We start from the raw sequence: 70,400 nt of genomic DNA, 5'->3' as shown, positions 1-70,400 counted from the left end.
CCTTCCTGCAGCTTAATGGCTTTGGCAAGATGGGCGCCTCGTGTGTGTTTTTTTGCCTTGAACAGAGCTGTTTGCTCAGCTTGGGATTTGGAGAGCTGCGGTGCCACGCTGGCTCCGGAGAGACCCCGCTGCCACAAAGGACATGAAATGAGGGCCAGGTGTTGTTATTCAAAAGAGTACCTGCAAATCTCATCGGCGGGGGGTGGGGTGGGGAGGAGGCCAGGAAATTCATGGCAGAGCAGGTGGCGGTGGCAGCACAGAAATCTGCCTCTCCGCCCCCAATTGTGTCCCGCCTGAGTGGGTGGGAGCGAGGAGGGAATGGTTTGAATTTTCATATTTAAGAAGCGGGGATCTGCCAGGTGGGTGGAATCAAAGGGGAGAGACCTGGAGGCTCCCCCTGTTGCTGCCCCTTCGCTGAGAAATGCGTAAACAGATGGTCCGTGGAAGACTCACCCCTTTGCTTTCTGGAAAACTGCCCGTTTGATTGAGGTTCCTAGATTTGTGCGTGCAAGCCTTTTATTTTATGGACAATATTTGCATGTGCACCCAATAACAAAAAAACTTCTCTTTGCAGCTTGAAACAAGAACATAGTAATATAGTTGTAAACAGTAAATCATAATGCATCATGGAACATCCCGTATGAATTTGCCCAGTCCTCTTTTAAAGCCGTCATTACCTGTTTGGGGAATTAATTCCTCCATTTAGTTCTGGGCCACATGAAGAAGGCCCAGGGGCGCCGACTTATAAAAAATATTGGGGGAGCCCGCGAAAGCTCATGAATAATAAATAAGGTCATGAATATGCAGATAAAGTGGCACCGCCTCCTCGTGAGCGAATAGGGGAGAGCATGCTGCGCCTATTAATCAGCTCCGAAGGAAATTGGGTGGAGCTTTTGCTCGGGAGGGAGGGCAGGAGGCATGCAGCCCGACCCTGTGCATTTGGGGCTGGGGGAGGGGCGGCGGTGGCGCTCTGCTGGAGGGGCGCCCGAGATTATTGGGGGGGCGGAGCCCCCCCAAACGAATTTTTGAGGGGGCTCGGGCCCCCTCAGGCCCCATGGAGTCGGCGCCTATGAGAAGGCCTTCCTTTTGTCTGCCCTGAATCTCCCAACATTCATCTTCATAGAATCATAGACTAGTTGGAAGGGACCTCGAGGGTCATCCAGTCCAATCCTTAGCAATGCAGGAATCTCAACATGTGGTTCCCCATCCAATTTGAAACCAGACCAGACCCTGCTTAGCTTTGCAAGCGTGCTAGCGGCTTTAATGCTACACCATTTGGAGGGCTAGTGGATGAACCCCTAGGGTTCTCATATTATGTGGAAGGGAGAGAGAAATTGCAGAAAGTCCTGCCCCTCTTTTTCAGCCAACGTTAAAACAAATGGAATCCACACAAAATCTGAGTGAAATGGTGGAACCCAAGGGATTCAAAGCACCAAACAAAGGTCAAATGTTGCTCTCTCTGTCTCTTTTTAATGTGGTTTTATTGTCTTGTGGCTCTGGGCTCCATCCAAGGAGGAAGGATGGGTTGTAAGAGCTGAAATAATCAGTCAATACATGCACCCTGCACCTGGTTAAACGGTGGGATCCACTTCAGCAAGAAGTAGCGGCGGTCACCAACTTGAATGGCTTTTTTTTTTAATAATCATATTTATTAGCATTTCGAATAATAACAGAATAAGAAAAATAGAGAAGATAAAGAAAAGAAAGAAAAAGAAAGATAAATTTAAATTCTTACTTTCATAACCTTCTTTCCAGGACTCCCTCCTTCCCCTCCCGATCGTATTCCCCTTTCCCTAAGTTGGTTCCACAAGCTCTCATTCCCAATTAAAAACCTAATATGTTAACCCTTTAGCCAATTTAAATTTATACAATCTTACCATCACTCCTCGTCTTTAACAAAAATAGAAAAAAGATTTTCCCCCCAAGATCTGCCCCAATTTCCTTCCACGAATTCCCCCCCCTTTTTTTAAAGAAAACATGTTAAATCAAGATACCAAAGTTATATAAAGAAATAGAAGATAAACGATATAAGAAGATTCGAAAAGTTGGTTACATAGCCTTTGGATTCCAAGATTCCCCCTCCCTTCCCCGGTTTGAATTCCCCATGTCCATCAGTCTATGTGTTATCGGCCTGGAGGTCTCAGGTCCACAGCCAAATTTTTCTCATTCCACCTTGCCGGTTTTCTTTAAATTTATTTGTTTTATTGATGTTTAACTTCAAAAATCCAGTCTAATAGAGGCCTTTAGTTTCCTTGGTCTTTGTTGCTCCTCCCATTGTTCTTTCCGTGTCGTAGTTGGTCCTTTGTTCTTTTTATTCCTTACTTTCTCAGGTTTCTTTCTTGTTCAGCTGCTAAAACGTTCTTATTCCAAAATCTAGTATCTCTACAGAGGTTTGTTATTCAGGAACAAAAACTTACGTCCAGTCCCTTCCTTTCTTCAATAGAAAATTCTATTGTCTCCTTTTAATATAAACACCTCTGTAGACAAAATAGTATTTCAGTTTTGCAGCTTTCCCAGAAGATAAGACCTGTGCACATCCCAGAGTAGTTTTCCACATACGACCACTTGTAATGTCCCGAAACCCCTCTAGGGGGATTGCAATAACTTTATATCCTCTAATCCAAAAGTCAAATTGTTGTTTCTTTCCCCCCCCCCAACAGTTTGTATCCATATTATATCAAATTGTAACAAAATTAACCAGCAAAATACTTGTAACAAAGTCCTCTTTATATTCTCAAGATTTGACAGCTACTTTGACAGCTGTCAAATTCTCCGTCTCTCTTCGCCAGGTTCTACGAATCGCCCCGGTTCCCAGGGGGGGTTGCCTTTTCCTCTCACCCTCCACTTTTCTCCTCCAGCACAATTCTTGTAATTTCGCATCGTGGAATTAATAATTTTTATCAGCAGTAAACTTCTGGATCGATCTTGGTTACCCAGTCCTTGTTTTAGCATGTTTACAATCAGGGGGGGACTGACTTCCTTTTTAGATCCCCCCCGCTCGTGCCGAATCCGAAAAAAAATTTCTTTTTTTCTCCTTTTATACCCGGTTACCCAATTACTCACGGGTTGTTGTTAAAAGTCCGAATTTCCAATGGAAGAAGCCAGCGCTCTCCGTCGAATGGCATGCGGCTGCGCTCGGCAGGGGAAGCGGAGGACTCACAGCACCACGCCACTCCCCGGCACCCGATCGGAAGCCTTTAAAAAGGCTCCTTCACGATTCGGGAGGGCGCTAGCGGTGCCAGCCGAGTCACCATGTCCACGGGCTCCGTGCCCGTGGTTTTTAAGGGTCCCCACGTCGCCGGCGCGGTAGGACCCAGCCCCTGCCGAGCAGACTCCCTCCGGAGCTCGGAGGGAGTCCGCCATTCGGCGATGGCGCCAACCCGGAAGTCCACCAACTTGAATGGCTTTAAAGTGGGTGGGGGGTAAGAGAAATTCATAGTGGGTTAGATTCCTGGCCATGACAGCTGTGTCCAAACTCCACTTCTGAATGCAGTCTGAATTCCAGTTCCTTGGAAACACAAGATGGGAGAGTTTCTGTGGCGCTCAGGTCCTGCTTCCAATAATAATAATAATAATAATAATAATAATAATAATAATAATAATAATAATAATAATAATAATAATAATAATACTAATAATAATAATTTATCATTTATACCCCGCCCATCTGGCTGGGCCTCCCCAGCCACTCTGGGCGGCTTCCATAAAAACCAAAAATACAGTAAAATATCACACGTTAAAAACTTCCCTGAACAGGGCTGCCTTAAGATGTCTTCTGAATGTCAGGTAGTTGTTTATCGCTTTGACATCTGCTGGAAGGGCGTTCCACAGGGCGGGCGCCACTACCAAGAAGGCCCTCTGCCTGGTTCCCTGTAGCTTTGCTTCTCGCAATGAGGGAACCGCCAGAAGGCCCTCGGCGCTGGACCTCAGCGTCCGGGCAGAATGATGGGGGTGGAGACGCTCCTTCAGGTATACTGGACCGAGGCCGTTTAGGGCTTTAAAGGTCAGCACCAACACTTTGAATTGTGCTCGGAAACGTACTGGGAGCCAAGACCGGTGTTATATGGTCTCGGCCGCCCCCAGTCACCAGTCTAGCTGCCGCATTCTGGATTAGTTGTAGTTTCCGGGTCCCCTTCAAAGGTAGCCCCACGTAGAGCGCATTGCAGTAGTGCAAGCCGGAGATAACTAGAGCATGCACCACTCTGGCGAGACAGTCCGCAGGCAGGTAGGGTCTCAGCCTACGTACCAGGTGGAGCTGGTACACAGCTGCCCTGGACACAGATTTGACCTGTGCCTCCATGGACAGCTGTGAGTCCAAAATGACTCCCAGGCTGCGCACCTGGTCCTTCGGGGGCACAGTTACCCCATTCAGGACCAGGGAATCCTCCACACCTGCCCGCCCCCTGTCCCCCCAAAACAGTACTTCTGTCTTGTCAGGATTCAACCTCAATCTGTTAGCCGCCATCCATCCTCCAACCGCCTGCAGACACTCACGCAGGACCTTCACCGCCTTCACTGGTTCTGATTTAAAAGAGAGGTAGAGCTGGGTATCATCCGCATACTGATGAACACATCATCATAGCTGCCAACGTTTCCCTTTTTTTAAGGGAAATTCCCTTATTCCGAATAGGATTCCTTGCAAGAAAAGGGATAAGTTGACAGCTATGCTTCCCATTGGGGCATCTGCTTGGCTAATGTGAGGCTGGGCTAGATGGGACTTTAGCCTGACCCCACCTTAGGTTCTTATAAGCAATCCTAGCGGCTCCCCCCCCCCCGCTTGCTCGGCTTGCCCACCCTCCTGCTCCCCATCCTTCAAACCCACTTCCCCTTGCTCCTTGCCCAGACCCTTGTCCTCGGGGGGGGGGGGGGTGTCACAGCTCCAGCACTACAATGCACAGCCCCTAACAAGAGTGCCTGTTTTCTCTGCCAACTCCCCGCAGTACGTTCAGAAGAAGAATCCGATGTACAGCCACGTCAAGGAGGAGACGGTGTGGTGTATGGAGCGCTTCAACAACTACGTCAACAAGAGGTTCAGGCACATCAAAGGGCTCCCTAAGGACTGGGTCTTCAATGGGTTCACTGTGAGTTTCCACACTTCCACCCCACAGCTGCTGCCACAGCATTTGTAGCCAGTTCTCCAGGATCAGGCTGTCACGCTGCTCCACTGTTTCTCTATTATTATTTATTGTATGTGTATGGGACGCGGGTGGCGCTGTGGGTTAAACCACAGAGCCTAGGACTTGCCGATCAGAAGGTCAGCAGTTCGAATCCCCGCGACGGGGTGAGCTCCTGTTGCTCGGTCCCTGCTCCTGCCAACCTAGCAGTTTGAAAGCATGCTAAAGTGCAAGTAGATAAATAGGTACCGCTCTGGCGGGAAGGTAAACGGCATTTCCGTGTGCTGCTCTGGTTCGCCAGAAGCGGCTTAATCATGCTGGCCACATGACCTGGAAGCTGTACGCCAGCACCCTTGGCCAATAAAGTGAGATGAGTGCTGCAACCCCAGAGTCGGTCACGACTGGACCTGATGGTCAGGGGGCCCTTTACCTGTACCCATGGTTTCCCCCTCCCTCTTATTTAATCTCTGCAACAGCCCTGTGAGGTAGGTTGGGCTGAGAGGCAAGCCACTGGGTCATCCAATGAGCTTCCGGCCGAGTGGTGGATTTGAACCCTGGTCTTGCAGGTTCTGGTCTGATGCACAAAACCATGGGTAGGCAAACTAAGGCCCAGGGCCTAGATCTGGCCCAGTCACCTTCTCTATCTGGCCCGTGGACGGTCCGGGAATCAGCGTGTTTATACATGAGTAGAATGTGCCCTTTTATTTAAAATGCATTTCTGAGTTATTTGTGGGGCACAGGAATTTGTTCATTTTTATTTATTTTTTCAAAATATAGTCTGCCCCCCCCCCACTAGGTCTGATGGACAGTGAACTGGCCCCTCTCTGAAAAAGTTTGCTGACCCCTGCTCTAAACCATTATGCCCCCACTGGACTGCATAAGCCAACGCCACCAGCTGACCGAATTGGAGAACCTCGTGGAACTTGATTGGTGCAGATGCCCATATGACCGTACCTGCCAATGGGCATCTTGGGGATGTTGAGAAAGTGCTCCTGGACACCAGCCACAAAATGGCTGCCGTTGAGGGTTCAGTCTAACACAAAATGGCTGCTGTCGGGGCGTGGCATGACACAGAATGGGTGCCTCCTCTGAAAGTAGGGAAAGGGGGTCGGGAAAGGGTGGGGGCCGCTCTTGCTCATGGAGAGAAGCTCTTTGTAAAAAGCCATTGAAATGGATTAGGTCCCATTGAGAGTTGGTGTGGTGTAGTGGTCTGGGTGTCGGACTAGGCCCTGGAAGACCAGGGTTCAAATCCCTTCTTGGCCTAGGACTCACGTACCTATGGGGCCGCCTCTCCAGGTATGCCCTGTGGAGGACCTTAAGGTCCACAAATGACAACATTTTGGAGGTCCCAGGTCGCAAGGTGGTTCAATTGGTCTCAACTAGGGCCAGGGCCTTTTCAGTACTGGCCCCAACTTGGTGGAACACTCTGTCACAAGAGACTAGGGCCCTGCAGGACTTGACATCTTTCCCCAGGGCCTGCAAGACAGAGCTGTTCCGCCTGGCCTTTGGTTTGGACTCAGTCTGACCCTTATGTTTTCCCTCCCCTTATGGTTTTGATCTATGGGCTACTTTTAAAATGAGGCTACATTTTAAATTGCATTTTAACCTGTATTTTAAATTGGGTTTTCATGATTTTACTGGTGTTAGCCGCCCTGAGCCTGGCTCTGTCCTGGGAGGGTAGGGTATAAATAAAATGTATTATTATTATTATTATTATTATTATTATTATTATTATTATTATTATTATTATTCTCGGCCATGAACCTCACTGGGGATGACCTTGGGCCAATCCCTGTCTCTCTCTGCCTAGCCTACTTCGCAGGGTCGTTGTGAGGATAAAACAGGGTGGGGGAGGACTATGTATGCCACCTTATAGAATCATAGAATCATAGAGTTGGAAGAGACCACAAGGGCCATCGAGTCCAACCCCCTGCCAAGCAGGAACCTTGAGTTCCTTCAGGGAAGAAGAAGTTGGGGTGTAAAAATAAATAAATATAAACCATGAGTGGGCAAGCGTCTGTGACTTCCAATGGGTCTACTCCGAGTAGGGCTGAGCTGGGGACCACCTGAGGACTGGACATAAGCGGATCCTCTAATCTGGATCTTTTGTGGCTTCCCCTGACTCGCAAGAGGTCTTGTGGGGCAGGGGAAAACTTGCCAGGATCATGCCGCCCTTCTGTGTCTTTCAGAAGAGAATGAAAGAGATCATGCTGCAGTGTTTCCTGGCGGTCAAGTCCCAGCTGGAGTGCAAGATGGGCTACTTTGATCTTATTGGCTGCGACTTCTTAATCGACGAAGACTTCAAGGTACAGTCACGCGGCCGCATCCTTGGCTGAGTGGGCCGCGGATCGAGAGGCATGAGTCTCCAGAGTCAGGGCTTGAGGAGGACAGCCAAGGGCATAGCTGTCAACCGTCCCTTATTTGGCGGGAAAGTCCCTTATCCCAGTGCTGTGTCCCGCTGCTGTCCCTTATTGATGATGTCCCTTAAATTTCCAGGGTTTCAAAGGAAGCAGCTCCTCTCCCTCCCTGCCGGCCAGGGAGGAGGGAGGCTCCAATTGTGTTGCTTGGCTGCGTTGCTCACCCAATAAGGAGTCTAAGAACAACTGGGGGGTGGAGCTTGCATGCCTTGAGCCGATCAAATCGGCCGCGTTGCCTGGGGACTCGCCTTTGCTCAGCGCTTCCCAGTGGAAAGGTGATGGTGGTTTTCCTTGCTGCATCCCCTTTGCCGGGTTGCTGCGCTGTGGGAACCACCGCTTGAGGCTTCGTTTGGCTGCTGGCTGGGCTTTCTACCTTTGGCTTGGAGGGGCTCAAAAGTCGAACATACCTGTGCTCTGAAAATCCCTTATTTTGGCTGCTGATCCTTTATTTTCGAGGCTGTTGGTCCCTTATTTTCAAATCTGTAAGTTGACAGCTATGGCCAAGGGACTCCTCTGATGGATAATGAACCCATAGATTTGGGAATGGTGGCTGTATGGGGTGAGCCTCCGGGTCTCTCTGCCTAGCCACATCCCCTCACCAGCCTTGCTTCACACCTCCCCTGAGAGTTTTTGCCTGGCTGGAATGTGTCCTTGAACTCGTGCCTCTTTCTTTTCCGGATGGAGGATTGAGAGGGGTGTGTAGAAACCAGCCCACTGCGCAGAGGTAAAATTTGAACTCGTCGCTTTGCACACTTTGTCCCTCTGGACCCACCTGCTGCTGGCCTCAGGACGTTATATGGCGTGGGTATACTAGAAGTCGTGGACTTTCAGTGAAGCTGAATGTTGGAAGATTCCGGACGTACATAGTGCATAGTTGGACTACGGAACTCCCTGCCACAGGAGGCAGTGATGGCCACCAGCATGGATGGTTTTGAAAGGGGATTAGGCAAATTCATGGAGCAAAGGCTACAGTGGTACCTCGGGTTAAGTACTTAATTCGTTCCAGAGGTCCGTTCTTAACCTGAAACTGTTCTTAACCTGAAGCACTACTTTAGCTAAGGGGGCCTCCTGCTGCTGCCACGCCGCTGGAGCACGATTTCTGTTCTCATCCTGAAGCAAAGTTCTTAACCCGAGGTACTATTTCTGGGTTAGCGGAGTTTTTAACCTGAAGCTTATGTAACCTGAAGCGTATGTAACCTGAGGTACCACTGTATTTCTGAAATCCAGGTAGCTCTATAGGATAATAATAATAATAATAATAATAATAATAATAATAATAATAGGTTGTCGTCAATGAACTTTTCTTATAATTGACCCACTGAAATTAAGTACCACAATACACTTTGATTTCAGTGGGTCTACTCAGAGTAAATGTTTGTTGACTACAACTCGTTGATGATTGATGATAATAATGGATTTTATCCCGTTTTCGTCACACTCAGACTAGACTCGTGGAAACTAATGGGTATGACTAACTTAGGTCCATTCACTTCAATGGGCATACTCTGAGTAGGGCTTGTTGCACACAACCCAATGATTATTAATAGAGAAATATAAGAAGAGAGATTTGTGTCCTATTTTAGCCCTACTCACAATAGATGCATTGAAATCGATGAACATGAGAAACTTGGGTCTGTTACTTTCAGTCTACTCTGTGTAAGGCCTATGTGGATATATGATTTACGGTATATACCATGTACTGCCCAAACGTTTTCTAAGCAGTTTACAAAACACATACACAAAAAACATTTGCACTGCATTGTTTAAAATAAGGAATAATTTTAAATATATATATTGTAGGCAAAACCCACAGCAAAACTATCCTGTTTAAACATTAAACTATAAATGGCCATGATGAAAATGTGCAATAGAACATCCCCGTTAAAACAACACAGCAATTAAAACGATATTCAGTCCATGAGGTCAAAGGACATCATAATCTTCATTATCTTCAGCACCCAGTTAAATAAATTATAGCCACTTATGATTAATTCAAACTACATATGCATAAAAACAATTCTATATGAGTCAAATGTTTTGTGGATATTTTTCACACTTCCAAGAAAGCCACCGCTCTCCTGAATCCACCGCTGCACTGCTCATTTTTTTTCACTGCTTGCAGAAATATATGGCTGGCACTTTCCCCTTAAACTCTTAGCTTCCTTGAACTTGTTTATATAGCCTCTGTTGCAACAGGAAAGATTTTTTGGGGGGAGGCGGTTACGAGAGAAAATAGAAATGACTTTAGTGCCCCTAGTGGCAGTCATAAAACATTTTGACTGGTCAAATTGGAAAACGGAAACAAATTGTGGGGAAACAGAGCACAGAATCATTAAACTGTGGAGTTGGAAAGGACCCTGAGGATCAGCTACTCCAACCCCCTGCAGTGCAGGAATATGCAGCTGGACTGAACCTGCAACCTTGGCATTATCATCACCATGTTCTAACCAAGTGAGCTATCAAGAATCAACAAAACAGGGATCACACACATGCCTTTAAAGCACATCACTTTCCTCAAAGAATCCCAGAAATGTTAGATTGTTAAGGGTGCTGGGAATTATAGCTCAGTGAGGGGTAAACTACAGTTTCCAAGATTTGTAGGGAGCCATGTGCTTTCTTTAAAAAAACAACCCTGTGTTGTCGCACAATAATTCTCTTGCAGAGTCTTAGATCCAGGATTCAAAGGCAGGATCCAGTGGATCGCGAGGCTTTAAACTAGACACACACCTAGGCCCTGATTTGCAGCCTGGATTTCAGGGCCAGAGCTGGAGATCCGGCAACTCAGCCTGTATGCAAAGAAACAAATGTGTTTCCCCCCTTTTTTCCTTTTCAATCAGGTCTGGCTCCTGGAGATGAACGCCAACCCTGCCTTGCACACCAACTGCAGCGCCTTGAAAAGCATCATTCCCACGGTGGTGAACGAGACTCTGGGTAAGCAAAGCTGAGCAGCCATGAGGGAAATGGAGGGGTTCAGGAGCACAGAAACAAGCCGACTCCGCCATGAACAGAGTTGACCAGGTGCCCAGGACTCCCATGGGTTCTATAGCTGTGTAGGGGACCTGGCGCCCAGGTGGCTGTAGACTGGCTCCTAGGGAGGAGAGGGTGGCACTGTGGTCTAAACCACTGAGCCTCTTGGGCTTACCAATAATAATAATAATAATAATAATAATAATAATTTATTATTTATACCCTGCCCATCTGGGCGGCTTCCAACAAAATATTAAAATACAGTAATGCATCAAACATTAAAAGCTTCCCTAAACAGGGCTGCCTTCAGATGTCTTCCAAAAGTCTGGTAGTTATTGTTCTCTTTGACATCTGGTGGGAGGGCGTTCCACAGGGCGGGTGCCACTACCGAGAAGGCCCTCTGCCTGGTTCCCTGTAACTTGGCTTCTCGCACTGAGGGAATCGCCAGAAGGCCCTTGGCACTGGATCTCAGTGTCCGGGTAGAATGATGGGGGTGGAGACGCTCCTTCAGATATACTGGACAGAAGGTCGACAGTTCAAATCCCCATGACGGGGTGAGCTCCTGTTGCTCTGCCCCAGCTCCTGCCAACCCAGCAGTTCAAAAACACACCGGTGCAAGTAGATAAATAAGTACCGCTGCGGTGGGAAGGTAAACAGCGTTTCCATGCACTCTGGCTTCCATCACGGTGTCCCGTTGCACCAGAAGCAGTTTAAGTCATGCTGGCTACATGACCCAGAAAGCTGTCTGCAGACAAACGCCGGCTCCCTTGGCCTGAAAGCGAGATGAGCACCACAGCCCCATAGTCGCCTCTGACCAGACTTAACTGTCCAGTGGTCCTTTACCTTTTTTTACCTAGACTGGCTCCTGTCCAGAGCCCCCAGAAGGGAAAGGAGGGGAGCCTGGAAGTTGTTCTTTATTGGGGAACTTCTGGGTTCAGACTGAGCAGACTCAGATCTCCCTAACAAAGGAGACCAAAAACATTGCATCTCACAGTTCCTGAGAAGGGATGGATGGATCTCTCCAATTCAGTTTCTCTTAGTTCCTCGGGGTTGTATCCAGTTAAGTTCCCACACTGAGTAGGCACATGAAAATTAATTTAGCCTCATGTTCATAAACTTCAGTAGGATCCGCAATTGACTACAACCCTCTGCTTCCCACTCTGAGGTTCAGTTCTCCACATTTATACACCAGTTTGTGGTTATTGTGGAGGCCTTGTGGAATTTCATCAGCATTTTGGGGTGCATTCCTCATAAAACACATGTTTTTGTCTTCTATTATATACACATTTTTGCAAAGCAACTCTCCTTAGCATAATGAATCTTTGTACGCCGTTTTCACTACTGCATGATGCCCTACCTAGGATATACAGTCATAGCTTGGTTCTCAAACGCCTTGGGACTCAAACATTTTGGCTCCCGCATACTGCAAACCCAGAAGTGAGTGTTCCGGTTTGCAAATGTTTTTCAGAAGCCAAACGTCCAACACGGCTTCTACAGCTTTCGATTGAGTGCAGGAAGCTCCTGCAACCAATTGGAAGCCGTGCCTTGGTTTTCAAACATTTCAGAAGCCAAATGGACTTCTGGAATGGGTTAAGTTCAAGAACCAGGGTATGACTATACATTTTTGCAAATACTCAGTTGAAGAGCTGCATAGTGAAATTCATCATCATCATCATCATCATTTATTTATACCCCACCCATCTGGCTGGATTTCCCCAGCCACTCTGGGCAGCTTCCAGCAGAATATTAAAATACAATTATTCATCCAGTATGAAAAGCTTCCCTAAACAGAGCTGCCTTCAGATGTCTTCTAAAGGTCCGATAGTTGTTTATTGCTTTGACATCTGGTGGGAGGGTGTTCCGCAGGGCGGGCGCCACTACCAAGAAGGCCCTCTGCCTGGTTCCCTGCAACTTCACTTCTCGCAGTGAGGGAACCGCCAGAAGGCCCTTGGCGCTGGATCTCAGTGTCCAGTTTCTGAAAGATAGCTAGCTTTGGGCTTTGCCTTTCAGAAACGAGAATCAGGTAAGTTGCCCTTAAAGGTGGAAACTGCATTGGGTCTCTCCCCACACCACCCGTATTCCTGACTCTCTATCATCTATCTATCTATCTATCTATCTATCTATCTATCTATCTATCTATCATCTATCTATCTATCTATCTATCTATCTATCTATCTATCTATCTCTATCTCATCTCTACCTCTACCTCTACCTCTACCTCTACCTCTACCTCTACCTCTACCTTTACCTCTACCTCTATCTCTCTGTGGGCCTTTCCCAGATCTGGCCATCGAGATTTTCACCAAGAGCCAAAAGACTCAGAACATACTGCCCTTGGAGTCGCTCTGCCACTTTGCCCTGCTGTACAGCGGGGTGGGCACAGACAGCAACCAGTCGCGGCCCACCAAGAGCAAGACGTCCCTCCGCTCTCTCAAGAGCCACCGGTCCCTCACCGAGAACAGCAGCTTCTGCAACAACACCTACAACACGAGCCCCAGGCGCCCGGCGGAGAAGCAGCCGGTCAAATCTCCGGAGAAGCCAGCCAAGGGCGAGGCGCCAGCCCACTCGGAAGGGGTCACCATCGTTCCCAGCAGAGGGGTCCCCAGGAACACTTTGCCCATGCCCCAGATCCAGATCTCCTTCGTGCCCAAACTCGCCTGCTGCCCATTCAAGAAAACCAACCTCCGGGGCAACCAAGTCTGCAGCAGCGGCAACCCGTATATCATCAAGCATGTCCTACCAGTCTCGGACTGGCACCTGGAGGCCGAGGGCAACGACGAGAGGCCAGAGCCGCTGGCCTTGCTGTTGCCGGGGCACCCTCCAAGGACCGGTCCTACGCGGCTTGGTTCCAGCAAACGTTTGGGTCCAAGTTCCTGGCGGCCAGTGGGAACGGGGCAGGCAGCCCCTTGACCAGCTCGCAAATGGTCTCCCTCCATCTCCAGTCCAGCCTCCGGCCCAATCTCCCGGCCTCCCAGGAGCAAGCCAAGCCGCTGCGCCAGCTCATGAATTACTCCAAGATGCCCGGGGACAGTGGCAAGGCCTTGGCAGCGGGCCAGAGCTGCGGCGAATCCCTCCCTGAAGAGAAGAAGCTCTCTCACCAGGGCTCCTAAAAGCAAGATCACTTGTGTATTTCCAAAGCCCTCCTTCTTTTTCCTATAAAGGACGACGAGAACAAAAAAACCCAAAGCAACCCCGGTCCTCAGTGGCGTAGCGTGGGGGGTGCAGGGGGTGCCAGCCGCACCAGGTGCAACATCTGGGGGGCGCACTCGCAGCTCTCTGCCCCTACCTGGCTCACTCACTCTCTCTCACTGCAGTGCTGGCTGTACGAATCCGATCCGAGCCGCCGGGTCGCCGCCCACTGTGGAGGGGGTGGGTGCCAGGTGTGCGGTGCAGAGAGAGAGCGAGGGACTATCTGGGGGAGGGACAGTGCAGCGGCCGCCCAGCGCAGCACTGAGCGCGGGAGAGAACCACACCAGACCAGACCAGGCAGCAGCAAGAAGAAGCTGGCAGCGGCGGCAGGTTAGGGGTTAGGGGGCACAAATTACTTGCCTTGCCCCGGGTTAGGGGGCGCAAATTACTTGCCTTGCCCCGGGTGCTGACAACCCACGTTACGCCGCTGCCGGTCCTTGACTTCTTTCAGCAATTCTGAAAATGGAATCTGTGGCATCCCTTATAGGATGTCAAAAATGATTGGTGTTGGGTTTTGGTTTTTTTACACAAATTCTTCTTGATATGTTTTAAGAGAGAAGAAAAGGCTAATAACGAGTAAACCCGACACAAATCCGGAGTGGAGTCGCTAAGACGGTTGCAGCCAAGCTGGTGCCAAATATGTTGCTCTGCTTTCCTTGGACTGCATCAGCGAGGCTGGGAGGGAGGATCTTGTTGTCTGGGCAGCCCAGGACCAAACTGCCCAGGCTTGCACCCGAGGGAGGTCATTTCGGTGCTGCTAAGGCAGAGGTTTGACTTCACCCCCAGAGGTGCACTCCATTGTCTCTCGAGACAACAAGAAGAAAAGAAAACATGGTGTAAGAAAACATGCATCTGCCCATAGTCAAGACCCAGATTAATTCTGGGATTTTGCTTGACTCCTGTGCCTTCCCTTTGAGACTGATATTCAGGGGTGGGGCGGTCAGTAGCATGATGGAAACTGATATCCTTGCTCTCTTTCCTTCTCTGTGTGATGTGGGACATGCAATAACGCCCTGCTTGATCATTCGTTGAGCAGAGCACAGAATCACAGAATCATCAAATTGTAGAGTTGGAAGGGACCTTGAGAGTCATCTACTTCAACTCCCTGCAATGCCAGAATTTTTGCACAACATGGGGCTCAAACCCACAACCCTGAGATCAAGAGTCTCATGTTCTATACCAACTGAACTAGCAGATGAGTAATGTTGTTGCATGCCACCCCAATCTCTGAACAATGCCAGATTCCAGGGCTACCAGGTGCCCTTACCAAGGTCTGTGCTTCCTTTCGGACAACGAGGCACAGCAGGGACTGTGGTGTCTTTATGATACATCGTTTATTGACACATATATACAACCTTGAGCCTAGGGTGGGTGGAAAGCTTTGCATTCCAGGAGGGTCCAGCCAACGTTGGATTCAGACTACCAGCCCACGTTGTGCTTGCAAACTGCTTCCTAAGACGCCAATATTTTTCCTCTTGCTTACATCAGCCCCTGGCAATTCTGAAACTCTCCCCTCCCAACTCTGCATTGTCTTATGCTAACTACCCAGAGTGATGGCTACCAACCTAGGCAGCTTTAAAGAGAATTATACAAAATTCATAGAGAAGGATATCAGATGGCTATGCTCTGCCTCCAGATGTACAGTGTAGAACTTTTTCTTTGCATGCAGGAATTCCCAGATCCCAGCTCCAGCAGCATAGCATGGGGGGGGGGAGAGAGAGAGAGGGGTAGTGGCCTGGGGCACAAAATTCTGAGAGGGGCACAACCAGGCACCCCCACAACAGGCTCTCCTATTGAGGGCATGTGGCTGAACTCCCAACACCTTCCAGAGCCACAGGGAGGCAAGTTACATTTCGGGCCTGGGGTGGTGCCACCTTCTTCACATGGCCCTTAAAAGGGATGCCCATATGCCAAGCCAGGAGGCAGCAGAGCCGCCAAGCTGAGAAGGTGCACAGCCAACTACCACCAGCAGCGGCAGCCATGTGTCTTGCAGACTCAGCACACACACACAACACCCCTGGTTCATGCTTCCACCCAGCTGTCCAGTCCACCCGATTGCCCTGCCCTGGCCCCAGCAACCCACGCTATGCCACTGCCCTGGCAACTGCAGGCAAAAGGGAATCATGCTTCCACCCAGCTGCCCAGTCCACCCAATTGCCTCGCCCCAGGCACCAGGAACCCACGCTATGCCACTGCCCTGGCAACTGCAGGCAAAAGGGAATCAGGTCACTGTTGATGGGAGGGTCCCTTCTCTGTCTTACACTCTGGAGAGCTGCTGCCAATCAATACATCCTCTACCCTGACTGTCAGCGCCTCTCCAGGCCTTCAGGCAGGGATGTCTCCCAATTCTTCCTGAAAATGTTTATGATTGAACCCAGGACCTTCTGCATGCAAAGCTGGTGCTCTGCCACCGTACTACGTCCCTACACATAAGGCGTAGGCAGTTGCCTTATACAAGTTTGATCGCTGGCATGTCTAATTCAACATTGTGTAAGCTGATGGGTAGAGGCTCTCCAGTGTTTCAGGCAGGGGACATTCCCAGCCCTACTTGGAAATGCCAGGGATCGAACCTGGGACCTTCTTCACGCAGAGTAGATGCCCCACCACTGAGCTGCGGCCAGTGACGCACACTGCCTGGCCAGCTGCCCCTACTGGGCCTCTGGGTAAGCCAGCCGTCCAGCTTGTGACCTCTCACCATGAAATCCTCTCTTTAACAAAACGCCAATAGAAACGTATGATCTTTACTCAAGTTGTGCCCAAACTGTTAACTCCACCTTTCATAGGAACGCAGGAAACTGCTTATCCCAAGCCATACCAGTATTGTCTGCACTGACTGGTAGCAGCTTTCCGGGGTTTTGGACAGGGTGATTCCCGTCCCTACCTGGAGATGCTGGGGATTGAACCAGAGGCCTTTTGCATGCATGCACCGGACTGTAGCCTCTCCTTCCTCACCCTGTTGCTTTTCTCCCCCCTTGTGGAAATGCCAGCCCCATGTTTGCGAGATTAATGTAGCTTCAGAATCTCAGCTGGATTAAAAGAGTGTGCAAGTGCAAAGCACACCCCCAGCTTCCAGCCGGCTAACAAAACCATCCTTTCTTCAGACTGGTCCTGAAATTCAAGTGGGGAAAACACCTGAAGCCGTGAGTCACGGAGAACGGTTGAAAACATTTTAAAGAGGCACGCACTCCGTTGCAGGGCGTTTCAGAGAAAGGGAAAGTATCCATGAGGTCACCCGCTATCGCAGTCGCGAATTTCCACGGTCTCTTTACTAGCAGCGGAAAGAAAGAAACGAGTGAAGCTGAAGCTTTATTGTTTTAACGGAGAATTGTCAGTTTCACAAAGGAAGCGCAGCTCAAGGCTCTGGGGCTGCCACCCCCCCTTCCTTTTCTAAAAATTTTTTAAAAAGAAAAGGCGGTTCTCGTTAAGAGATGGGGGTGGCGCCGCTGCTTTTGCATGAAAGCAAACTTTCTTCCCTTGCGTCAGAATTGCACCCTTTGAAACAGTGGAAGAAGCAGCGGAGTAAAGGGGGAAAAAAGCCTTCAGGTTTCTCGAAACAAGGAAAGCTCACGACAACGGCCTCCAGAACAGAGAGTGAGGAGGGACGTCATTATGGGGGTGGTGAGAGAAGCAGAAAAGCCTCCAGGCAGCCTGCAGTTGGAGACACACATTTTGCCAGAGGGTGGGAAACAGCTCAGGGGAATCCTGTTAAGATTGCCATTTTGCAAATTCTAAGCTGAGTCTTGCTTACCAAACAGGGAGAGGCTCTTAAAGAAGGTGTCTCCAAGCCAGGGGCCTCCAAATGATTTAGACTACACCTTGCCTCACCCTACGGTCAGGGACAATGGGAGACGTTGCCCACAACATCAGGAGGGTGCCAACCAAGGGAAGGGTGACCTAGGCATGAAGGGCATGTCATTCCATGTCTTGCCACCCCCACCAATATACATAGACAGGGTTGCTAACAGGCCGGTTGATTGCTGATCTGACCAGTGAAATGGCCTTCTGAGCTGAGCTAATCCTGTTACCGTACTTATCTCCTTGGCTCAGCAGTTGCATAGCTCCATACCCTCCCAAATTTCTCTGAGGAAAATTGAGATGGCCTAAGGAAAAGCGGGATCAAACCAGGAACTGGGAAGGCTTCTGTAAATCTGGGACTGTCTCTGGAAAACAGGGAGCCCTGGAGGGGCTGAAATGCCCTGAAATGCCCTGAGAATGAAAGATTCAAACAATAGATGCCTCTTTCAGAGGGGAAGAAGACTTATGGGAGACTGGAGGACTTCTTTCAGCGTAGCACGGCTGAAGCGAGAAGCCTGCCAGGCATCTTCCTTAGGATCACAGGTTTCTTTGATTGCATTCTGTCCACTGCTGAGTTCTGGGTCTCCTGAAGCCTGCAAGATATATTTGATTTTCTTCTGTGTCCAGACCCCAGCCTTGCATCAGCCACTGTTTAATGCTTAAACAAGCTGTGTTAAAAGGGAAGTGTCATCTCCAGATTGTGCTGGAGGGAGAAGGCGACGGCATGGGTCAGGTGCCCTAAGAAGTCAAGGCCCACCCAGAGGTCACCTCTGGACTTAATTGCATAGAATAGGTCTTTGGAACCTCTGGATGTTGCTGAACTGCCACTCCCTAAAATGCCCTCGCAGCATTTCCAGGGCTGGGTTTTAATTGCATTATCCAAAATGTGTTTATATCCTCTACATTTTTAAAGAAATAAAGTAAAATACTACTGTTTGAAGTGTTGTTCCTCAAACCAGCTTCACACTGACTGTAGCCCTTAAAGGTAAAGGTAAAGGGACCCCTGACCATTAGGTCCAGTCGTGACCGACTTTGGGGTTGCAGCGCTCATCTCGCTTTATTGGCCGAGGGAGCCGGCGTACAGCTTCCGGGTCATGTGGCCAGCATGATCGAGCCACTTCTGGCGAACCAGAGCAGCGCACGGAAACGCTGTTTACCTTCCCGCTGGAGCGGCACCTATTTATCTACTTGCACTTTGACGTGCTTTCAAACTGCTAGGTTGGCAGGAGCAGGGACCGAGCAACAGGAGTTTACCCCGTCGCGGGGATTCGAACCGCCGACCTTCTGATCGGCAAGTCCTAGGCTCTGTGGTTTAACCCACCCGCGTCCCACACCACCCATGTAAAGAACTGTTAAAACAACTAGATACAGCCATGCAGGGACGCGGACTTAGAAAAAATATTGGGGGGGCCCGGGAAAGCTCATGAATAATAAATAAGCTCATGAATATGCAAATAAAGTGGCTCCGGCCCTAAATAGGGCAAGCCACGCCCCCCCAGCCAGCCGATTGGCTGGCTGGGAGGTGTGGCCAGTCGGGATTCCCCTGTTCTCGCGGGATTTCCGGCAGTGCCTTGGCAGTGGCGGTGGTGCTGCGAAGCAGCGAGGCAGGAGCCCCCGCCCCCGGGGATTCCCTAATCTCGCGGGGGACGGCCGGGGCTCTCCGATTAGGGCGCGCGGCTGGCTGGCTGGCGAAGGAGCAGGTGGGGAGGAGGCGGGGGACGGCGGCGGCGCTCTGCTGGAAGGGCGCCCGCCCGAGATTATTGGGGGGGCTGAGCCCCCCCAAAAAAATTTTTGAGGGGGCTTGAGCCCCCTCAAGCCCCATGGAGTCGGCGCCTATGCAGCCATGGCTTCCCCCAGAGAGTCCTGTGGACTGTTGTTTGTTAAGGGTGCTGGGAGTTGTTGGGAGACCCCCATTTCCATCCCAGAACTACAATTCCCAGAGATCCCTGGGGAGAGGGATTTATTGTGAAACCGCTATAGGTACTGTAGCTCTTATGCTCAGGTCCTGCAAACCAGTTTCCCACAGGCATCCCACTGGCCGTTGTGAGGACAGGATGCTGGACAAGATAAGCCACTGGCCTGATCCAGCCTTAGTACTTTTCTTATGTTTGGGGGGAGTGCTTTTGAGGAGCGACTCCAGGTCCACTTCTTTTCAAGCCAGCCTCACTTCCCCTCTGCTCTTGGCTGCCTCTCTGCAAGCTGGAACCTGTCCTTTGGTCGCCTGGCGGGATCTGGAGCAATGTCAGGGAAAGGTAGGCTAACTCCACCCAAAGTTGAGGCTGGTTGGGAATGGCAGAGAGGGAGGAGGAGGAGGAATCCCCAGCTAAAGCCCGTTTCCTGATTCTTTCACTGCTAGTCATGCAGGGCTGTGGTTTTAACAGCTTGGCCCCCACCTCAAACTGATGGAGAGCGTCCTTTCCGGCACAGAGTCCTTGAGATCAGTGCAGCTGGAACAGGACACCAGAATCACAGAATCTTAGGGTTGGAAGGGACACCAAGGGCCATCTAGTCCAACCCCCTGCAATGCAAGAATCTCAGCTAAAGCATCCATGACAGATGGCTGCCCAACCTCTGCTTGAAAACCTCCAAGGAAGGAGAGTCCACCACCTCCCGAGGGAGACCGTTCCACTGTCAAACAGCTCTTGCTGGCAGACAGAACCAACTGATTCTGGTTTTGTAGCCATCCTCCAGTTCCCCCTGCTGAATTCTGCAAGGGGCAACATTGAGGTTGAGAAGGAAGAAGATGGCAGGCAGGCGGAGGCTGGCTGGCGGCAGGCTGAAGTTGGTGGGGCACTGCCCTATTTGCCCCAATGCACCAGGCTCCACTGCTTAAGGATGAGCTTTGGAGGGGGGGGGGAGGCAAGTTTGGCGTAGGGACTCAGAGGTCTGCTTTTCTTCTGGCTCCCCCCCCCCCCCCCGCTTCGCCCTGCCTCTGCTCCCTTGCCCTTCACAGTTGCGAATACAGGCATCAGATGTTATGTACTGGTTGCTATGAAGCTACACCCCCTAGGAATATGAGTGTGGGTAGCATGCCAGGAAGCCGTGGTTGGCAGGTGACTCCCACATCAACAGAGCTACTGAGATTTTAACCTGTGGCTGCCAGGAAATGCAGGCAGGGAGAAGAACAAGAAGTCAGGAACTGGCTGTGTCATGTTTTTTGTTTTGCCTTCCGCCCTCCCGTGTCACCTTCAAACACAGGATTCTGGGTTCGGGGGTTGTATCCCTCTCACTTGCCACTAACTCTGTCCCAGGGCTCCTCACAGTGGTGGCTGGTTGCACATTGGGGGAGAAGGCAGGGAGCCCAACAGTAGGTGGCGCCAGAGCCAATGAGAGGCAGAGCCAATGAATTCTAGTTTTGTCCTCCCGCCCTCCTCCTCCTCCCTGCTGAGATTGACAAAGGGAGTCTGAGGAGGAGGAGGAGGAAGTTGGCAGGCAGTGCCATTCCCTGGACTGGTGAAATAAGAAACAAAGGCAGGTGCGGGCTGGCTAAGATTGGTGGAGTATTGCCCCATTCAGCTTAATGAACCACCCTCCCCTGGCTCTCTTAAGACAAGCCTGCAGTTGGGTTACACACAAGGTTATATACAGCTCCCTGGCAGGGCTGCTAACACAGGGATGCACAAAGGTGCCTCTCTAATTCAAGGGAAGCGAGGGAGGGAGTGGGTAATCTGGAGGCTAGATTTCATGGGACGGTGCATGCAGTCAATTCACTGAGCTAGTGCACAGCTTAACAGTTTAGCAAATCTCTCTGTCCTTGTAGAATGGAAGGCCAGTCTGTAACACACTAGAAGCAAAGTAGCTTAATTCCTCTTCCTGTAACACATTAGAAGCAAAGTAGCTTTTAAAAAATAATAATTAAATTGGGGAACCCTTAACTTCCAATCCTGCTTATTAAAATCACCCCTTGCTTGCTAAAACTGGCCCCTGCTGGTCAACTAAAGTAGATTAATCTCGTTTAGGAGAATGGGAAAACGCTCGCTTTTGCAACTGCATTTAGTGAGGAGTTTGTGATCTTCCCAAAGGCTGTTGGACTAGATACGGTATATATCTGTCTTCTGAACTTGAGGAAGGTATATCTTATCTGTGCCGCTGGTAATTAGACCCGCTCCCCACCATCAGATTTCATGGTTTAGCCAAGTAAAAGTTGCCAACTTTCCTCCAGCTCCTGTGCTTCTAAACATAAAAGTGTGCAGTAATAAGCAGTTATGATCAAGGATGATGGATAGCTGTGCTGGCCAGGAACATGCAAGCCCCAGAAGTGTTGAAGGCCCTGATGAACAATGTTGTCTCATTGTGTGACACTTGAGTGCAGAAATGCAACTTCATCATCATTCCAAAACATCTGAGAAGCACCAGGTTGAGGAATGCTGGTCTTTACCAGCTCTAAACTACAGCTAGATCCTTTTCAGTTTTGCCCTTAACAAAGCCTCAGATTTATAGTTCTTACCAGGGTGTGTGTTGAATATGCACCTGCACTGCCAGTGATTTCCCAGGCATTATTTCATCTTTGCATCTTGATTCCTGAGCCTTAAAGGAATTGCGGGTCTTTGAGAAATGCACTCTCTGCTCATCCTCTGGCAAGGGGAGAAGGGGAACAGAGTACCAATGAATTATTGCCGTCAGATTGGTGGCTAGACAGGAGAGGGTTAATGGGACCAGAAGGCCAGCTGAAAGTTGGTCAAACCTGTCTGCTGGCTCCAACAAGGCACCTCCTATTGTTAGGTAAACTAAATACTTAGGTAACTGGTTTGGTGATGCAGAACTATTTGGGGAACAGTTCTAAACAAGTAGATTCCCCCTCAGAAGAGAGAGGAAGACCTCCTTCTCCTCACTCCCAGCTATGGATGAGGTAACCCAGGTGCAATCTGAGGCTGTCTCCTAGTAAGTTTTACTGAAATTAATTAATTCAAGTTAGACATAATAGAAGCCTGCTGCATCAGGCAAATGGCCCACCTAGTCTAGCATTCTGTTCCCACAGTGGCCAAATTCCACACTTTAGCCAAGTACTTTCTTTTATCTGTCATGAATCCTTCAACACGCAGCCATGCCTGTTCTATTCACTAGGTCTACTCTAAGTAGAAAACCCTCCTCCTTTGCACTTCCGCGAGCCGAAATGCAGCTAATCCTTCAAGATTCACCCATTTCCGAATTTTGCGGTGCAGTTCTCCATCCAAAGGCATGGCAATAGGTACCGTATTTTTCGCTCTGTGGGACACACCAGACCACAAGACGCACCTAGTTTTTGGAGGAGGAAAACAAGAAAAAAAATATTCTGAATCTTAGAAGCCAGAACAGCAAGAGGGAGCGCTGCGCAGTGAAAGCAGCAATCCCTCTTGCTGTTCTGACTTCTGGGATAGCTGCGCAGCCTGCATTCGCTCCATAAGACGCACACACATTTCCCCTTACTTTTTAGGAGGGAGAAAGTGAGTCTTATAGAGCAAAAAATACGGTATCTAATATCTAATATTAGGAGGAAGTGTGCATGTATTACTGAAAATAAAATGAAATGCATTCAGTGTGGGGGGGAATTCCTTTGCAAAAATACACATGTTAGGAGGAGAAATGTGTGCTATAAAACGCTGGTGGATTTTGTCAGGCCTTAAAAACAAAGTTCTCAAACTGACAGGGAAATGTGGCAAACTGAACTGAAGACTGGGGAAATGAGAGAAACCAAAAAGGTCCGATCCGTCCATCCCTAAGTCTGAGTGAGACACAATGAGTTAAATTTGACATCTGGATCCACCTGGGTATCTTGATGTGGAAGCAGAGGACTTTTATAGTCTGTTGGAGTGTTTGGGCTTCTTGCCTCTGCTTAACCCAGTGCTTTTTTTCTGGGGGGACGCATACCCCTAATCATTTCGTAAATCTAAGTTTGGCCTCAGTGAAGGGCAGTATTTCAATATGAGTAGGAAGGTCGGCGGTTTGAATCCCCGCGACGGGGTGAACTCCCATTGCTCAGTCCCAGCTCCTGCCCACCTAGCAGTTCGAAAGCACGTCAAATGCAAGTAGATAAATAGGTACTGCTCCAGCGGGAAAGTAAACGGAGTTTCTGTGCGCTGCTCTGGTTTGTCAGAAGCGGCTTAGTCATGCTGGCCACATGACCCGGAAGCTGTCTGCGGACAAACGCCGGCTCCCTTGGCCTATATAGCAAGATGAGCGCGCAACCCCAGAGTCATCCACGACTGGACCTAATGGTCAGGAGTACCTTTACCTTTGCCTTTAGGAAAATGAGAATACCCCTAAACATTTTTTTAGAATAAAAGCACTGGCTTAACCTATATATTTGCAAACACACACAAATATTAGGAAGCACCAACAATCTCCCCAAAGACCCCCTTCCCCCACAACCAAACCCAAGTGAATGCTTGGACTCTTTACCTGCTTGGAAAAGTGGGGCTGAGCATAAGAATATAGTATTTTCTAGCAAGAGCAGAGCAGGTGGGAAGGAAATGGAGATGACTCTACAGTGCCATCTTGTGGCCTCTGTTGAAATCAGCTTATTTGCCAGCCTGGATGGCCTTTTAGGAGATTTTCCCTTCTCCTGTATTCACGTTGGCAGAGTTAAGCAGCAACTGGTGGATTTTTGCAAGGGTTTGTGCAAGAGGATGTCTCTCATTGCTCTTCAGAAATGCACAGAATTGGCTCTGAGGAAGGAGAGGCATGTCCCAAACCCTGGAGAGTCACTGCCAGTCCATGCAGAACTGGGGTGGAGAAGCTGTAGCCCTCCAGATGTTGCTAGACTACAACTCCCATCATCACTGGCCCTGCTGGTCAGTGCTGATGGGAGTCCAGCAACATCTGGAGGGGCAAAGGTTCATCACCCCTGGTGATGAACCAGCCTTGCACAATCTGCTGCTCTCCATATATTTTGGCCTGCCAGGTCTGAGACCTCCAGATGTTGCTGAACTGCAGGCAAAAGATAAAGGTAAAGGACCCCTGGGAGGTTAAGTCCGGTCAAAGGCAACTATGGGGTTCATATCGCTTTCAGGCTAAGGGAGCCGGCGTTTGTCCACAGACAGCTTTCCGGGTCATGTGGCCAGCATGACTAAACCGCTTCTGGCACGACGGGACACCATGATGGAAACCAGAGTGCACAGAAACACTGTTTACCTTCCCGCTGCAATGGTACCTATTTATCTACTTGCACTGGTGTGCTTTCAAACTGCTAGGTTGGCAGGAGCTGGGACAGAGCACTGGGAGCTCACTCTGTCATGGGGATTCGAATCGGCAAGCCCAAGAGGCTCAGTGGTTTAGACCACAGCGCCACTCGCGTCTCTGAAGTGCAACTCCCATGCTTGGCCACAAAGGCTGGAGCTGATGGGCATTTGAGTCCAGCAATATCATCAGGGCTATGGAAGAATCTGTAGGGACGGAAGAATCTGCCCATTTCAATTTCTCTGTTTCTATTTTTTTCCAGTCTCCAGCTTGCTTTTCCCATTTCCACATAATTGGGATTTATTCACTGAATTGCAGAATTGCAGAGTTTGAAGAGACACTCCAAAGGTAATCTAGTCCAACCCCCTGCAATGTAGGATTTGTGTCGGCTTAGGTGGTGCGGTCCTGACAGCGGCGGCAGGTCCTTTTTTGTAATCCCAGGGGGGCTGTGTGTGTGTGTGCGCGCCTTCCTCTTTCTCTCAAATCAGCAGGATTTAACAGGGAGCAAAGCAGCTGTTCCTTTGTTGCTAACCGAGGACTCGCTCCCGGGTCCTGGGTTCAGGAGAGGAGGGTGGGGTGGGAGTGGGGAAATTTCTTTCTTTTTAAAAGAGCCCTCATGAAAATTCATTGGTAAATCTTGCCTAATATTCACATGCTTGTATGCTTCTTTGCCTAATGGTTGCATTTCTGGCCTGCTTGTGGACTTCCTGGAGACAGCCAATTGCCTGCTATGAAAGGTTCAGCAAGGGAGGCCTCTGGCCTGATCCAGCAGAGCTCTCCTTGGGTTCTTTATGAGAGAGGGAGAGAGGGAGAGGAATGAAGAGAGGCTTTAAAGGTACTTTCCATATCACGTACAGCAATGCGCCCCAAAGTCCGAGCAATCATTAGTTTGCTTCCATTTCACTCCCCGCTCACTTCCTTTTGGTTCTAGGAGGAACTCAGGAGGGTTGCTCGGAAGAAAGTGCCTGTACCCAGAAATCTGGATCCAGATGACCAGTGGCAACTCCGGATGAAGTTTCTCGAGCGAGCGAAGAGTTACATCGGCATCCCTTACGCACAGAAATACCATCAAGCTGGAAGTAAGAGCCATTTGCTTTCCCAGGCTGTTTTGTTTTCGAAAAGCGAGGGTGTAGGAGACTCCCTGTGACACCAAAATACTGCTGAAATAAGCAATCCGTCCAAACACTTTTCTTTCGTAAGGACGTCAAAAGAGCCCTGCTGGATGAGGCCCATCTCGTCCAGCATCTTGTTCTCACTGTGACTGACCAGATGCCTGTGGGAAACTTGCTGGACGCTGGAGTTTCTTCTTACCCGAGGTGAATCTACACGCAGGGAAAGAAACACTATAAATAAGTAAGAAATTAAATTGTTTAAAGGAAAAAAACGCTATGGAAAATCGCTTAGAAATTATTTTGCTCTCTGGTGCCATCTGGTGTTGCATGCTGTTTCTTGACTAACGTAGCTGAGTCCCTGGTCTGCTCATCTGTTCCCCATTGCTCATTTTCCCTCCGGATGCTCTGCTTGAGGTTACCATTTTGCTTCAACAATATTCCACTTTCCAGCTGACCTTTGCTTCAATTTCTTCCCCAGCTCCAGAATACAACTCTCCGCTCTTCCTGGACTGCTGTGGGTTCATCCGGAGAGTAATGTGGGACCTGACAGAAGAGTTTGGCTTCTGCATGGGCTTAGGAAACCAAGCTTATCAGTATGACACTCTTCCTATTACATTACCCAGCGAGGAATATCTGAAACCAGGAGATCTCATCTTCATTTCAGGAACTTACTTTGACACACAACGTAATGTGGCCTGTGCTGTCCATCATACTCCTCTTCCTGTCCTTTTCTGAATCTTCCTCCCATCCTTTTGCCTTTCTTCTTATCTCAAGCTCACCAGTTGTCGTTGGGGTTTTCTTTAGGGGGGGTTCCATGGGCACATTTCTATGTTTCAGCAGGTGCCATCTGAACACTTCTGTCCCTCCCATCCCTCAGGTCAACTTCCCTGCTCCGAAAAAGAAACCGAGCAAGCAGGAGCACACACACACACACACACCTGGCTTTTCCAAGGGAACTGGGCAAAAGCCAGATCCAATAGACTTTATCCGAGCCTTGAAAAGCACACTGAGTTGAAAAACGAAGTGGGAAAGAGTCCCGCTCTCCAAACTTCCTCCTTCAACTCTATGCACTTTTCCAAGGGAATCGAAGGTGGTGAGAGGAGCACTGAGCATCTTTGTGGGCACCAGGGGAAGGCCTTGCAGGCACTGCTGCACCCAAAAGGTGCCATGTTGGTGATATATCACATCCCCAGCAGCCATTTTATAATATGCCATACCCTCATGGCAGCCATTTTGTGATGTTCCGCATCGCCCAGGACAGCCATTTCATGACCAACGCCAGCAGCACTTCCTCAAAATTCCAAATGTGCCTGATGGCCTCAAAATCTTGGCTTCGAAATGTTTTGCCACTCCATTCAGACACCAGTTTCTGTCTTCATCTGAACCCTTCAGCACATGCACACCCCTCATGGGACCATCTGAATCCAATTTCTTCCTCTTCCTAGGGCAGGCGCTGAGGGGATTCTTTTTTTTTTTTTTTTTTAAATATTTTTATTGGGTTTTCACATTTTATGTAAACACAAACAACACACCAAAACAGACATAAAAAACAACGAACATGAATAAATCCCGAAAATCTTATTTTCTAACCCTAGTCCTTGACTTCCCCCCACCCCCTCCCCTGCATCCCTATTCCCAAACTTATGTCAGCAAGTTAGCATTTCTTCCATCTTAATGTTAGGCCTTTTATAAAAAACAAAAATAATTTTTCCCTAAGTTGGACCCCAATTCTCTTCCCTCGATTTCTCAATTTTTCTTACATAATTTTCTTAATACTAAACCCCCTGGTCTTGAGTGTTGTTTAAATTTAACTCTTCCCTCCCTCCCCTCCCCGCTTTGCGTCCTTTCCCAAGACATGTCCAAATTAACAGTTTTTAGCCTGGATTCCGGATATCCGAGGCTCTCAATTCTCTTTTAGTCCCTCTCCGCCGGTTTTGTTGGTAGTCCTTTTTGTCTATCATCGAGTCTCGAAAGATTTCCTTAACAATCAATCCGATCAGTCCATAGTCTTTTCCCATATTTAAAGGCAACTGCTGAGGAATTTCCACAAGGCCTAAGTCTTGTTGATAGTCAAAATCAAAGTCAAAATCAAAGTCAATGTGGAGGCCCCAATTGTACTTCTTTATTTCGAGCTCCTGAATTCCATAAAGTCCCAGGGCCTCCACTTTCATCTTCTGTATCTTTCGTAGGCTTTGAGTGGATTTAATCCAATAATCTCCTTGCTTGTGTTCTCCAGATGTCAGCTCCTGGTTAGTACTTTCCCAGATAACTTGTTCTCTTTCTTGTTTTGTCTTCTCCTCTTCTTCGCTTATTGTTTCAAATTCAGCTGTGGGTTCTTTCTCACTCAGGCCCTCATTACTTTCAGCAGAACTACTTGTTTCCAAATCCAAGGTCATCAATTGTTTACTCATAGCTGTAGTCTGCTCCTGTAGAGTTCCCACCAGTGAGAACATTCTTTCGATTTCTCTCAGTATCTTTCCACCCACAGCCATTGTAATTCCACAGAATTCCCCCTAGAGGGAATCTGGTTACTGAGTAACCTTTTCTCCAACAATCCTCTGTCCTATTGTTGTTTCTTTGTTTCTCAAAATTTTAGTTCAATTGTAACTCCTTTTAATCCGGAGAGGTCTTAGACAGCAATTTTTTTTTTTCACTATTAATAGTCCATTTGACAGCTTTTGACAGCTGTCAAATTCTGCTCCTCTATACAGGCTCCAAAGCAGGTCGCTCCCGGGCCCGGGAGGGAGGGTTGTTTACCACAAAACAAAAACTCTTCCAACACTCCACTCTCCTGCTCAAATTTACCTTTCTAAATCTTGGAAGTTACTGTCTTTTTAAAACTCACCCTTTACAGGGTAGGCACTCCAGCTTAGTTCTTATTTCGTTGCTCTGGATCGTCTGCAAGGGGGGGTGTGGGGACTTCCTTTTAGCACACCCCCCGGTCGTCTCAAATTCAAAAGGTAAAAGTTTTAAAGTTCAGTTCCAAATTACTCACGGGTTCTTTTTTTCAGTCCGAATTTCAAGGAAGGAAGTCAGCGCTCTCCAGTTATGGCTCGCGGCTTCGCTCAGCGGCGGTAGCGGTCGACTCTCAGTGCCACGCCGTCCCCTGTATCCCCTCCGTAGCCTTTAAAAAGGCTCATTGCGAATCAGGGGGGGCGCTTAAGGCACCCGCCGAGTCTTCAGTCCGCAGGCTTCCGCGCCTGCGGTTTTTAAGGGTCCCTGTGTCGCCGGCACGGCAAAGACCCATCCACCGCTGAGCCGATTCCCTCCGGAGCTCGGAGGGAATCCGCCATTTCCCGATCGCGCCAACCCGGAAGTCCCCGGCGCTGAGGGGATTCTCCAGTGCCAGAATTCTGATGCATTTAGGCTCCCCTCCTCCTCATCCCCTTCCAGGTGTAGCTAAACAGCCAGTTTTCAAAGGCTGTTCCCCAAGATGTACTCCTTCCATCTCTGCAGGAAAAAGGCAGCCCCACGACATTGTCCACGTGGAAATCCGGTTGGGGTATGGAGAGCGCAGCCTAGGGGCCAGGTGGAAACGGGGCAAATCACAAGTCTTTGATTCCTACAAGTTTGTCTCCAGCACCTATGGGGACATGGAGTACCACTTCAAATCCATCGAGACGTGGCTCCAAGGCATCTGTGTCAGGCAAGTGTCTGCCCTGTTAAATGCTGGGAGATTTGGGGCAGGCAAAAAGGAGGACTTCTCCATGCAGCACCTAGTTAAATTATGGAACTTGCTCCTGCAGGAAGCAGCGGTGGCCACCAAGTTCACTGACTTTAAAAGAGTTGGGCAAATCCACGGAGGAGAAGACTACCAGTGGCTACTAGCCATTATAACTATGTTCTACATTTCCTGTTGAAGGCAGTAGGGCTCTGAATTCCACCTGCTAGGCATTGCAAGTGGTGAGAAAATTGTTGCGCTCAGGAATCGCCCATCAGCGACTGGCCATTGCGAGAACAGATTAAATGTTTCAAATATCCCTGCACCTAGAAAAGTAGCAGGTCAAGGAAAGGCACCCTTTCAGATTGTGCAGAGAGAAGAGTGTTTCTCCCTCTCACGTAACACTTAGAAACTCCTGGACATCCAATGAAGCTGTTGGATGATTTGCAATAGATAAAACTCCTTCTTCACGCGGCATATTGTTAAACTATGGAACTCCCTCCCACAAGAGGCAGAAACGGCCACCAACTTGGATGGCTTCAAAAGAGGATTAGATAAATTCATGGAGCTACCAGTCATAGCTGTCAACGTTTCCCTTTTTAAAAGGGAAATTCCCTTATTCCGAATAGGATTCCTCACCAGAAAAGGAGAAAGTTGACAGCTATGCTACCAGTAGCTACTAGCCATGATGTCTTTGTTCTGCCTCCAATGCCAGAGGCATTATGCCTCTGAATACCAGCTGCTGGGAATCACAGGCGGGCAGAGTTGCCGCAGCACTCACGCACAGCTCTATCAGGCTTCCCACAGTGGACATCTGGTTGGCCCCTGAGAAAACTAGCCGGGCCATTGACACGACCCAGCCGTTCTCATCTTACAGTCTTTCAATGGGGCACTCCCAGGGTCCCCGCTGAAAATTCATCTTCTGTCCGTCATGCATGCTTAATTTGGGATGTGTGTGTTTCTTCCAAACTTCCAAAGCAATGCCTAGTTTCCAAAAGGAAGCAGCAAGCGAGGTTTGTTTCGATCACCTCCACAGCTCTGGACTTTGCAGCCCTCCCCGGGTGTGTTTCCCCCTAACGCTCCCCGCCACCCTGCCATTGTCATTCCGTTGGCGTCGAGGACCGTATAATTTTTCATCCCCGGCGCGGCGCCTCTGGGAATGGTCGACGCCCACCATTGTCTCCCGAAACTCTCCCTCCCCCCTTTCCCTCTCCTCGCTCCTGGTCTCCGGTGCCCTGGCCTCCGCCTGCGGATTGGAAATCAAAGGTGTCATTACAATTTCAAAGGCTCTGCCTGAGCCGCGCTTTAAGCTGCTGCTGCTCAGAGGAGAAGGAACAAATGATGATCTGAAAAGCTGGGTTGCAACCCAGAAAGGCCAGTGAACCTGGTGTGCGCAAAGCCACTTCCTGCTTGCCCAGGAGGTGGGGTTGCGGGCTTCACGCCCACCCCACGTGAGCGGGGGCTGGTTGCAGCCCCCGCGAGAGCAGGGGAATCCCGGCCGGGCCTGCCCCCCCCAGCCAGCCAACCAGCTGGCTGGGGGGGGCGAGGCCTGCCCTATTTAGGGCCGGTGCTGAGGGGGCTCGCCCTCTTTTCGCCGGCTAGCCCTCACGTTTTGCCCTCCTGTTTGTTTCCCGCATATCAGCTGTTTCTGTTCGTAGGAGATCTTATCTGCGTTGCCTGGAGCGTTCCTGCCTTGCTTCTATGTTGCCTTTTGTTCTTGAGCTGCAGGGCACCTCGTGGAATATGCTGTAGCTTCACAGAAATAGCTCCCTTTTACAGAGAATTTCCAGCATTCGCTGCTGGTGTTGCTTTATTTCTAAATTGCTTGAGGTTCAGTTGTTATCTTTAGTTTTGGAGCTGAAACCAGTTTTGGGCTTTTCTCCTTCTGGGGGTTTAAATCACTGTGTGTGTGTTTGTGTGCTTTCCTTCCAGCATCTCTTTTTCACGTCTACAGTTTTACAGGGAGCTCTGTGTGTTTCGGTGCAAGTTCCCTGCCCTCAGGAGCTTGCCGTGCCTGCTGCTGCATGCCCCCTTCAGAGGAATTTATTCAGCTTTGTGGAGCTTTTTCTGCTGATCCGTTGCTTGCCCTCGGCTGCTGACTGCCTGTTCTGCAAGGAGCTCAAGGAAGAACGTTTGGCTCCTCGGACGCAGCTGTTGGGGCTTCAGGTTTTAGCTGGGGGTTTGTGCAGGGGAGCATGGTGCAATTAGGCGGAAAGGCAGCTGCGGGAGGAGAGCGGGCTGCGTTTTGTGCCAGTTGTGTTTCATTTTCTTGCCGGGGTGAGGGGCAGAATTTCTTGTTAAATAATCATTTCAGCAGCATTCTTGAGGGGTTGAGTGGGTTCCACAGAGCATCGCTTCCTCTACAGGCTGTTCTATTTTCGCGCAGAAGTTTAGACTTGGAAAACCTCAGAAGCAGCTGCGCCGTTGCCGGGCAACCAGCGCGCCCTGACCACCATTTCATCCGCCCACGTGCCCTTCCGGGCGGCCACCATTTTACTATAGGCATCCCACGTGGGAAGTAATTTTACAAACCCTCCCTCTTAAGCTTAACCGGCGAGAAAACCAGGGGAATAATTATCGTTCATAAGGGGTACGTGGGGAATGCCTGCAGGTTTTGCTCTTGAGGCTGCGGAATTTTTCAGTATTAAAGGGCTAGTGTTAAGTGTTTTCGCACGTGTTCATTGTCGCTAGGAACGCGACAGGAACGCATTACGGCTGCCTTTTTGATTGCCCACATGGCCTTGCGGCCATTTGCTCCAATTCAGTATTAAATAGCGGGTTTTCATGAGGGAGGCGGGGTCAGGGGAGGAAGCGCTGGGGCACTGGGCTTTAAAACGGGTCGGCAAGGTTTACCTTGCCTGGGGTGGTTCACTCCAGCAGAGATCCCTCTGTGGGCCTGCGATATCCGGTGTTTGCATCTGCACAGACACGATTTCCAGTGTCTGCACATGCGCAGACACAATTTCCGGCACCGCAAAAGCAAGTTCCCGTGCCACGCTGCACCAGTTTAGCACAGCTGAGCAGGCTACTTGGTTCAGGGGCAGCTCGTGGGCTGGTTAAACGACCCCCATGGGCCGCTTGTGGCCCATGGGCCTTACATTGCTGACCCCTGCTTTAAAACATGCACCTGTTTCTAAAAAGCACAGGGCAAAAGGTAAGAATGGGGGAGCCCAAATCCTCTTCTTAAGCCATCCCAGTGGTGGCCGTCGCTACCTTCCATGGGAGCGAATTCCAGAGTTTGACTATGGAGACCTCACACCAAAGGAATCTTGCTATGAGCATGCGCACAATCACAATCAAGTTGCCTGTTGAGGTGGCGGCTTTTCAATGTGCACTGCTGATGTGAACGGGGGCGGGACATGAACTGGGACTCTGTGCCAACGGGGCGGGGCATGCACAGGGCTCCGTACAAAACCCAGAAGGTTCCCAATGCCCTTGGTGTTGCCAGGATCTATGCACAGCTGCCCCGTGTGGCGAGCCTTTGAACTGCAGGGGGCAGCCTTCTCTGCGAAGAACCTTCAGGCCCCGGACTGACTCCGCCCACTCAGGCTTCCGCAGCCAATTCCAAACTTACTTGTTTTTCATTATGAGTGACAGGGAAGGGCAGATCTTCCCCAGGTAGGGCTGGGAAACACCTGGAGCACCACTGCCAGTCAGAGTAGACAATAATGAGTTTAATGGACCAAGGCCATCATTGTATAGATTTGTGGAGTCCTGCTGTCATTCTGCCTTCTTTTCCCAGCATTCCAGAGTGCAAAGTTTCCTGTGGCAATTTATCGGGACGCCTTGGAACAAGCTTGGCACACGATAGTGAGGACTTTTCATGTCCAGCGCCAGCCCTGTTCTGATAGGGCCTATGTGCTTCCATCTGCGTGGGCACCCCACTTTCTCTTTAGTTCCACCCCCTGGCCCAGTACTGACTGCCATTTTGATTTCCCACAATGCCTCTGGCTCACATTGACCCAGGGCATTGTGGGAGGCAGGGCAAAGGTCTGCCTGGACTCAGAAGAGCCCACTGTGCCGCTGCAAACCCGGAGTCCTCAAACATATGCACCACAAAGTCCCCGGGGCAGAAATCAAGCCTGCTCACTAATGCAGGAAATCCTTCACAATTCTAGCAACAGTTCCTAAGCAGCAGTTGCTAGGCGACTGGCCCTTGTTGATAGTGTTGAGACCTGCCTTTGAGCTGCCCAGGAAGAGGGAAAATAGTTTGCTGCCTATAGATGCTCAGAGTGCCAGGGCTGGGCCGCTTGAGACGCTGGTGTCGCCTGAGCACAGAGAAAAAAACACACGCCGAGCCTCCAAAACCCCGAGCCTGCTTGGGAAGCGGGGAGTTTGGCTGGCTTTAGACTTCCGTATGGCTCGGCTGGAATACAAACCCACAAATGCTTTATTAAAGCATTTAGGGCGTGCCAAGTTAAGGTTAGAGCTTCTGTTACTTTGCTTTCTGTTTGGGTTGGGTCTTCGTTTATTTATCATTTAGGCAAGCTGCCTTACCCTGAGTCGGACCATTGGTCTGCTTAGCTCAGTACTGTCTACACTGACTGGCAGCAGCAGCTCTCCAGGGTTTCAGGCAGGGGTCTCTCCCAGCCCTACCTGGAGATTCCAGGGATTGAACTTGGGACCTTCTGCATGCAAAGTAGATACTCTACTACTGAGCTTTGGCCATTCCATTAGGAAATGGGAACGCAGAAGCCTCCCTGGTGGGGAGTCAGACCATTGGGCCATCTAGTTGTGTAGTGTCTAGGGAGAGCCCTATTCCCTTAAGGAGTTGCAATTCCCAGAGAGGCCTAACAACCAATCCCTCATCACAGGGAACTCTGGGAACTGTAGTTCTTTCATGGGAATATTAGGTTTCCTAACAACTCTCAGCACTCTATTCAACACATCTCCCAGAATTCTTTGGGGGGAAGCCCTGGCTGTTTAAAGTGGTATTAGGTAAAGGTAAAGGGACCCCTGAGCATTAGGTCCAGTTGTGACTGACTCAGGGGTTGTGGCGCTCATCTCGCTTTATTGGCCGAGGGAGCCAGTGCACAGCTTCCGGGTCATGTGGCCAGCATGACTAAGCCGCTTCTGGCAAACCAGAGCAGCGCACGGAAACGCCAGTTGCCTTCCCGCCGGAGTGGTACCTATTTATCTACTTGCACTTTGACGTGCTTTCAAAATGCTAGGTTGGCAGGAGCAGGGACCAAGCAATGGGAGCTCACCCCATTGCAGGGATTCGAACGGCATTGTTCTCTCCCCGTCCCCATTTTATTGCCACAACAACTCTGTAGGGTAGGCCCCACGCTGAGGCAGGGACTGCCCCAAGGCCACTCCAGTGAGCTTCACAGCGGGGTGAGGGATTCAGACCCTGGTCTCTTCCGCATTGGCTCCATTGCTATCTGAACTTGCAGTTCCTCTTTGCTTATTTTCACAGCCACTGTCCGGAGCACAGATGGGCGTCGTCCATGGAGCTCCCCAGCAAGCGATCAATCTTCTGTCTTCCAAGTGAACCAGGCGAGGATATGGGCGCTGAGGAAAGCAGGCCGCAGCCTCCGCTGAGGTCGAAAGAGATGGCCCTCAGACTGGAGCCCATCGCAGAGACCGTCAGCAACTTTGAACTGAGCAGCAGTGAGCAAGCGGAGGCCGTGGGCCTCCAGGGTCCCTCCGGAATGAATTTGGGGGACCTTGAGACAAACCCAGTTAAAGGAGACCCGGTTACAGGGACTGGCCAAGCCCAGAGACAGTCTCCAGAAAGGACCCCGCTGGAGGCTGCAAGCCCAAGGGCGGGAGGCAGCGAGGTTTCGCTGGAGGGGAGCTCATCCCAGGAGGAAGGAGGGTGTGAGGAGGGTCCTGCCCATGGCCAGGAAGCCGGCGCAGAGGCGAGGCCGCCCAGGCCCACTCAGCACTCCGCCAGAAACCCACTCCCCATGTCCCACTCCAGCTCGAAGGTAAACCCCAAGGGGGTCTTAGCGAGCGGCGCTGGCAAGCGGAGGAAGAAGCGCAGAGGACGAGGAGGTAATCAGAGCCCTTGAGGGATCTCCAGGGGTGGCACCAGGAGAATCCCGGGTTAGATAGAGAAGCAGGGTGCGGGGGGAGGACAACCGACCCTAGCAATGCCCACCTCACCTCTACTGGTTGGGCGCAGGGGAGTGGTGGGAGGAACCAGCTGGGGAACCACCAGAGGTAATGGGGCAATGAGGAGTGGTCCGAGGGAGACAGAGGGGTGGGAGCTTGTCGTAGCAGGAGGGGGAGACACCCCTGACTCTTCACCAGCCTGACTCATCTCTGCCTCTGTGTCTCCTTCTACTCCCCTGCTTCATGTCAGCCTCTGATTCTCGACTCTCCCAGCTCACAAAGCCCTGCTACCTCCTCAGCTTGCAACACCTCCTCTTCCCGGTCTTCTCTGGGACTCCCAGTAGTCCTACCACCACTTCCTGGGCTCCGAGCCGTCTTCCCTTGGGGTTTCCTCAGCTGGTTCTTCCCACCGTTCCTCTGTGTCCGATCTGCCCATGACACCCCCCTACTTTTGGCTTGGGTTGGCCTCTCTGAAAACCATCCCTCCTACCCTGTAAGTGGTGTCCACACAACAGGCTGCTTGCACCCTTTAGAGAAAAAAAAATGAAACCCCAAGTGTCATTATTCTCTTAAATTGTTACCCGCCTTCCACTTTGAGGCCTGTCCCAGGGCAAGTTGTGACAATGGAAAATACAGTTTGAAGGGTCTAAAAACTTCCATTAAAATATTACCACCAAAAAACAGGGTGAGGATTAACGCTGGACCCAACCTTATAGCTTGCACCAAATGCTAATCCTACTCAGAGTAGACTCATTGAAATGCATGGACATGGCTAACTTGGGTCTGTTGATTTCAGTGGGTTTGTACTGGGTAAGACTGACTAGCACTGGATACAACCCAGTGTGGCAGAGTCAGCTAAGTTGCTGCACTAATGGAAGCCGGCACAACAGAACCTGCTAGTGCAACATGACTCTCTCCCCTGTCCTTCCCTTGTGCCCCCTTTGGAGCTGCTTGGGAGATTTGACAAACCCCCAGAACAGCCCATGGAGGAGGAGAGGTGGGATCATATGGCCCAGATGACTGCTGTTGTCAGGCAGGCCAGCAAGACAATGTCTGAAAAGGGAGCTGCAAAAATGGCACATTATACTGTACAACTCGTGCTTCCAGTTGCCAGCAGATAAGGTGGCAGATCGGTGGGCATTGCCAGAGGCTGATATTCACGGGACGCACCAGGTCTGCTTCCATGCATTTCATCTCAAATGGATCAGTTTTGGGACTGTATTCCACATATCCGCTCAGCATCTATCAAAAAAAGGCAAAAAAGAAAAAAGGCAGAGGCTTTGTTCTCCCTCCCCTTGCCAAGAACTTCATAAAACCGAAATCGTCCAAGTGAGACTTATAGAAGAACAAATTAGAAATACGGGGAAGGGGTATATAAAAACAGGTCCCATTAGCAGGCAATTTGGCTAGAAGCGAAGATGGTAGCTTCATTAATAGGGCAATTTAGCTGAGGGGGTTTTTTAGAGGGGAGGGGCAGGTGTGTGCGCGCGCCACAAATATTTGTATGCTATAAAAATGCAAAAAGACAAAGACAAAGCCCTGTTATTTTATTTCCCTGGCAATATTGGTTTGCTAATTGTCCTATTACAATCCTGGCAATAAAGTGGATATTGGTTTATCGCAAAAGAGTGCAGGTTGGAGACATTTGAATAAAAGGAATAGCACCTGGAACTGTGCTGAAATTGAGTTGGAAACAATGGAATAATTTGAGGCCACCTGGCAACGTGAGAACATAGGAAGAGCCTTGCTGGATCAAGCCAAAGGCCCGTCTGGACCCAACATCCTGTATCCCCACAGTGGCCAATCAGATGGCTCCAGGAAGCCCCCAGGTGGGGCGTGAAGGCAGCAGCCTCCTCTCACTGTTATTCATAAGAGCAGCCCCGCTGGATCAGACCAGAGGCTCCTCCTATTTTCGCAGTGGCAGACTAAATGCCTCTGGGAACCCTGCAAGCAGGACCTGCATGCAACAGAGTTCTACTGACTTGCATTTCCCGGCAACTGCCATTCAGAGGCACACTGCCTCTGCCAGCCAGACCAACTGGAGCAGGGGCAGCAGGTTGACCCCCACATTGGGGTCACATCCAGCGGGAGATACCGCTGGGAGAAGGAGGCAGAGGGCAGTCCTTGCTTGGCTTCCTCCTCCCTGCATGGGGAGTTAGTCATGATGATTACCGTATTTTTCGCTCTATAAGACTCACTTTCTCCCTCCTAAAAAGTAAGGGGAAATGTGTGTGCGTCTTATGGAGCGAATGCAGGCTGCACAGCTATCACAGAAGCCAGAACAGCAAGAGGGATTGCTGCTTTCGCTGCGCAGTGATCCCTCTTGCTGTTCTGGCTTCTGGGATTTGGAATATTTTTTTTCTTGTTTCCCTCCTCCAAAAACTAGGTGTCTTATTGTCTGGTGCGTCTTATAGAGTGAAAAATACTGTAACTTCAGAGAATCTGCTTTGAAGATGTCTAGCAGTAGCCACAACTCAACAGTAGCCTTCCCATCAACCTTTCTCCTCCCTTGAGTGCAACATTTCAAATTGTGGACAGACAACCTTTCTCTTAACTGGAGGCACCAGGGATGGAACCGGTGACCTTTGACCCTTCCCCCAAAGTTAACATACAGCTGGGAGAGGCGGAGCCCAGGTTAGGGCGGAGCCAAGATGGAACCATGTGGGCTCAGGGGCGGAGCCTGGCACAGTCTGCTGGGTCTCTGTTGGAAACTGGATGGAATCAGGAGGTGGAGGAGATCCAGGGCAGAGCCTGGTGGGGCGTAGAATGCAGATTTGACTGCTTTTCAGACTCCAGTACTCATTTGCCTTATAGAACAAAAAGTTTTGCAGGCAGAACCAATACAATCCTAGCTGGTTAGGAATCAGGGATGGAATCAGCACCTGGTAGCATTGGACAGCTCCTTGGGTCAAACCACATGACAGGGCCCACCATTAATTTATCTGCCCTGGCCCAGTCCTTCAAGCTGCGCTGGGTTGCTGGGTCTAGCTGCCATCTGGATTTCCCACACTGCCTGGCTGCCTCCTTCCTATGAGTAGAGCATCTCTCTGGCTTCAGTTTATATAAGATGATTCCAAACTCAAAACCTCTGCCCAAACTTTTTGGGTGGTATTCTGTTGACGCACTGAAATTACTGAATCTCAGTTTGCCAGTGGCTCTGCTCTGAGTGGGACTAGAACAGGATATAACCCCTTGCTTCCCATTCTCAAATGGAGGGAGCTGCTAGCCCTTGTGCCGCCCCATGTTAAACATGGATTTACGCAGCAGCGTATCCCCAAAGTGCCTACAAGGCTTCCCAGCGCTTTGCCTGTCATGCTTAGCGTTGCATCTCCAGTTTGAGCACAGGATGGTAAGTAGATAGTCTAAATTTCTAAATTTTAGGGCTTCAAAAAAGGAGACATTTCAAGAGAGGATGAGTCTAAGGAATGTCATTGCTCTTTACTGTACAGTCTAGCACCTGAACTCAGCGCTTTCTTCCCTCTTTCGCCACAACGGGAGATAAAAACCAGAACGGTACATGCCCAACAACACAACCAGCAGCTGGTATTTTTAAAACCCAAATTAATACTTTGAATACACGACGGAGGGGGTGGGGAGGATTGTGGTAATAATTAGCCACCAAGAGAGGTGGAGGGGGGGGGTGAAACTATAAATGCAAAGTCTTGGAGGGAGAAAGGTTGGGGGCTTATGCTTTAATAATGTGTGTCAAAATATACACAGCGAGCCTGAAAGTGCGGTCTTTAATCTTGAAAGGGAAGAATCCCGGGGGACAGCCCTCATTGATCTCCTTATGTTTGTAATTACGGAGCCTCCCCGTATTAGGCAGAGACGGGGACGTGTTTCAACGGAACGGGAGCTCCTTCCCCTCTCACGCCTCCTGTCACTGATGTGTGTATCTCTCAAGCCAGGGTTTCAGGATAAAGTGTCTCAAAATGGCTCTTAACCACCACTGCCGTGGGGGGGGGGCAGGAGCAGCAATGGAGGTGGAGGGGTGTGTGAGAAAAGAAGCAGAAAAAGAGAGAGGTGCTTAAAAAATCAGCCCTGGCTTCTGGGTTTGCATCAAGGATATGCAGTTAGTCCCATGTGTCCTTCTCATGCATTTTCCTCTGCCCTCCTCTTCCCTTCTTCCTTATGTGTCATGCCTTCTTAGATTGTAAGCCTGAAGGCAAGGACTGTAGGTTAAAAATAAATAAATCTGTAAGCCGTTTTGGCTGAAGAGCTGAGTATGATATCCCCTTTAAAAATAAAGTTCAATAGTGTATTGACATAGAGATACACAGAGAGAAAACAATGTAATTAAATGAAAATGAAAATTACACACACACACACACACGATACACATCTGGGTATTCTGGGGTTAATATATCAAACAACCTAAACAAGCTTTGCCAAGTTAATGTTATACCCCTTATATGAGTGGAATATAAATACTAGGGCTGCGCATGCACAACAGACCTGATCCAGGGCCCTGATCCAGACCCCCAAATCACTGGGACCACCCAACCCAGACTCAGTCAGTCCTGAATCAATCTGAGGGTGAGTCTGGTGTTTAATTAGGGCTCTGGTCAGTTTGTTATAAAACATATCTGGGGTATAATATATTCAGCTTCCTCTGATTATCACAGTGCAGGGTTAAAAAGGAATTTAGTGGGACTATGTTTTGTTGTTGTTGATATTAATATTTAAATTTATTTACTGTCCTATACCCAAAAGTCCCAGGGAGGTTGCTATGTACCAGATCTGGTCAAATCCTGGATCCTGAACCAAATCAGACTGATGTGGGTCAACCCAGAATTCGGCAAGATTGGGTTGAGGGAGCCCCAGACCACTCCAGGTTGTTTGAAAGCTCCATTGGTGTAAGAATGTAATGGGGGGTGGGGAGAAGAGAGACAGGCATCCTCACTACAGGGGTTAATCAGGGGTTAAATTCGGATCAGGGCAAAAGCCGGGTCCAGCCCTCGAATTCAGGACTGATCCAACTGAAGCAGCTGCTTATGACAGCACGGTCTTTGCTGTTCACTTATGTTGATCTGCAAAGGAGGAAAGTCACATAATGTTAAGCTGAACGCCCTGGTGAGCCATATTGCAGCATTGCCGTCTACACAAGGATATTTGAGACGGGAGAGAGAAATTTGGTTCAGTTTGCATTTAAAGGAGAGTCTAGCAAACCTGCAATTTCTAAAACCAGAAGTGAGCTGAATCAACCATCCCTCAAAATCTGCACTTCTCTGAATGTTGTGGTGCATTTATCCAGCCAACCAATGGGAACAAAAATGCGTATACAGTGGTACCTCTGGTTATGAACTTAATTCGTTCTCTCCATTGGCTGTTAAAATGTTAGACTGTAAGCTCCTAGAGGGCGGAGGACTCTCACCATCTGCTTAGCCTGTTAAAGCATCAAGGTACAGCATCGATGCTGAACAAAAACAGGAAACCCTTCTCGATTGCATGAGGGGATGACCACTGCCATTTTGTACCCAATGCCAACCTTACTCTAAACAGCCTCGGCCCATATACCTGAAGGAGCTTCTCCACCCCCATCATTCAGCCCGGCCACTGAGGTCCAGCTCTGAGGGCCTTCTGGTGGTTCCCTCCCTGCGAGAAAAGAGGTTACAGGGAACCAGGCAGAGGGCCTCCTCGGTAGTGGCACCCGCCCTGTGGATGTCAAGGAAATAAACTACTATCTGACTTTGAGAAGACATCTGAAGGCAGCCCTGTTTAGGGAAGTTTTTAATGACTGGTGTTTTATTGTGTTTTTAATATCCTACTGGAAGCCACCCAGAGTGGCTGGAGAGAGGCCCGGACAGACGTGTGGGGTATAAGTAAATAACAACAACAATAACAACTCTGAGTAGACCCACTGAAACCTGTGCCCATGATTAACTTAATTCCAACTGGTGCACTCCGAGTAGGACTTAATTGACTGCAACTCATATTAAATGAACAAATTGTGGATTCAGGCCCATGGCCCAGTATTGTGAGCACGGACCGGCAGTGAGTGTCCAGGGTTTCTGTCAGGGGACAGCACTACCTGGGGATTAAACCTGGGACTTTCTGCATGCCAGGCAGGTGCTCTGCCCACTGAAGGAAGCTGCCTTACCCAGAAGGCTCAGCTATCTTATTACTGCCCGCTCTGACTGGCAGCGACTTTTCACAGGATGGAAGCAGAGCCAGGTTCCCAGTCACATCCCCTCCTCGCTTGGCCAGCCAGGGGAGAGTTCTGGAGAGGGCAAGGCACCGGAGTCAACAGGTGACATCACAGCCTCCCCATTATGATCTGCGTGCGAGTCAGCTTCTAGAGGATATGGCTTCAGAGCGGGAAGGAGCCTCAACATCGATTCCCCCTTCAAAAAAGGTCTGCAAGAAGAAGCTCTACAGCTTCCCGCTTCTCTCGACACTTCAAAGACAAACGTGCTTCTCAGGTCAGCCCCACAGCCCCAGATCCCAAGAGAAACCACCTTGACATCCCACTCCCACCCACCTCTGGCTGCCCTCCCAATGGGATCGGAAGGGCAAGGGGTGGTGGGGCCACACATGCACCTTTTGGAGGTTGGGGGACCCCAGGCAGAAAATCCCACAAGCACTTCTCCCTCACAAATGCAGCAACAAATTAAGGAACCGCTCCTGACACCCAAAATCAACCACCTGAAGCGGCCTCTGCACTCGCCTAATGGTAGAGCCGGGCCCTGCAAAGGGATAGTTGTATGACAAGACCGTTTCCGCTTTGGAGGAAGCTGCCCCAAGAGGATTTGGTGTTTTTTTTTGAAAAGAATTCTTTAATTTTCCACGAGCCTTTCCTTCTTGAAGACACAGCTTTGCTCTTGAACACAGAAAGCGCTTCTTCATTAAGCGGCAAGAGGCAGTCGAAAGAACTAATGAGCCTCGAGTGGAGATTCTCCCTTGGCCAGGCGACGTTTGGCTCAAGAGCTTTGATTAAATAATTAAATGAGCCGATGTGCAGGGAAGGAGCAGCTCAAAGTGCCGAACTCAGTTCCATTCTGATAAACATCCATTAAAAGCATTGATAAATACTAGCCGGTAAAAAGAAATTCTCACATAAAAGGCCACTGAATAACACAATTTTTCAGAGGCATCCGAAAGAAGGCAGGAATGAATCTTGCTGAACCTCCATTGGCAGGCAGTTCCACAAGACAAGGCCCACCATTTTAAAAGCTTGGTCCCTTGTAAAGGCTGACTGAACCTCAGGGGCCTGAGGAACCACAAGAATGCCTATCAGAGGATCTTCGTGATCTGCACATCTTTCCATTCAACTGTTTTTCAAGGCACTGGAGGAATTATGTAAAAGAGAGAGCTGTAAGCGGAGATATTTATCCTGGGGCCCATTGGTACTGTACACATAAAGCAGTATCATGGCTTCCCCCAAAGAATCCTGGGAGCTGTAGTTTGCTGGGTGTGCTGAGAGCTGTTAGGACCCCCCATTCCCACCACAGACCAGCCTAAAGTCATTGAGGAGCTGGGAATTTGAGCCCTGGTCTCTACTGCATCCTAGGCTGGCACTCGGCTGCGTTGGCTTTCGAAACAAGAGCCAGCGCCCGCCCGGTTCTGACCAAATTGCTCTGGCTTATGTAGGATGGATGGATGAAAGGCCTTTGGATGACAGTGAAAGAGCAGCCGCCATCAGCTTAGGCTTCCATTGGTATCCGTACTACACCGAAGCAGGTGAGGCCCGCAAGGGGAGAGCCGCGGCGGGAAGACGCCTGGGAAATGGCAGGCGGAGGGTTAAAAGCGCCCCTTCCAATAGGCAAAGAGGTGAGCAAAGACCGCCTCTCGCACCGATTTGAGATGGGCCTGTGATGACTGGCAGGGCGGAAAGGGCGCCCAGAGCAGGCGGAGCCAGTGCCAATGACAGGCGGGGCCGGAGCCAATGGCAAGTGGCTCCGACTGATGGTCCCTCCCCACTGAGTTCTTCAAGGGCCAAAGGGAGGCAGAAGATGAATGGGCAGAGCTGGTTGTACAAAGGCAGGTGGAGGCTGGTGGGAGAGGGCTCCATTCACCCACAATGGGCTGGCTCCACACTTGCTTCAGCATATCTCAAATTACCCGTATGCTGCAATTGGGCTTGGAAAAAAGGCTTCTATTAGTGAAAGAAAGCATATTTGGAGTCTAAGTTTGTAGGGTGGGGCAAAGACAAATGGGACGGCAGACCAGGCACTACTATTATAATAATGTGTTTGTGGGAGGGGGTTATTGTTTTGTTTTCATTTTTAACTAATTATTTTGTGCTTCTATCCTGTATTTTTATCTTGTGAACCCCTCTGAGATCTTCCAATGAAGCATAGTATAATAATATAAGAAAAAGAAGAAGAAGAAGAAGAATTAGAATTTATATACCACCCTATAAGGGACGCGGGTGGCGCTGTGTGTTAAACCACAGAGCCTAGGACTTGCCAATCAGAAGGTCGGCGGTTTGAATCCCCGCGACGGGGTGAGCTCCCGTTGCTCGGTCCCTGCTCCTGCCAACCTAGCAGTTCGAAAGCACATCAAAGTGCAAGTAGATAAATAGGTACCGCTCCGGCGGGAAGGTAAACGGCATTTCCATGCGCTGCTCTGGTTCACCAGAAGCGGCTTAGTCATGCTGGCCACATGACCCGGAAGCTGTACGCCAGCTCCCTCGGCCAGTAAAGCAAGATGACCGCCGCAACCCCAGAGTTGTCCGTGACTGGACCTAATGGTCAGGGGTCCCTTTACATTTACCTTTACCACCCTATAGCCTGAGGTCTCAGGGCGGTTCACAGAACAAAAAACAAAATATAAAACCACAAAATATATAATTAAAATAAAAACAACAACCCCACCCAAAAAACCCCAATAATGAAATAATAATAAATGAACATTAAAAAAAAAAAAACCTAATACTAATGGCAGGCAGCGGAAAGTTGTGTTATCCAAATGAGTTCTACTCAGTGCTTGGCTGATTGTCCCATAACTTTGGGCTCAGTACCTTTTCGCCCGCCTAAACAAAGCACCACTAAAGCTTCCATTTTGTTAGGTGAGGTTTATTGAGTGGGATTATTGAATTTATGTATCGCTTCCCATTACCAAAAATAAATAAAACCCACGCAACTCCCAAAGTGATTTTCAAGCAAGTAAAGAATGCGGTCATAAAATCACACGGATGTATTAAAAACAGATTTAGCAGTACAATCATATCAGTGATGCTGCCCAGATGCCCAGGAAAACAAAACAAAATCTTCTTGGGCTGGCTCATAAATAATGACAAGGTTGGAGCCAGGCGTACCTCCTGCCCAAGCAATGGCATTTTAATCTCGGAAATCCATCTGAGGCTTAAGACAGCTGCTTATTGGATTTGCAGATTATGGTAGAAATGAATATCTAACTATTAACTATGAGAAGTCAAAGGTTTCCAAATGGACAGCCAAGTATTCCTGGACTGTGAATGTCCACAGACTAGACCAAGCCAGTTTTTATGACTCTCAGGTAGAAAAGGACAAAAGTGTCAATTTCAGTTGCCATATTCCTTTTTCAAAAAATGATCCCCACGGAAATTTATCAGTGTACATTCCCCTTAATATACACAGTTCTCTATTCAATTTTGCCTGATATGTCTGTCTTTCTCTTTTTTGCAAGCAATTTCCCTAATATAATACATTTTTGTTTGTTTTCACTCATAATTGCATTCTTATGGACACCTTTCCTCAATACATAAATTTTTGGTCCACATTTTGTGGCTGGAGAACTGCCTTGCAAAATTCAGGAAAGTGTGGTTATGAGCTAGATGGACCGATTGTCCGAATTTCCGAAATGCAAATTAGGTAAAGGTAAAAGGAAAGGGACCCCTGACCATTAGGTCCAGTCATGGCCGACTCTGGGGTTGCGGCGCTCATCTCACTTTATTGGCTGAGGGAGCCAGCATACAGCAGCTGTGGCCAGCATGACTAAGCCGCTTCTGGCAAAGCAGAGCAGCGCACGGAAACGCCATTTACCTTCCCACCATTGTGGTACCTATTTATCTACTTGCACTTTGATGTGCTTTTGAACTGCTAGGTTGGCAGGAGCAGGGACCAAGCAACGGGAGCTCACCCCATCGCGGGGATTTGAACCGCCGACCTTCTCTATCGGCAAGTCCTAGGCTCTGTGGTTTAACCCACAGCGCCACCCGTGTCCCTGCAAATTAGGTAGGGGGGTGTTAATATGCAAACTAAACTGAATTACTCCCCACCACCACCACCTCTGATCTCGGGCTGCATTTCATGAACAGACCGAGTGGAAAGTGCAGGATAATTACAAAAGTTCAAAGCAGAAGCTTCAATGGGTGCATTTCTTTTGGGGAACGGCCGCAGCTTAGCGGCAGAGATTTGCATTCAAGACGTCCCAGGTCAATACTTAAAAGCAACTCCAGGTAGGACTGGGATTATCCCCTGCCTGAAACCCTGGAGAGCTGCTGCCGGTCAGTGTAGACAGTACTGAGCTCGATGGACCAGTGGTAAAAAGCGGCTTCCTTTGTTCCTAGGGGAAAGTTGTGACCCAGATTTTCAACCTGGTTTCCAGGACTTAGCAAAGAATTCTGTTCTCCTTTCTCTGAACTTTATTGAATCCACCCCCTCGCGTTTCTGGTGCTGCCCTCGATTTGGAAGCTGGCCATGTCTCATTAAATAACTTGGCTTGGGCACCTCCTGTTCATTATTGGCAGCAAATTGGCCGCTCTGCCTCTCAAAATGCTCTGGCAGATCAGGTGCTGGTCGACTCAACGAGGGAGCTAATGGGCAGAAAGGTGTGCGGTCCCTTTCTCTCTCTGAAAAACAAGCTCTTCCCTTAGTGGCAGGGCCCTGGCTCAGTTGAGGAGAATGCAGATGGTCTCAGGCTCAATCCCCGGCCTCTCTAGGTACAGCCGGAAGAGAACTTGACCTGAAACCCTGGAAAGCCACTGTCAATCAGTGTAGACAATCGTAAGCTAGATGAACCAATACAGTGGTGCCTCGCAAGACGAAAAGAATCCGTTCTATGATTCTCTTCGTCTAGCGGTTTTTTCGTCTTGCGAAGCAAGCCCATTAACGGATTAGTGGATTAGCGCTATTAGCGGCTTTCAGCGGCTTATCTGCTGATTGGATCAGCTGATAAGCGGCTTAGCGGCTTAGAAAAAGGGGGGGAAAGGAAAAAAAACCAGCAGGAACTCGCAAGACATTGTCGTCCTGCGAAGCAAGCCCATAGGAAATTCATTTTGCGAACCACCTCCAAAACGGAAAACTCTTTCGTCTAGCGAGTTTTCCGTCTTGCGAGGCATTCGTCTTGCGGGGCACCACTGTAGTTTCACTCCATATAATCCAACTTTCTACATCTTAGTTCAGTGGTAGAGCACTTGCTTTGCATGCAGAATGTTTTTCCAAAAATAAAAACAGAGATTGAATAGCCCTCTGTCAGGGATTTTTTCGCTGTGTTTCGTGCCTTGCAGGGGGGTTGGTCTAGATGGCCCTTGGGGTCCCTTCCTGCTCTACAGCTAATTCTATGGCGCTTTAAATATACAGGGTGGGTGTGGCTGTGCTGAAGAAACAGTAGTGTAGCCACCACGGAGGAAATGTTGATTTGAAGCAATTCCAAATGAAAAGGCACAAAATATGAATGACCACGAAGAGCCCACTGCCACGTCCCTCAGAATCCTCCTCCAGAATTTAGAAGGCAAACGTTGGGGGAGATGGGTCTTTTTGCAAAACCATTTATCTTTGAGTATTGTGGTCAGTATTGGTATTATTAGTACAGTGGTACCTCGGGTTAAGTACTTAATTCGCTCCAGAGATCTGTACTTAACCTGAAACTGTTCTTAACCTGAAGCACCACTTTAGCTAATGGGGCTTCCCGCTGTTGCCGCGTGATTTCTGTTCTCATCCTGAGGTAAAAATAGTACCCGGAGCACGATTTCTGTTCTCATCCTGAAGCAAAGTTCTTAACCTGAGGTACTATTTCTGAGTTAGAAGAGTATGTAACCTGAAGCATATGTTACCTGAAGCGTATGTAACCCGAGGTACCACTGTATTGGTTCAGGGCCCAGTGGCTTTTTCTCTCCTCCTCTTCCTCTGCAGATTCCAAGTGTGTCGCAAGTACAAGGGGGAAATTCATGAGCATGTTTGAAAGCCAAACTGACAAAGACTTGCAGCCAGAGAAGCAAAGCAGTAGGCACCCTCTTGCTTCCCCCAATGTGCCCTCCCTGCTCCACTCCTCCCCGACCCACACTGTCCCCCAAACCCAGACCCATATCTGGCTGCCTGCATGTGTAAAGCGAAGCTGGCGTTGCTCTCACAAAGGACTCGAGCATGAGAATGGGAGGCCTTCAAAGAGGCAACGGCCAATTTGTTCCGACCTGATGGAGCCGACTCTCATCCTGGGCGTCGCACAGTTGCAACGACCCCCTCCCCAAATTAATTGGCACGATGCTACACCCTGGTCTCTGGAGAGCAGACTCTGCCTTACTTGAACGCTTTGTGAACTTTGAACAGCTCAGCGGAGACCTGTGAACATGGGCGTCAAAGCAAGCGTATCTGGGGAAAGGGTCACTTCTGGCAGGGAGCACATACCGTATTTTTTTGCTCCATATGACGCACTTTTTACTCCTAAAAAGTAGGGGAAATGTGTGTGCGTCTTATGGGGCAAATGTGTGGTCCCTGGAGCCAAATTGCCTAGGGGCAAAAAACAGATTGTGGTGGTTTTTTTTAGAAAGATGGAAGCGGGTGTTGAAACAAAGTTGCTGAGCAGCTGATCGGCAAGCGATTGGGCGGGAGATAAGGCTGCGGGTAAAGGAGGCTGCCGGAGGAGTGGGGGGGGGGGTAAAGACAGCGAACTTGCAAGGAGAGGAGACAGGAATACTAAAACAAGCAATGAGGAGAGAAATTAGAAAAAAAGGAGGAGCAAAAAACTGCTCCAGCTAAGGAAAAGACGCTAAGGCAAACAAGAGGAAAGGGGGGGTTGAAAGGAAGCCACTGAGTAGCTGATCGGCAAGCGATCAGGAGGGAGATAAGGGACGCTAGCGATAAAGTAGGTTGCCTGGGAGGGGGGAGGTAAAATCACATGGATCCTCAGGATTTTTGCATTGGGTCACCGCAAATTTACCACCGGATCACATAGCATGTCCATGGCTACAGCCTGCACCAAAAAAACCCACACATCCATTGTTTCGTGGGGCCACAATGGCGCAAAATCATGGTTACAAAGCACGGATCCCCATGGATCCTCAGGATTTTTGCATTGGGCTAACCCAAACTCACCGTCAAATCACATAACATGTCTGTGGCCACAGCATGAACCACAAAAATCATACATCCACTCTTTCGTTCAGAATATTTTTTTTCTTGTTTTCCACCTCTAAAAACTAGGTGCGTCTTATGGTCAGGTGTGTCTTACGGAGCGAAAAATACGGTACTTTAGAGCAGGGTTGGCAAGGTCACACCAGGCCCATCAAGCTTTCGGTGGCCCACCCACAACAGCTGGAGGCAGGAGGCCCCTGAATCCCAGTTGCCAGGAATCACCAACGGGGAGTGTTGTGCTCAGGACCAGATTTTGGGCTTCCCATAAGAAGCATCTGGTTGGCCACTGTGAGAACAGGATGCTGGCCTGATCCAGCCAGGTCCTTCTGAGGGTTGTATGCATGACAGCGAGGGTGGGCCGTTGCCTTCATGCCCCGCCTGTGGGCTTCCTGGAGCCACCTGACTCTCCCATGCTTTTCTCTCTTGGTTCCAGGCAATTCCAACTTAGCCGAAGGGGAGCTGGCAAACAAAACAAAACCCAAAGGGCAGAAAGGCGTTCCCAAAGCATCGCCCCAAATGAATCACCCAGAGGAGAAGAAGCCAGAGGAGCCTCCCAACCTGGGGCCTTTTTATTATATTGGAGGAGCAAACGGAATCGATATGTAAGGACGCCTGCAGAAAGAATTGTCCCTCCGCCATGGGTGCTTCTTCCTGTGGCTCCCCAGAGTCTTGTAGTTCCTTATTGACAGCATTTCTATGCTACCCTTTAGTCCTCAGGGCCTCTGCTCACAGTGTAAAACAGACACAGCACACAAGGAAAGAGGAAGAGGAGGGAGGAGGGAGAAGCAACCTTAGTGATTGAAGTCACAAGTGATGTCAGTCCTGGCTGTCTCCCTATTGGTTATCCTGGGGAATATAATAAGAATAAGAATAAGAATAAGAATAAGAATAAGAATAAGAATAAGAATAAGAATAAGAATAATAATTTATACCCCACCCATCTGGCTGAGTTTCCCCAGCCACTCTGGGTGGCTCCCAATCAAGTATTAAAAACAATACAGCCTTAAATATTGAAAAACTTCCCTGAACAGGGCTGCCTTCAGATGTCTTTTAAAGATAGGATAGCTACTTATTTCCTTCACATCTGAAGGGAGGGTGTTCCACAGGATTGGCGCCACTACCGAGAAGGCCCTCTGTATGGTTCCCTGTAAACTCACTTCTCGCAATGAGGGAACCGCCAGAAGGCCCTCAGCGCTGGATCTCAGTGTCCGGGCTGAACGATGGGGGTGGAGACGCTCCTTCAGGTATACAGGACTGAGGCCGTTTAGGGCTTTAAAGGTCAGCACCAACACTTTGAAATGTGCTTGGAAACGTACTGGGAGCCAATGCAGATCTCTCAGAACCAGTGTTATGTGGTCCCGGCAGCCACTCCCAGTCACCAGTCTAGCTGCCGCATTCTGGATTAATTGCAGTTTCCGGGTCACCTTCAAAGGTAGCCCTATGTAGAGCGCGTTGCAGTAGTCCAAGCGGGAGCATGCACCACTCTGGTGAGACAGTCCGCGGGCAGGTAGGGTCTTAGCCTGTGTACCAGGTGGAGCTAGTAGACAGCTGACCTGGACACAGAATTAACCTGCGCCTCCATAGACAGCTGTGAGTCCAAAATGACTCCCAGGCTGCGCACCTGGTCCTTCGGGGGCACAGTTACCCCATTCAGGACCAGGGAATCCCCCAGGGAATTCCTCTTCTGATGTTCTTATGAGTGAAGGAGGGCTGATGCCTTCATCCCCAGCTTCCTGCAGCCATCAGATGATTGGCCCCTGTGAGAACAGCAGGCTGGACTAGATGGGCCTTTGGCCTGATCCAGTAGCCAGACTCTTCTGAGGGTGAAGGCAAGGGCTGCTGCCGTTCTTTATTTTTTTAAAAACCCAACAAGTTGCTGGACCTCATTGTTTTCTCTCCTTCCTCTGAGCAGAGTGAACGCCTTCTGCAAGAACAAAGGCTGGCAGCGTATCTATGACAACCGGAGGGATGATTACTTCCTGAAGTGGTGTGAGACTAAGTGCCGGGACACCTATTTCAACTTCAGAGAAGGTAAGGAGGGCTGGGGGAGCCACCACCAAAAAGACCTTTTCCCTAGTGGTCTTAGGGCACGGGAGTGGAGAACCTGAGGCTCGGCAGATGTTGCTGAACCTCCATCAACCACAGCCAACAGGACGAGTGGTCAGGGATGATTTTCAAACCCATTGAAATCCATGGACATGACTAACTGAGGTCTATTCATATCAGTGGGTCTACTGACTACCATTAGCTACAGCCTGATGGGTGCTGTTCTTCAGAGAATCATAGAGTTGGAATGGAACCATGAACACCATAGAGTCTAACTCCCTACAATGCAGAAAAGCTGATGAGCATTCCCATTCAAATGGTGTGTGTGCACCATGTCATGTGATCGATTATGCGGGGCGGGGCTTACCTGGCCCCCACAATATTTTATTCTCATTGGCACCCCTGCAGTCCAGCAGCAGCTGGAGTCGGCAGGCTCTCTGCACCCTTGTTGTTGGGCTTGGCCCAAAGGTTATCAATAAAGGATGTGTTGCGTGTGAGAGAGGTTGACCCAGCCTTCATGCTCCAGCCTGGCTCTCGCTATTCCTCCCTTTGCAGGAGAGCAGCTTCTTTACCAGATCTCTAACAACAAGATCCTCACTACCAAGATCGGCCTTTTGATGAACTTGAGGGGGTATGAACGGGTGATGAAGAAGATCAGCAGGACCACAAAGTGAGCCCTAAACAGCCTCCCTGCGCCTCATGTTGTTCAAGGGGAAGGGTCTCGAGCTCAGAGGGGCCAGAGGTGGCCCTCTAGCCCTCTCTAATTGGGCCCTTGGGATGTTCCACAGGCCACGCCTTCCTCTCGCCAAACCACGCCCCTCACTGGGCCTGCTTCACAATCTCCTTGAGTGTTTTTGCCTGGCTGGAATTTGTCCTCGGACCCACATAATGCTTCTTTCTCAGCTGGTTGGAGGCTAGAGAAGGGTGTTGGTATGCATGTATAGCCTACCATACAAAGATAACATTCACATGGCTTGCCCCACTCATTTTTCATCTGACTCTGCCCACCACTGTAATGCGGCCCCCAGAATCTTGCCTAGAAAGGACTGCGGCCCTTGGGCAGATGAGGGGCATGTAGAGGGGGCAGCAGAGTGGCATTTATCATTGGGCATAAAAAGGAAGATGACTTGATTGGTAGTGGGGGTTCTTGGGGGGGGGGTTGTTCCTTTAACAGCTCCCTTTTGATGCCAAAACTATTCACTGGGGAGCATATGGTGCAGCTGTAGTGAATTATTAAGTGCAGCAAAAGCAAACATCGCAACATTATGCAAAAGAAGGTGAAAATATGCATAGAATTTGCAAAAATTACACAGGCTTCAAAATCCTCTCTTGCTTCTTGGTAGCTGTATTCCCAGTAATGGGTGATGTTTGCTTTAGGAGGCCAGGAGACGCCTCAGGGACAAAGTTTAGTAAAAAAAAAAAATTGACTATGGGAAGTAGGTACCGTATTTTTGGCCCTATAGGACGCACTTTTTCCCCTCCAAAAATGAAGGGGAAATGTGTGTGCGTCCTATGGGGCGAATGCAGGCTTTCGCTGAAGCCTGGAGAGCGAGAGGGGTCGGTGCGCAGTGACCCCTCTCGCTCTCCAGGCTTCAGGAGAGCCCCAGCGCCAGCCCCACAAGGTCGGGGGACAGAGGGAGGCGGAACGCCGCCATCCTGCTGTCTCCCGAAGTGGTTTGGAGGCTGACGGCGGGGAGATCCCGCCGCCAGCCCCGCAAGCTCCGGGGACAGCTGGGAGGCGCAGCGCGTCTCCCCACTGTCCCCGGACCTGATCTGAAGGCAGGCGGCGGGGAGAAGAGCGCTTCTCCCCACTGCCGGCCCCACAAGCGCCTGGGGGGGAATAAATTTTTTTCCCTTTATTTCCCCCCCAAAAAACTTGATGCGTCCTATGGGCCGGTGCGTCCTATGAGGTGAAAAATACAGTATAATCTAACTGCCTCTCCCACGCACCCTGCAAAAAACACCCCCCAGCCATAGCCAACTTTCCAGAACAGAATGTAGTCTGTGCCAACATTCAAAACCTCAAATCCAGATGTCAGCGTGTGACAGGGTTTCAAATCTGGAGCTATTTGGCTTTGTGGCATCATTGTGTTCGCTGATTGGTTGGGATCACACCATGAGGAATCATGTGACACACAGCTGAGGGCTATTTATATTATTTTTATTAATTAAATTTATATACTGACCTTCGTCCGAGCTCACAGGCCAGTTTGCAGTATATCTATTAAAAGTACAGAACGTAATAAAAAGCAGAACACTTTCTGAAACAATACGGAAACCGAAACACAGCAATCCTTCAAAGTCTGCCCTGAATTTTGCAGTGCAGCTCTCAACCCAAGCAATGTGTGCAAAAGGTGCACAGACTAGGGTAAATCATGCATTTGATTGCAGATGCAGGTGGCGCTGTGGGTTAAACCACAGAGCCTAGGACTTGCCGATCAGAAGGTCGGCAGTTCGAATCCCCACAATGGGATGAGCTCCCGTTGCTCGGTCCCTGCTCCTGCCAACCTAGCAGTTCAAAAGCACGTCAAAGTGCAAGTAGATAAATAGGTACCACAATGGTGGGAAGGTAAATGGCGTTTCCGTGCGCTGCTCTGCTTTGCCAGAAGCGGCTTAGTCATGATGGCCACATGAGCCGGAAGCTGTACGCCGGCTCCCTCGGCCAATAAAGCGAGATGAGCGCCGCAACCCCAGAGTCGGCCACAACTGGACCTAACGATCAGGGGTCCCTTTACCTTTTTATTTCTGCCAAGACCATACAAAAAAAAAAATGCATTGTATTAGGGGAAATGGCTCTGTGGAAATGTGTACGTTAGGCAGAATTGCATACAAACAAGGGCGTATTAGGAGCAATTCGCTGGTGGGTTTTCAAGAGGGCTTTCAAGGTAACTAAACAAATGGCAAACAGGTGTGGAAATATGGAGAACTTAACTGAATATTGGGAAAAGGAGAAACCCAAACTGGGAGGTTGTTCGCCCATCCTTAGTTGGAGAGGCGCAGATCCCTTCACGAGGAGCATGCAAGTTCCAACCCCTTCTTCTTATCCTGGGCTTTTGCAGGGTTTTGAGAATGGAGGACTTTTTCCCTGAGACTTTCCGCCTGGATACCAAGGACGAGAGAGAGAGATTCTTTGGAATATATGAAGGTGAATGTCAGGAGCATCAGAGCTAAGTCACATCCTCCCAAGCGGAAATGAATTCATTTGACCATTTTCCTATCCTGCCAAACTCCTGCTTAGCTCAGGCACTGTCTTGTTTTTGATCAGAATTGGGCTGTGGTTGTAGATTCCAGATAAAGGAAACTATTCCCAATGGAGATAGTTGGAATTCCTTTCCTTTTATTGCTGCGTTTATCTCCCACCTTTTCTCCAGAGAGCTCAAGGTGGCAGACATGGTTCTCCGCCTCCCCATTATATTCCCACAGGTCCACAGGCCGAATCAGAGCAGCCAGCCAGTATTGCCTGCACTGACTGGCAGTAGCTCTCCAAGAGTTTCAGGAAGGGGACATCCTCCATCCTACCTGGAGATGTCCTTGGGGATTGAACCTGGGACTTTCTGCATGTGAGACAGGTGCTCCACCACTGAGCTACAGCCCAGGAGGCCATGATGGGCCAGATAGACCCATCAGGCACCTGCCTGTGTTTCTCCTCTTCTCCGCAGAGCCTCAGATCTGGATCTGCAAGCCCACCAGCTCGAACCAAGGCCGGGGGATCTTCCTCCTCAAAAACCAATCTGAGGTCAACAGCTTGCAAGCCAAGCTCCTCAGCATCGAAGAAGATCCTATGTACAAGAAACTGCCTTACAAAATTCCCCCGGCGAGGATCGTTCAAAGGTAGAGAACGCAGTGATGTGGAGGTTCTGCTAACCCACTGCCCCAAGTTTCCAGCTGGCTGGTGAAAGATGTTGCTGGGTGGTCTTCGGGGAACTTAACCGGTGTGCTTGAGGTGAAGGAAGCCCGGGATCTCGGGTGGGCTGGGGAAATCTCCTTCTCGGGCCGTCATCTTGCAGAAATGTGAGCTCCTGGAAAGCAACCAGGACGGCAGGAACAGGCAGCTTTTTTCACCCCCGGCGTCCACATCTCTTACTAGGCTACCTTCCAGGGGCCACAGGCCAGTAGTGGGTGGAGCTGGTGGCAAAAGTGGGAGGAGCAACTGCTGCAAATCTTAACCTTTGCACAGTGTGCTGCTTCCTGAACACAGGACACTCTTCTCAACCCTCCATCCAGGAAAGCAAGTGATGCTGTCGAGTTCCGCAACACATCCCAGCCATTTTGGAGGACGTGAAGCTTGGCTGGGGAGGGGTGTGGCCTGGTGACAGGGGGTGTGGCCTAGTAAGAATCCCAAGAGCCATTTGGCACCTCTTCTGGGCCTGAGCATCCCTTCCCCCCCCCCCATTATGGGCTGCAAAAGTCAGGACTCCCCATTAAACACCCCGCATACCGGGGGGGGGGGGATAGCAGAGTGTGGCATCCTGGAGGCCTCCTGTTCTAGATTCCATTCTAGCATCTAGAATTCCTGTTCTAGATTCCGTTCCATTTATGGCTCCTCCAAACATTCAATCGGCATTCCACAGCCACTGAGCTTATTCAGTCTTCACTGAGCTTTTTTGCAATGTGTGTATCAAAAAACCATTAAGTTCCCCTCCCCCAAATGCTTTTGTATTTGTGCAAATTTCAGAGTCTGAACAGAAGGTGTTAACAAAGTGCCATCCTGTTTTCTGTGATTGCACGGGATTCTGCGTTTTGCGTAAGAGCAACTGCGGAAAGTCTTAGCGGGAGGGTAAAGGTTAAGGGTAAAGGGTAAAGGGACTCCTGACCATTAGGTCCAGTTGTGACCGACTCTGGGGTTGCGGCACTCATCTCGCTTTATTGGCCGAGGGAGCCGGTGTACAGCTTCTGGGTCATGTGGCCGGCATGACTAAGCCGCTTCTGGCGAACCAGAGCAGCACACAGAAACCCCGTTTACCTTCCTGCCAGAGTGGTACCTATTTATCTACTTGCACTTTGACGTGCTTTCGAACTGCTAGGTTGGCAGGAGCAGGGACCGAGCAACGGGAGCTCACCCCGTCACGGGGATTCGAACCGCCAACCTTCTGATCGGCAAGTCCTAGGCTCTGTGGTTTAACCCACAGCACCACCCGCGTCCCTTTTAGCGGGTGGGTACATTAGGCCAACGGCAGGATATCCACACCCCCCTTATTCCTTTTATTCCTCCTGGCATATAGAGCTTGAGAGTTCCCGGTCTAAGGACTTCCTGTCATTTGTATGATCAGAGTCCTTTCCTCAGTCGGCCTAGTTTCATTTCCAATACCTTTCTCTCTCTTCTTAAAGTTTTGTGTCATCGGCACAGACAGATCATTAGCATTTTAACAGCTGGTGAAGAGAGAGAGAAAGAAAGAGAGACAGATGGTCAAGGGGGTAGACTTTGCATTGTGTGAGCTGAATAAGTCTCTAATGCTATATACCAAAGCTGTTAGAGAGCTGAGCAGCTGCACTCACCTGCCCCCTCCCCTCCCCGTCTAACTGGCTTCCTACAGAAGTGGAAATGCAAAAATTCATACACACACGCCCGTGCGCGTGCACACACACACACACACACGGCTGGATTTAGGTTTGATGAGGCCCTAAGCTACTGAAGGTAATGGGGCCCTTTATATGTCCAGCTGTCTTTTGTCAACAACAAATTGTCGCTGTTATTTGTGTTGAATATATATGCTATATGGTAATTTATAGACCTAACAGGTATCTAAAGCCATTTGCACATAACAACATATGTATTTTATCAAAGTAATTGTTGAGCTGAAATACAATTAAGAAGAAGTATATTAATAGTGAAATATAATTAAGAAGAAGTATATTAACAGTGAAATAATTATTAAGCTCTAACTGTATGTAGGTTTTATTTTATTTGCTTTTTATCTTATATTTTGGAAATGTAGATCCAGTTTTTCCCTCCTTTAATTTTTTGGGGGGCCCCCAAGAGAGTGGGGCCCTATGTTATAGCTTGTTTATCTTATACGTAAATCTGGCACTACACGCGCGCACACACACTGCCTCAGGCCAGAATAATCAAATCAAACAAACATGAGATCAGCTAATGCCCGCTTTCAGCATCAGCTAATGTCCACTTTCCTTGCAAGCATGACAATTGCACGGCTAGTTTAATCAGTCCACTTACGACTATCAAAAACAATTTGAGCAGTATTTGAAAAACAGAAGCATTGTGTGCCGTCCACAGGGCTGGGAGGTCTATTTTCTCTAGTTATTCTCTGCCAATCTTACAAATCTGGAAAGCCTTTATTGGCTATACAAGCATAAAGGATCATAATACCCGCTTCCTGTCCTCAATATATTCTACAGCAGCGGTTCCCAAACTTTTTTGGGTCACCGCCCCCTGGGTTCCACGCACTAATCCCTTGTGCCCCCAACCCAACCTTTATTATTCATTATGCTGGTTCACACAATCCAGGAAGGAAGAATAATAATACAGTGGTACCTCTGGTTATGAACTTAATTCGTTCCAGAGGTCTGTTCTTAACCTGAAACCATTCTTAACCTGAGGTACCACTTTAGCTAATGGGGACACCCGCTGCCGCCGCACTGCCAGCACGCGATTTCTGTTCTCATCCTGAGGTAAAGTTCTTAACCCGAGGTACTATTTCTGGGTTAGCGGAGTCTGTAACCCAAAGTGTTTGTAACCCGAGGTATTTGTAATCTGAGGTGTTTGTAACCCGAGGTAGCACTGTAATGCAATACAGTTTGAAACAGTAACCATTAGCTGCACATGCATTCAAAAATCCAGTTAGTTTAATTAATTCAACCAAACGGATGAACTTGAAACCCACCCACCCCACCCCAGGTTATTCCACCACCTCTTTTGGAAATCTGTGTTCTAGACTACGGACCTTTTGAATTATCTTTTCACCCTGAAACCCTGGAAAGAAGAATTTTGCATGGAAACACCCCCCCCCCCCATAAAGAAACTGTAATGGAGGAAGGAAATATTAAGATAGTGAGGATGCCTAGTTATCGAGCTGTCTTGTGCCTGCTGTGTTAATAAGTTACCCTTCCCATGCGCTTTTTAAAAAAAATATATATATATATTTTAAAAAATATATATATATTTAAAATAAAATAATGATGATGATGATGTAATAGATTAGAACATAAAAAATAAAATAAGCAGATTGGCATGAGCGAGGCTTGAAGAGCCTCAGAAGCTCCGGTGCCTCAGAGATGCATATCCTCCTGGTTTCTCAGATATATTGATAAGCCGCTGCTCTTAGAGGGGAAGAAGTTTGATGTTCGCTCGTACCTCCTCATTGCCTGCACTTGCCCCTTCATGCTGTTCTTTGGCCACGGCTACGTCCGCCTCACGTGCCTCGACTACGACCCGAAGTCAGAAGACCTGACTTCTCATCTGACCAATCAGGTGAGGGGGGAGAGGGGGGTGGGATTTGAGCGGGAGGCAGGATTCTGTGGACCAGGAAATAGTTGGGCCTTCTCTCAAATGTGGAGCGTTGCGTTAAAACAGGCATCGTACCCAAACAATACGTGAAGCCAGGCATTCTTTGAAATTTGCACTGCTCTGAATGTTGCGATCTGGTTCAGAAAGTGTGGGGAAAGTGTGTAAGAACACGATCTTAGAATGTGGCAGCATGTAGCCGTTGGAACTCCCTGCCTGTTGATACCAGGCAGGCCCCTTCACTGCCCTCTTTTTGGTGCCTTCTAAAAATCTTTATTGTTTGGGCATGCCTATCCAGATCTTTAGAAAGTTGATGCGAGTTTTAATCTTGCTTTTAGTCTACTGCATTTTAACCTTTTAGAAGTCTGTTTGTTTTCACTTCATTTTCTTTTCTTTTCTTTTGCAAAACTGCTTTGAGGTGGCTGTTGCCCATTTTGCAAATCAGGCACTGTGTGGGTTTTATGAAATAAATAAATAAATAAATAAATAAATAAACAAATAAATAAATAAATAAATAAAGAAGGGCATCTCTCGGTGAAATTAACATGCTTCCAAATGCAGTATATTAAGGGAAATTGCCTCCAAAAAGAAAATGGATAGTAGGCAAAATGACATATTAAATTAGGGGGAAATGTAGACTAAAATGCTGGTGAGTTTCCATGAGAACTTCCTTTTTTAAAAAGAAGGAGAAGAAGATATTTGCAAATCAATGAGGGAAGGTGAAGAGCTAATCGTTAGATTGCAAAAAGCAGGAAATTGAGGAAAACTGAAATGGAAAGATTTGCCCGTCCCTAAGCCTAGCTCTCAAAAACAGCAGGTGCTAAATTTAAGTAGCTGGGCCAAGGTCATGAAAATATATGACGATACCTTCGGGCTGCAATACATTGTTTGAGTCTGTCAGCCTCAATCCAGCATCACTTTTGCTCAGGGGTGATAGGAGTTGGAGTTCAACAGGGGCAGGATCTGTAAGACCTGCCTTTTATTCCTACAGAGGCACTTCTAGGTTTTATTTGCTGTCCCTGTTGTGACTGGTTTTGTGTTTGAGTCGCTTGGGGCCGCTTGAGTGAAAAGGCAGCTGATTAATACTAATTATTACCATTATTAACAGCAGCAACAATGTCCAGAGAGCCACAGGTTCCCCACAACCTGTGCCATAAGCGATACCTACCCCCTTGACCATCTAGATTTCTATGTGCAGGGAAGGCTGGCAAATTCATCCGTCTCCCTTCGAGGGCTCGGGTGAGATGAGAGAGATTTAATTTAAATGTGGCGTTTTTGTAAGCCATCCAGGTAACATTTTGCAAACCACTTTGAGGTGTTGATTTGAGAGCAGGGCGTTTACGATCAAGCGGCATATAGATGTTTTGAAATAATTCATAAATAGTTTTCTGAGGCCTTTTAAGCAAGAGGCATGATTGGAGATTTTGTTATCGAATACGTCACAGTCACCAAAGAGGAGAAACACAGACAGGAATTGATTTCTCTTCTCACGCCAAGGACGGGCACCAGAAAACAAGGGCCATCCATCCCTGGTAAACAGGGACAGCTGGAGCATATGTTATCTCTGCCAGGCCAGCCTACTTGGTATCACCTTCCTGCAGCTTAATGGCTTTGGCAAGATGGGCGCCTCGTGTGTGTTTTTTTGCCTTGAACAGAGCTGTTTGCTCAGCTTGGGATTTGGAGAGCTGCGGTGCCACGCTGGCTCCGGAGAGACCCCGCTGCCACAAAGGACATGAAATGCGGGCCAGGTGTTGTTATTCAAAAGAGTACCTGCAAATCTCATCGGCGGGGGGTGGGGTGGGGAGGAGGCCAGGAAATTCATGGCAGAGCAGGTGGCGGCGGCAGCACAGAAATCTGCCTCTCCGCCCCCAATTGTGTCCCGCCTGAGTGGGTGGGAGCGAGGAGGGAATGGTTTGAATTTTCATATTTAAGAAGCGGGGATCTGCCAGGTGGGTGGAATCAAAGGGGAGAGACCTGGAGGCTCCCCCTGTTGCTGCCCCTTCGCTGAGAAATGCGTAAACAGATGGTCCGTGGAAGACTCACCCCTTTGCTTTCTGGAAAACTGCCCGTTTGATTGAGGTTCCTAGATTTGTGCGTGCAAGCCTTTTATTTTATGGACAATATTTGCATGTGCACCCAATAACAAAAAAACTTCTCTTTGCAGCTTGAAACAAGAACATAGTAATATAGTTGTAAACAGTAAATCATAATGCATCATGGAACATCCCGTATGAATTTGCCCAGTCCTCTTTTAAAGCCGTCATTACCTGTTTGGGGAATTAATTCCTCCATTTAGTTCTGGGCCACATGAAGAAGGCCTTCCTTTTGTCTGCCCTGAATCTCCCAACATTCATCTTCATAGAATCATAGACTAGTTGGAAGGGACCTCGAGGGTCATCCAGTCCAATCCTTAGCAATGCAGGAATCTCAACATGTGGTTCCCCATCCAATTTGAAACCAGACCAGACCCTGCTTAGCTTTGCAAGCGTGCTAGCGGCTTTAATGCTACACCATTTGGAGGGCTAGTGGATGAACCCCTAGGGTTCTCATATTATGTGGAAGGGAGAGAGAAATTGCAGAAAGTCCTGCCCCTCTTTTTCAGCCAACGTTAAAACAAATGGAATCCACACAAAATCTGAGTGAAATGGTGGAACCCAAGGGATTCAAAGCACCAAACAAAGGTCAAATGTTGCTCTCTCTGTCTCTTTTTAATGTGGTTTTATTGTCTTGTGGCTCTGGGCTCCATCCAAGGAGGAAGGATGGGTTGTAAGAGCTGAAATAATCAGTCAATACATGCACCCTGCACCTGGTTAAACGGTGGGATCCACTTCAGCAGGAAGTAGCGACGGTCACCAACTTGAATGGCTTTAAAGTGGGTGGTGGGTAAGAGAAATTCATGGTGGGTTAGATTCCTGGCCATGACAGCTGTGTCCAAACTCCACTTCTGAATGCAGTCTGAATTCCAGCTCCTTGGAAACACAAGATGGGAGAGTTTCTGTGCCGCTCAGGTCCTGCTTCCCATCATAGCTGTCAACATTTCCCTTTTTTTAAGGGAAATTCCCTTATTCCGAATAGGATTCCTTGCAAGAAAAGGGAAAAGTTGACAGCTATGCTTCCCATTGGGGCATCTGCTTGGCTAATGTGAGGCTGGGCTAGATGGGACTTTAGCCTGACCCCACCTTAGGTTCTTATAAGCAATCCTAGCGGCTCCCCCCCCCCGCTTGCTCGGCTTGCCCACCCTCCTGCTCCCCATCCTTCAAACCCACTTCCCCTTGCTCCTTGCCCAGACCCTTGTCCTCGGGGGGGGGGGGGGTCACAGCTCCAGCACTACAATGCACAGGCCCTAACAAGAGCGTCTGTTTTCTCTGCCAACTCCCCGCAGTACGTTCAGAAGAAGAATCCGATGTACAGCCACGTCAAGGAGGAGACGGTGTGGTGTATGGAGCGCTTCAACAACTACGTCAACAAGAGGTTCAGGCACATCAAAGGGCTCCCTAAGGACTGGGTCTTCAATGGGTTCACTGTGAGTTTCCACACTTCCACCCCACAGCTGCTGCCACAGCATTTGTAGCCAGTTCTCCAGGATCAGGCTGTCACGCTGCTCCACTGTTTCTCTATTATTATTTATTGTATGTGTATGGGACGCGGGTGGTGCTGTGGGTTAAACCACAGAGCCTAGGACTTGCCGATCAGAAGGTCGGCGGTTCAAATCCCCGCGACGGGGTGAGCTCCTGTTGCTCGGTCCCTGCTCCTGCCAACCTAGCAGTTTGAAAGCATGCTAAAGTGCAAGTAGATAAATAGGTACCGCTCTGGCGGGAAGGTAAACGGCGTTTCCGTGTGCTGCTCTGGTTCGCCAGAAGCGGCTTAGTCATGCTGGCCACATGACCTGGAAGCTGTACGCCGGCTCCCTTCGCCAATAAAGTGAGATGAGCGCCGCAACCCCAGAGTCGGTCACGACTGGACCTGATGGTCAGGGGGCCCTTTACCTGTACCCATGGTTTCCCCCTCCCTCTTATTTAATCTCTGCAACAGCCCTGTGAGGTAGGTTGGGCTGAGAGGCAAGCCACTGGGTCATCCAATGAGCTTCCGGCCGAGTGGTGGATTTGAACCCTGGTCTCGCAGGTCCTGGTCTGATGCTCAAAACCATGGGTAGGCAAACTAAGGCCCAGGGCCCAGATTCGGCCCAGACTAGGGCCCTGCGGGACTTGACGTCTTTCCACAGGACCTGCAAGACAGAGCTGTTCCGCCTGGCCTTTGGTTTGGACTCAGTCTGACCCTTATGTTTTCCCTCCCCTTATGGTTTTGATCTATGGGCTACTTTTAAAATGAGGCTGCATTTTAAATTGCATTTTAATCTGTATTTTAAATTGGGTTTTCATGATTTTACTGTAATTTTACTGGTGTTAGCCGCCCTGAGCCTGGCTCTGTCCTGGGAGGGCAGGGTATAAATAAAATTTTATTATTATTATTATTATTATTATTATTATTATTATTATTATTATTATTATTATTATTCTCGGCCATGAACCTCACTGGGGATGACCTTGGGCCAGTCCCTGTCTCTCTCTGCCTAGCCTACTTCGCAGGGTCATTGTGAGGATAAAACAGGGTGGGGGAGGACTATGTATGCCACCTTATAGAATCATAGAATCATAGAGTTGGAAGAGACCACAAGGGCCATCGAGTCCAACCCCCTGCCAAGCAGGAACCTTGAGTTCCTTCAGGGAAGAAGAAGTTGGGGTGTAAAAATAAATAAATATAAACCATGAGTGGGCAAGCGTCTGTGACTTCCAATGGGTCTACTCCGAGTAGGGCTGAGCTGGGGACCACCTGAGGACTGGACATAAGCGGATCCTCTAATCTGGATCTTTTGTGGCTTCCCCTGACTCGCAAGAGGTCTTGTGGGGCAGGGGAAAACTTGCCAGGATCATGCCGCCCTTCTGTGTCTTTCAGAAGAGAATGAAAGAGATCATGCTGCAGTGTTTCCTGGCGGTCAAGTCCCAGCTGGAGTGCAAGATGGGCTACTTTGATCTTATTGGCTGCGACTTCTTAATCGACGAAGACTTCAAGGTACAGTCACGCGCCCGCATCCTTGGCTGAGTGGGCCGCGGATCGAGAGGCACAAGTCTCCAGAGTCAGGGCTTGAGGAGGACAGCCAAGGGCATAGCTGTCAACCGTCCCTTATTTGGCGGGAAAGTCCCTTATCCCAGTGCTGTGTCCCGCTGCTGTCCCTTATTGATGATGTCCCTTAAATTTCCAGGGTTTCAAAGGAAGCAGCTCCTCTCCCTCCCTGCCGGCCAGGGAGGAGGGAGGCTCCAATTGTGTTGCTTGGCTGCGTTGCTCACCCAATAAGGAGTCTAAGAACGACTGGGGGGTGGAGCTTGCATGCCTTGAGCCGATCAAATCGGCCGCGTTGCCTTTGCTCAGCGCTTCCCAGTGGAAAGGTGATGGTGGTTTTCCTTGCTGCATCCCCTTTGCCGGGTTGCTGCGCTGTGGGAACCACCGCTTGAGGCTTCGTTTGGCTGCTGGCTGGGCTTTCTACCTTTGGCTTGGAGGGGCTCAAAAGTCGAACATACCTGTGCTCTGAAAATCCCTTATTTTGGCTGCTGATCCTTTATTTTCGAGGCTGTTGGTCCCTTATTTTCAAATCTGTAAGTTGACAGCTATGGCCAAGGGACTCCTCTGATGGATAATGAACCCATAGATTTGGGAATGGTGGCTGTATGGGGTGAGCCTCCGGGTCTCTCTGCCTAGCCACATCCCCTCACCAGCCTTGCTTCACACCTCCCCTGAGAGTTTTTGCCTGGCTGGAATGTGTCCTTGAACTCGTGCCTCTTTCTTTTCCGGATGGAGGATTGAGAGGGGTGTGTAGAAACCAGCCCACTGCGCAGAGGTAAAATTTGAACTCGTCGCTTTGCACACTTTGTCCCTCTGGACCCACCTGCTGCTGGCCTCAGGACGTTATATGGTGTGGGTATACTAGAAGTCGTGGACTTTCAGTGAAGCTGAATGTTGGAAGATTCCGGACGTACATAGTGCATAGTTGGACTACGGAACTCCCTGCCACAGGAGGCAGTGATGGCCACCAGCATGGATGGTTTTGAAAGGGGATTAGGCAAATTCATGGAGCAAAGGCTGCAGTGGTACCTTGGGTTAAGTACTTAATTCGTTCCAGAGGTCCGTTCTTAACCTGAAACTGTTCTTAACCTGAAGCACTACTTTAGCTAAGGGGGCCTCCTGCTGCTGCCACGCCGCTGGAGCACGATTTCTGTTCTCATCCTGAAGCAAAGTTCTTAACCCGAGGTACTATTTCTGGGTTAGCGGAGTTTTTAACCTGAAGCTTATGTAACCTGAAGCGTATGTAACCTGAGGTACCACTGTATTTCTGAAATCCAGGTAGCTCTATAGGATAATAATAATAATAATAATAATAATAATAATAATAATAATAATAGGTTGTCGTCAATGAACTTTTCTTATAATTGACCCACTGAAATTAAGTACCACAATACACTTTGATTTCAGTGGGTCTACTCAGAGTAAATGTTTGTTGACTACAACTCGTTGATGATTGATGATAATAATGGATTTTATCCCGTTTTCGTCACACTCAGACTAGACTCGTGGAAACTAATGGGTATGACTAACTTAGGTCCATTCACTTCAATGGGCATACTCTGAGTAGGGCTTGTTGCACACAACCCAATGATTATTAATAGAGAAATATAAGAAGAGAGATTTGTGTCCTATTTTAGCCCTACTCACAATAGATGCATTGAAATCGATGAACATGAGAAACTTGGGTCTGTTACTTTCAGTCTACTCTGTGTAAGGCCTATGTGGATATATGATTTACGGTATATACCATGTACTGCCCAAACGTTTTCTAAGCAGTTTACAAAACACATACACAAAAAACATTTGCACTGCATTGTTTAAAATAAGGAATAATTTTAAATATATATATCGTAGGCAAAACCCACAGCAAAACTATCCTGTTTAAACATTAAACTATAAATGGCCATGATGAAAATGTGCAATAGAACATCCCCGTTAAAACAACACAGCAATTAAAACTGGATATTCAGTCCATGAGGTCAAAGGACATCATAATCTTCATTATCTTCAGCACCCAGTTAAATAAATTATAGCCACTTATGATTAATTCAAACTACATATGCATAAAAACAATTCTATATGAGTCAAATGTTTTGTGGATATTTTTCACACTTCCAAGAAAGCCACCGCTCTCCTGAATCCACGCTGCACTGCTCATTTTTTTCACTGCTTGCAGAAATATATGGCTGGCACTTTCCCCTTAAACTCTTAGCTTCCTTGAACTTGTTTATATAGCCTCTGTTGCAACAGGAAAGATTTTTTGGGGGGAGGCGGTTACGAGAGAAAATAGAAATGACTTTAGTGCCCCTAGTGGCAGTCATAAAACATTTTGACTGGTCAAATTGGAAAACGGAAACAAATTGTGGGGAAACAGAGCACAGAATCATTAAACTGTGGAGTTGGAAAGGACCCTGAGGATCAGCTACTCCAACCCCCTGCAGTGCAGGAATATGCAGCTGGACTGAACCTGCAACCTTGGCATTATCATCACCATGTTCTAACCAAGTGAGCTATCAAGAATCAACAAAACAGGGATCACACACATGCCTTTAAAGCACATCACTTTCCTCAAAGAATCCCAGAAATGTTAGATTGTTAAGGGTGCTGGGAATTATAGCTCAGTGAGGGGTAAACTACAGTTTCCAAGATTTGTAGGGAGCCATGTGCTTTCTTTAAAAAAACAACCCTGTGTTGTCGCACAATAATTCTCTTGCAGAGTCTTAGATCCAGGATTCAAAGGCAGGATCCAGTGGATCGCGAGGCTTTAAACTAGACACACACCTAGGCCCTGATTTGCAGCCTGGATTTCAGGGCCAGAGCTGGAGATCCGGCAACTCAGCCTGTATGCAAAGAAACAAATGTGTTTCCCCCCTTTTTTCCTTTTCAATCAGGTCTGGCTCCTGGAGATGAACGCCAACCCTGCCTTGCACACCAACTGCAGCGCCTTGAAAAGCATCATTCCCACGGTGGTGAACGAGACTCTGGGTAAGCAAAGCTGAGCAGCCATGAGGGAAATGGAGGGGTTCAGGAGCACAGAAACAAGCCGACTCCGCCATGAACAGAGTTGACCAGGTGCCCAGGACTCCCATGGGTTCTATAGCTGTGTAGGGGACCTGGCGCCCAGGTGGCTGTAGACTGGCTCCTAGGGAGGAGAGGGTGGCACTGTGGTCTAAACCACTGAGCCTCTTGGGCTTGCCAATAATAATAATAATAATAATAATAATAATAATAATAATAATAATAATAATTTATTATTTATACCCTGCCCATCTGGGCGGCTTCCAACAAAATATTAAAATACAGTAATGCATCAAACATTAAAAGCTTCCCTAAACAGGGCTGCCTTCAGATGTCTTCCAAAAGTCTGGTAGTTATTGTTCTCTTTGACATCTGGTGGGAGGGCGTTCCACAGGGCGGGTGCCACTACCGAGAAGGCCCTCTGCCTGGTTCCCTGTAACTTGGCTTCTCGCACTGAGGGAATCGCCAGAAGGCCCTTGGCACTGGATCTCAGTGTCCGGGTAGAATGATGGGGGTGGAGACACTCCTTCAGATATACTGGACAGAAGGTCGACAGTTCAAATCCCCATGACGGGGTGAGCTCCCGTTGCTCTGCCCCAGCTCCTGCCAACCCAGCAGTTCAAAAACACACCGGTGCAAGTAGATAAATAAGTACCGCTGCGGTGGGAAGGTAAGCAGCGTTTCCATGCACTCTGGCTTCCATCACGGTGTCCCGTTGCACCAGAAGCAGTTTAGTCATGCTGGCTACATGACCCAGAAAGCTGTCTGCAGACAAACGCCGGCTCCCTTGGCCTGAAAGCGAGATGAGCACCACAGCCCCATAGTCGCCTCTGACCAGACTTAACTGTCCAGTGGTCCTTTACCTTTTTTTACCTAGACTGGCTCCTGTCCAGAGCCCCCAGAAGGGAAAGGAGGGGAGCCTGGAAGTTGTTCTTCATTGGGGAACTTCTGGGTTCAGACTGAGCAGACTCAGATCTCAATAACAAAGGAGACCAAAAACATTGCATCACACAGTTCCTGAGAAGGGATGGATGGATCTCTCCAATTCAGTTTCTCTTAGTTCCTCAGGGTTGTATCCAGTTAAGTTCCCACACTGAGTAGGCACATGAAAATTAATTTAGCCTCATGTTCATAAACTTCAGTAGGATCCGCAATTGACTACAACCCTCTGCTTCCCACTCTGAGGTTCAGTTCTCCACATTTATACATCAGTTTGTGGTTATTGAGGAGGCCTTGTGGAATTTCATCAGCATTTTGGGGTGCATTCCTCATAAAGCACATGTTTTTGTCTTCCATTATATACACATTTTTGCAAAGCAACTCTCCTCAGCATAATGAATCTTTGTACGCCGTTTTCACTACTGCATGATGCCCTACCTAGGATATACAGTCATAGCTTGGTTCTCAAACGCATTGGGACTGAAACATTTTGGCTCCCGCATACTGCAAACCCAGAAGTGAGTGTTCCGGTTTGCAAATGTTTTTCAGAAGCCAAACGTCCAACTGGGCTTCTACAGCTTTCGATTGAGTGCAGGAAGCTCCTGCAACCAATTGGAAGCTGTGCCTTGGTTTTCAAACATTTCAGAAGCCAAATGGACTTCTGGAATGGGTTAAGTTCAAGAACCAGGGTATGACTATACATTTTTGCAAATTTACTCAGTTGAAGAGCTGCATAGTGAAATTCATCATCATCATCATCATCATCATCATCATCATCATCATCATTTATTTATACCCCACCCATCTGGCTGGATTTCCCCAGCCACTCTGGGCAGCTTCCAGCAGAATATTAAAATACAATTATTCATCCAGTATGAAAAGCTTCCCTAAACAGAGCTGCCTTCAGATGTCTTCTAAAGGTCCGATAGTTGTTTATTGCTTTGACATCTGGTAGGAGGGTGTTCCGCAGGGCGGGCGCCACTACCAAGAAGGCCCTCTGCCTGGTTCCCTGCAACTTCGCTTCTCGCAGTGAGGGAACCGCCAGAAGGCCCTTGGCACTGGATCTCAGTGTCCAGTTTCTGAAAGATAGCTAGTTTTGGGCTTTGCCTTTCAGAAACGAGAATCAGGTAAGTTGCCCTTAAAGGTGGAAACTGCATTGGGTTTCTCCCCACACCACCCCTATTCCTGACACGCTCTCTCTCTCTCTCTCTCTCTCTATCTATCTATCTATCTCTATCTCTATCTCTATCTCTATCTCTCTATCTCTGTGGGCCTTTCCCAGATCTGGCCATCGAGATTTTCACCAAGAGCCAAAAGATGCAGAACATACTGCCCTTGGAGTCGCTCTGCCACTTTGCCCTGCTGTACAGCGGGGTGGGCACAGACAGCAACCAGTCGTGGCCCACCAAGAGCAAGACGTCCCTCCGCTCTCTCAAGAGCCACCGGTCCCTCACCGAGTACAGCAGCTTCTGCAACAACACCTACAACACGAGCCCCGGGCGCCCGGCGGAGAAGCAGCCGGTCAAATCTCCGGAGAAGCCAGCCAAGGGCGAGGCGCCAGCCCACTCGGAAGGGGTCACCATCGTGCCCAGCAGGGGGGTCCCCAGGAACACTTTGCTCGTGCCCCAGATCCAGATCTCCATCGTGCCCAACCTCGCCTGCAGCCCGTCTGTCAAAACCATCCTCCGGGGCAACCAAGTCTGCAGCAGCAGCAACCAGTATATCATCAAGCATGTCCCACCGGTCTCGGACAGGCACCCGGAGGCCGAGGGTGACGACGAGAGCGCCAGAGCCGCTGGCCTTGCTGTTGCCGGGGCACCCTCCAAGGACCGGTCCTACGCGGCTTGGTTCCAGCAAACGTTTGGGTCCAAGTTCCTGGCGGCCAGCGGGAACGGGGCAGGCAGCCCCTTGACCAGCTCGCAAATGGTCTCCCTCCATCTCCAGTCCAGCCTCCGGCCCAATCTCCCGGCCTCCCAGGAGCAAGCCAAGCCGCTGCGCCAGCTCATGAATTACTCCAAGATGCCCGGGGACAGTGGCAAGGCCTTGGCAGTGGGCCAGAGCTGCGGCAAATCCCGCCCTGAAGAGAAGAAGCTCTCTCACCAGGGCTCCTAAAAGCAAGATCACTTGTGTATTTCCAAAGCCCTCCTTCTTTTTCCTATAAAGGACGGCGAGAAAAAAAAACCCCAAAGCAACCCCGGTCCTCAGTGGCGTAGCGTGGGGGGTGCAGGGGGTGCCGGGCGCACCGGGCGCAACATCTGGTGGGGGCGCACTCGCAGCTCTCTGCCCCTACCTGACTCACTCACTCTCTCTCACTGCAGTGCTGGCTGTGCGAATCCGATCCGAGCCGCTGGGTCACCACCCACTGTGGAGGGGGTGGGTGCCAGGTGTGCGGTGCGGAGAGAGAGCGAGGGACTATCTGGGGGAGGGACAGTGCAGCGGCCGCCCAGCGCAGCACTGAGCGCGGGAGAGAACCACACCAGACCAGACCAGGCAGCAGCAAGAAGAAGCTGGCAGCTGCGGCAGGTTAGGGGTTAGGGGGCGCAAATTACTTGCCTTGCCCCGGGTTAGGGGGCGCAAATTACTTGCCTTGCCCCGGGTTAGGGGGCGCAAATTACTTGCCTTGCCCCGGGTGCTGACAACCCACGCTACCACGCTATGCCGCTGCTGGTCCTTGACTTCTTTCAGCAATTCTGAAAATGGAATCTGTGGCATCCCTTATAGGATGTCAAAAATGATTGGTGTTGGGTTTTGGTATTTTTACACAAATTCTTCTTGATATGTTTTAAGGGAGAAGAAAAGGCTAATAACGAGTAAACCCGACACAAATCCGGAGTGGAGTCGCTAAGACTGTTGCAGCCAAGCTGGTGCCAAATATGTTGCTCTGCTTTCCTTGGACTGCATCAGCGAGGCTGGGAGGGAGGGTCTTGTTGTCTGGGCAGCCCAGGACCAAACTGCCCAGGCTTGCACCCTAGAGAGGTCATTTCGGTGCTGCTAAGGCAGGGATTTGACTTCACCTCTGGAGGTGCACTCCATTGTCTCTCGAGACAACAACAAGAGAAGAAAACCTGGTGTA

General features: G+C 49.2%; 2 protein-coding genes across 8 annotated transcripts in view; both read left to right on the top strand.

The window, feature by feature from the left end:
* Nucleotides 1-13,684, top strand: part of LOC308590993 (protein polyglycylase TTLL10-like) — a 48,664-nt gene extending 34,980 nt beyond the window's left edge. For all 4 annotated transcript variants that reach the window (XM_081201478.1, XM_081201477.1, XM_081201480.1 and 1 more), the window contains 4 exons: nt 4,941-5,081; nt 7,304-7,420; nt 10,369-10,462; nt 12,780-13,684. In XM_081201478.1, coding sequence (XP_081057604.1) covers nt 4,941-5,081; nt 7,304-7,420; nt 10,369-10,462; nt 12,780-13,408 — 981 coding nt within the window. In that variant the 3' untranslated portion in view covers nt 13,409-13,684. The remainder of the gene's footprint in view (nt 1-4,940; nt 5,082-7,303; nt 7,421-10,368; nt 10,463-12,779) is intronic.
* An 11,911-nt stretch (nt 13,685-25,595) lies between these two features.
* On the top strand, nt 25,596-69,506 carry LOC308590983 (protein polyglycylase TTLL10-like). 4 transcript variants are annotated; one of them, XM_081201431.1, is made up of 15 exons: nt 25,596-25,716; nt 26,228-26,434; nt 29,206-29,395; nt 34,830-35,410; nt 47,527-47,616; nt 49,178-49,346; nt 50,657-50,775; nt 51,346-51,460; nt 53,850-53,935; nt 54,450-54,621; nt 58,048-58,219; nt 61,635-61,775; nt 63,206-63,322; nt 66,262-66,355; nt 68,610-69,506. In XM_081201431.1, exons 1-15 carry the CDS (start codon nt 25,647-25,649, stop codon nt 69,437-69,439), a joined length of 3,153 nt encoding a protein of 1,050 aa, XP_081057557.1. In that variant the 5' UTR covers nt 25,596-25,646; the 3' UTR covers nt 69,440-69,506. The 4 variants fall into 4 exon arrangements, with proteins under 4 accessions (XP_081057557.1, XP_081057558.1, XP_081057559.1 ...); XM_081201432.1 differs by lacking the exons at nt 25,596-25,716; nt 26,228-26,434; nt 29,206-29,395 and adding an exon at nt 33,607-33,832 and having other exon boundaries at nt 68,610-69,503; XM_081201433.1 differs by lacking the exons at nt 25,596-25,716; nt 26,228-26,434; nt 29,206-29,395; nt 34,830-35,410 and adding exons at nt 41,757-41,892; nt 43,061-43,240 and having other exon boundaries at nt 68,610-69,498.
* The last annotated feature ends 894 nt before the right edge of the window (nt 69,507-70,400 follow it).

Source organism: Podarcis bocagei, assembly GCF_964188305.1.
Source record: "Podarcis bocagei genome assembly, chromosome: 7".
Taxonomy (NCBI): Eukaryota; Metazoa; Chordata; class Lepidosauria; order Squamata; family Lacertidae; genus Podarcis; species Podarcis bocagei.
The sequence above is the reverse complement of the archived record's forward strand: the minus strand, read 5'-3'. Positions and strand labels throughout refer to the sequence as shown.

What these genes read in the sequence shown, in the direction of transcription:
- LOC308590983 (XM_081201431.1), top strand. Translation starts at nt 25,647, where the DNA reads ATGAAGTTTCTCGAGCGAGCGAAGAGTTACATCGGCATCCCTTACGCA. An exon ending in CTCCAAGGCATCTGTGTCAG is followed by an intron (nt 29,396 to 34,829) that starts GCAAGTGTCTGC and finishes TTATTTTCACAG; the next exon opens with CCACTGTCCGGAGCACAGAT. An exon ending in GGTGGTGAACGAGACTCTGG is followed by an intron (nt 66,356 to 68,609) that starts GTAAGCAAAGCT and finishes GGCCTTTCCCAG; the next exon opens with ATCTGGCCATCGAGATTTTC.